Genomic DNA, 72,089 nt, shown 5'->3' with positions numbered 1-72,089 from the left:
TACATAGTTTAAATATTCTTTTATTTAATCCTTTACATATTCATTTAACAAATATTCATTGAGCACTACTACATGCCAATTATTCTTCTAGGCCCTGGGGCTTCAGCATTAAATAAAAGAGATAAAACCATTCACCGTTATGGGGTTTACATTCTAGTGTGGAGGGGGGAACAAAAAATAGACAAAACAAATAGGTAACATCTCTAACATGTTAGATGTCATTAAAGCTATGGGAAAAATGTGACAGGAAGAGGGAATAGGGAATTCATGGAGTAAGGGTATTTGATTTTACATAGGGCAGTCAGTGAAGGCCTCACCAAGGTGACATGTGATCAAAGACCTAAACGAAGTGAGATAGGGAGCCATGTGGATGCTTGGAACGGTCACTTTAGTAACAAGGAAGTGCAGGAGCTCACTGGTTATGTTCAAAATACCCAGGAGCCCAGTGTGGCTGGATTGGTTTATTGCAATCAGCACTATAGGATAGTTTACCATTATTAATAATATACTTTATGTAATTTTTCCTTGTCTTCCTGATAATCTACTGGTCCTAGGTATGGATCCTAACTTTTTCTCTGGTGTAATTTGATGTATGTAAGCTATTTTGCTGGAGACTTTTGGTTGGTATCATCTTCAGAATGTGACGTGTAGTGTTTCTCTCCGGCTGTTTAATTACTACTCATATTATCTCAGACAACAGGTACTGTCATCATGAAGATTTATCCCTCAGTTTTATGAGGCAAGTGAGAGAAGATCCAATACTTAGAAATATTAAAGGCTTTTGTATATGGATGTTACAGTTAGAAGAAGGTATTCATTCATTCATTCAACAAACACTTACTATTTGCAAGGCCCTGTTCTAGGCTCTTGAGATATACCTGTTAAGAAAACAGATGAAGATTCCTGCTCTTGTGAATCTTGATTATTAAGTAAGTGGAGGTAGAGAATCAATGATAAACATCACAATTAAGTAAATTATATGTTATATTAGAAGGTAATATGATGGAGAAACCTATGGCTTTTATTGTGACGATGATTTCAAGGGTGTATACTTATCTCCAAGCTCATCAAGTTGTACACATTAAATATATACAGCTTTTGTATGTCAATTGTATCTCAATAAAGTGTTTTAAAAAAAGGTGATAAATGCCATGGAAAAAAAGAAGAGTAAGGAGTTTTTTTTTTTTATAAACACATTTTTATTTGTTTTAAAAAATATTTATTTATTTATGGCTGCTTCAGGTCTTAGTTGCAGCATGCAGTCTTCTCTCTAGGTGTGGCGCACCAAGTGGGATCTTAGTACCCTGACCAGGGATCGAACCCACGTCCCCTGCATTGGAAGGTGGATTCTTAATCACTGGACCACCAGGGAAGTCCTGAGTAAACAGTTCTGCTTAAGTCTTTGTAACTTCTACACATAAGTACAACATTAAATAAAAATTCTTTACTTTTAAAAATTCTGTGGCAAATGCTCTTTTATTTCCAAATTTAGACTCACAGAATCTCCCGAGATAGTAACCTAGGAAGATTGATGCGGTCACTGATGATTATCAGGGTAACTCATTTTCTTATGTCTAGGTAATCTTAGTAACTGTTATTTGAAGGTTTTCTTCTTTGACAGAGGAGAGATTAGTACTGTAAATATTTTGTCTCTGTATCTTGCCTTATGTGGTAACATTAGCTTGTATAACAAATTCCCCAATTCAGCAGCTTACTCCTCACACACATCCTCATCTGCATTGTGAGGGGTGGGGTTTGTTCCTCTACTCAGTCACTCAGGGACTCAAGTGGATGGAGGCTCTGCCGTCTTCAACAAGTGGCTGCCAAGGTGACCCCAGGTATCACCATCCTCTGGAAGGATATTCGATGAAAGAGAGTGGGATATAACACAGGAGGATTTTACAGGTCACCAAGAAGTGGTATAACTCACTTCCACCTGTATTCTCTTGGCCAGGACTCAGTCACATTAGCCCCTTAACTGCAAAGAAGTCCTTGAGATGTAGTCTAGAGGTGTACCCAAGAGGGAAAGAAATTAGTTTTGATGACTAGCCTGATATTGTCACTTTTCTTATGGAAAAAGTTAATTGTCATTTTTAGTAGGAAAAGGGGGCTGTGTATTCTTTCTGCTCTAGGAGCTGTAACCTCACTTTCAGCTGCCCTGTGATCAAGTCAGTAACTGGAGAAACAGATACGGAGGTGATGACGTTTCATGTGGTCAGAGGCTGCAGGTGGCTGTAGTTATCCCATGTAACTACACTGTCATTTTTTCCTTGAAAAAAAAGAATGAGTACCCAAACTTCTGGTTACAAATAAAAAATGTCCAAATATTAAAGCTTTTCAATTACTTTTTTTCTTTTTTCTGATTTTTCGCAGTCTTCCTCTCACTTATAACTTCTATTACTATTTTAAACCTTAGGTACTATCCTATTAGCGTCTTAATCTTATCTAAATTGTCATATCAAAGAATGTGTTTAAATTATAGCATTATTTAAAACTTGAAAACAATCTTAATTAAAAACACAATTAAAGCTAAATTAAGCATATTATTAAGATAATACCTACAATGCACTATTTCTTTCTGGGTTTTAAAGAAGTCAGGGTGATTATATTTAGACTATATATACTGATAAAGCTTACCCAGAGACATGGGGTTACAGTATATCCTTTTCTTTTAACTTTTTATAATTTGATCACTTTAGAATTAAATTCCAATTTAAAAATGTCTTTAGATATACACAGGTACTTATCACTGTATTTTATTAAAGTCTCAAAGGCATTTTTAAAAAAGCAGAAGATACAACATGCCAATGCAAATAATATTAATTGGAAATCTGTTTTTCTTTGCCATTGCTACATAACAAATGACCACAGACTTAGCAACTTAAAACACCCTATATATTTATTAGTTTACATTTCTGTGTGTCAGAAGTCCAGGTGGGCTTGGCCGAGTTCTGTGCTTGGGGTATCACAAGTCTGAAATCAAAGTGTCGGCTGGGCAGGCCTCTTATCTGGGAGCTCTCATAAAGAGTCAGCTTCCGAGCTCATTCATGTTGTTGAAGCCCCTGTTTCCTTGTTTCCTTTCTGGTTGCTACCTGGGGACGGCTTTCAGCTCCTAGAGGCCACCCACGTTCTTTGTCTTGGCCCCCCTCCATCTTCAAGCCGGCAAGGCTGTGTCAGATCCTTGTCATGCTTCACAGCTCTCTGACTCCTGCTACCAGCCAGAGAAAACTCTACTTCTAAAGCCTGGCCTGACTGAAGAGGTCCATGTGAATAATCTGTATATTAAGGCCAACTTACTTGGGACTTTAATTATATCTGTACAGTCCCTTCGTAATGGTACTAATGTCAGTGTTTGATTGAATAACCAGGGGACAGGAATCTTGAAGGGGGACAACGTTAGAATTTTGTCACAAAATCCATGTTTGCATTACGTTTACATATCCTTGAGTGTCATTTTAGGTAATGGAAAATCTCAAGCTTTATAGAAAGGCAAAGGAAATTAAAATGTTTGTAGACAGCTTTGCTTTAGTGTTAAAAGCTAATTAAAAAAAGAAAGAATTAAACATGCCATGTCTGTACTTTCAAAACTTTTTACATTGTGTAATCAATGCACCTTCATAATTGAAGCATGTCTATATTCATTTTTCTCAAAACAGTTACAACTATTTACCAATAGGTATTTTTCTTTTTGCCAGTTGGTAAAATTAAGTATTGAAATACCCAAACTGAGTGTTATGGACTTTTGTATCTCCCATCCTCCATCCAAATTCATATGTGTCTGTTTGCAAACTTGGGAATTTCCAGGGTGAAATCTGACCCTGGCCCCAGTACACAGGGGGCAGGGAGAGACCAGAGAACAAGGCAGCCCCTCCAGATGGGTAGGTGGCAGGTTAAATAAGCAAGGGAACTTACATTTGAGGCTTGTCTTGAGTGGCTGCAAGACACCTACTGCCAGAATCTTAAAAGCTTGTGCAGAGGCCTTTATGGGGTTCAGTCTTGTACACAGTCCAGATGGCCTCAACAACACATTGCTCTCAAGGTTGCAACCATGAAATGGCTCCAGCTAGGGGAATGGGGGACTGAAGGTACATTCCAAGGATGGGGAGAGTGTGGGGAGCCTCCGACTGCCTGGCTCCAGCTCAGGGTCAACTGACGGTCATGTCCTCTCCATGATCTCCTCCAACAATGTGTTGAAACTGTAAATCCCACCTCCCCCCCACCATTTGGCTATATCTGGAGATAGAACCTCTAAGGGAATAATTAAGGTTAAATGAGGTCATAAGGGTGGGGCTCTGATCCTTCAGAATTAGTGTCATTATAAGAAGAAACACAGGAGAGCAATCTCTCTCTTTCTACCTCGTGTGGACAGAGCAAGAAGATGGCCATCTACAAGCCAGGAAGAGAGCACTCTCCAGAAACTCACCCTGACACCCCTTGATCTGGGACTTACAGTCTCTAGAGCTGTGAGAAATATATTTCTTTTGTTAAGCTACGATATCTTGTTGTTGTTTTGTTTTTTTTTTTTGCGGTACGCGGGCCTCTCACTGTTGTGGTCTCTCCCGTTGCAGAGCACAGGCTCCGGAAGTGCAGGCTCAGCAGCCATGGCTCATGGGCCTAGCTGCTCCACAGCATGTGGGATCTTCTCCGACCAGAGCACGAACCCACATCCCCTGCATCAGCAGGCAGACTCTCAACCACCGCACCACCAGGGAAGCCCAAGCTATGATATCTTGTTATGGCTGCCTGAGCAGATGAATGTACTAAGAAATATTAAAATTTACAGTATATTTCATACATTTTATTATTTGCCTTTAAATTTGGAAATAAGATAATTATTAAAATTAAGAAGTTAATCTATACATAGGCTATATTAAAGAGTGGTAGCTTATTGTTTTCAACTTAAATACCAAGGCCATTACATGTACTTTTTAGAAAAGGAAAATAATCATTTTCAAAAACCTCAGCATTTCAGCCTTAGAAAAGAATGTCTTGAGACACAGATGTAGAGAACAAACATATGGACACCAAGGGGGGAAAGCGGGGAGGAGGGGTTTGTGGTGGTGGTGGTGGGATGAATTGGGAGATTGGGATTGACATATATACACTAATATGTATAAAATAGATAACTAATAAGAACCTGCTGTATAAAAAATAAATAAATAAAATTCCCCCCAAAAAAGAGAGAAAAGAATGTCTTAACAGCAGCTACTGTGCCATTTTTCTGGGCATAATGCCATGGCAAATGCCATGTTTTTATCAATTTCCTGACTTGTTGCCAATTTGCAGTTTGATAACTCACAGGATCAATTTTCTCTACAAATATAAACAGCATTTTGATTTATTGATTAAAATTCATCTTGAAGTAGATAGTACAACCTCTTAACATATTTTCCCTCCTCCTCCCTCTTCCTCCCTCTCTCCTTTTCTTCTTGGCCAATCATCATATAATTAGTTTTGAAATTAAAAAATTTAGAATTTGATTTCTTCTTTTTCTTTGAAAGGCAGAAAACTAACCAAGAAATAGGAGCAAGCCAAGTACATACCTATTCAGTTATGAAACTGAGCATAGTTAAAGCTCTATTTCCACATTTTTAAGCATTCATGCTTGTCACAGTTACTATTTTAGTAAGTCTTAAGACTGTTCTTTGTAGCAAAATGAGAAAGGGAGAGGAAAAGAGTCATCAAGTCTTTTCATAGGAGAATTGTTTGCTTAAGTTATAGGTAGAAGTTTAAGTTATAGCTCTTGAGAATTTATATTTTAGTATTTTATAAATATTTTATTTTATGAGGGACAAGTTTGTATAAATTAAAATGCTTTATTATCTTGGTATACCAAAGAAATTTATCCCCCCAAAATGGCATTTTTGTGATGGTGTTTTTAACTATTTAATTTCTAAAATTAACATTCAGTTAATCACTATATTTTGGGTGGACAGTGGTATGAGTTTTAACTACCACCAAAATCAGGATACAGAACACCTCTATCACCTCCTCCAATTCCCTTGCTATCCTTGACTATCACAGAAACGAATTCTTTCATCTCCTGCCCAGGAAATCTAAGCCTGGCAGGCAGCCCAGTTGAAGCAGAGAAGGGGAAGGAACCAGCCCTCTTACCATTAGTTAATAGATGTTACTTCAGTCCTTCTATTTTAGTATGTTTTTCAGCTCAGCTCCAGCATTTCCTTGTTCATACTGTCTATGAAGTAGACATTTGTTTTTCTCTTTATAATTAATTTCATCTTATTTTGCTCTGAGTAAAGACTTCAATGTGTTTAATTCCTGTTTTTAATTTTATTTTAAAAAATTTGATTGCAGACTTCCCTGGTGGTGCAGTGGTTAAGAATCCGCCTGCCAGTGCAGGGGACACGGGTTTGAGCCCTGGTCCAGGAAGACCCCATATGCCACGGAGCAGCTAAGCCCGTACGCCACAACTACTGAGGCTGCGCCCTAGAGCCCTCGTGCTACAACTACTTAAGACCACAACGAGGGAAGCAGCCACCGCAATGAGAAGCCCGTGCACCACAACGAAGAGTAGCCCCTGCCCACCGCAACTCGAGAAACCCCGAGCGCAGCAACGAAGACCCAACGCAGCCAAAATTAAATAAATAAATAAATATTAAAAAAAAATTTTGATTGCAACCTCAAATGTTGATAATCCTTATGAATCTTCCACGGGCTTTTGAAAGAAATGTTTATTCTTTTTTCCCTAGACATGCAGAATGTTCTTTCTGTATTAATTACTTCAAGTTTGTTAATTGTTTAGTAAAATTTCTCTATGTCCTCATTTTTTCATTTTTGTTCTTGATTTATTGATTTCTAATAGAATTAGTGGTGATTTACCTGGAAGAAATTTTAGGGCAGACAGTCTGGCTGGGAAAAACGTTATAAGTAGAAATATTACAACACCTTCTCTCGTATTCTCTCAATTCTGTCTCCCTCCCCACTCTGGGTGAAGGGGGTAGAAAAGAGCTGCAGTATCCTATCTTGGGGGTTTTGTCTTAACCTTTGATTGTTCACCATTGATAGTACCACAAATAATTTTGGGATTGTGCCTTGAAGAAGCAATTTACCTAAACTGTATGTATCGATGGAACTGTTCCTTTCTGTAGTTGTATTCTTTAATCAATTATTTGGAATAACATAAGGACAATGAATATATATTTTTATATATATATAGTTTTTTGGGGGGGCATTTGTAGCCGTTCTGCTCCGTGGAGCCTTATGAATCCTTGACAGAGGGTAGGGGAATGAGTAGAAAGCTGGAGGATACTTGGCCAATTTGAGTTGTGATATGCTTTATAATTATAGCTGTGCTTCTGAAAGAATATTAGAATATTAAATTATACATATAAATACTTAATAAAAAACATTATTCATAATCCCATATCTTTGTATCAAGTTAGGGCCTCTTGCTATCAGAAATGTATTTATATAATAAAAAAATTATTTATAATCCATGTTATTTTCTAAAAAGATTAGATACTAAGAAATTTATTGTATTCTGACCTGGTCATGGATGTAAGGATGTGACTACGAGAAGCAGAGAGAGGGCAAAATGGCAAAAAGAGGGGGAGACTCAGAGGCGGGGAAGGAGGACTAAGGGGAGGAGTAGGTGACTTTGAGACCCGGGGCCCATGGGCTGAGGTGTCAGTGGCTGAAAAAGAACTTGGAAAAAAAAGGGAATTGTTATGAAGATTTGCTGGATAGTGGTGATGCAAAATTTCTCCTACATCTCCCCAGAATAGCTAAATGCCCACCAGAATTTACCCATTTAACCCTAAATAGGAGTGTCTGATGATGAAACTTGTTTCCATTTATACTTTGTCAAACTTGGGTTTGCAAATCTTTTGAATATCTGACTAACTGATAGATAAAAAACGAGATCTCGTTGTACTTTTAATTTGCATCAATTTGATTACAAGTAAGATGGATTTTTCCCCCCATACTTTTTGGCTATTTTAGCAGTTAAGTTGCTAGTTCATGTCACTTATCTATTTTCTGTTGGGGTTTCATGTTTTCCTTGTTACTTTATGATAACCTGTTATATTTTAAAGGAATCAATACTCATCTATGTCTCAGTTTGTCTTTTATCTTTTAACTATTTATGATACTTTAATTTTTCTGTTTCACTTTGAGATTTATTTTAACAGCTTAAAAAAAAACTTATTTATTTATTTAGTCACCACACAGCATGTGGGATTTTATTTCCCCAACCAGGGATCAAACCTGTGCCCCCTGCAGTGGAAGGGCAGAGTCTTAACCACTGGACCACCAGGGATTTCCCTTTAAAGTTGTTTGTTTGTTTGTTTTTTTGAGGTATCATTGACATACAATACACTGCACACATATAAAGTGTACTATTTGGTAAGCTTTAAACTCATGTATACCTCTGCTAGGCCATCACCACAATCAAGATAATGAAATACCTATCACCCCTCCAAGTGTCCTCATGCCCCTTTGTAATCCCTCCCTCCAGTCCTCTCCACCCACCCCTTATATCCCCAGGCAACCTCTGAGCTGCTTTCTGCCCACATAGCTTACTTGGAATTTTCTAGAATTTTGTATAAATGGAATCATCCACAATACACTTTTTTTTGGTAATTAATTATTAAAGAAATGCAAATTAAAACCACCATGAGATACCACTACACACCTATTAGAGTGGCTAATTTTTTTTTTTTTGGCTGTGTGGCATGCGGGATCTTAGTTCCCCAACCAGGGGTGGAACCCGTGCCCCCTGCAGTGGAAGCACGGAGTCTTAAACACTGGACCTCCGGGGATGTCCCAGGAGTGGTTAAATTTAAAAAGACTGACTATACTAGATGTTGGTGAGGATGAGGAAGAGCTGGAACTTTCATAGACCGCTGGTGGGAATGTAAAATGACACATCCATCTTGGAAATCAGTTGGTATTTTCTTAAAAAGTTAAACATTCACCTACCATGTGACCCGGCTATTCCACTCCTAGGTATTTACCTGAGAGAAAAGAAAGCATAGGTTCTTGCAAAGACTTGTATATGAATGTTCACAGAAGATTTATTTGTAATTGCCCCAAAATGGAAACAACCTAAATGTCCATCGACTAATCAGTGGATGAATAATTGTGGTATATTTATACAATGGAATAGTATTCATAAATAAAAAGAAGTGAACTATTGATACATGCAACAATATGGATATATTGCAAAATGATATCTTTTTTCATACAGAAAGCTAATATTTTATGCTATGTAAGTAGATTATTTGTATCAGTTTTGCCTTTACAGTCATACTTAGAACTTTCTCACTCTCAAATTAAATATTTAATGCTATGATCTTTTATTACTTTTATTTTTCACACTGTCATTTTAAAACCACCTGGAGTTAATTTTGGTCTAAGATATGAGGTAGGGAATTGGTATTTAAATTTTTTTGGTATGGGGGGTTGGGGGATGGGACTGGAGGGACACCAGCAGCACTGGTCTCAGCTGACTAAAGAGATCCAGGGCCTGTGCTATCACACACATCCGACGACCCTTAAGGCAGAATCGAGGGGGCCAGTTAGAGGAGGTCCTTGCTGCCTCAAATTGTTACCAGTATTATATATTCTCTTCTGGTGATTACAGTGTGTTGAGTCAAGTTCTATGTTCTGTACATTACATCCTTGTTGATTACCTATTTTGTCTATGGAAGGGTCCTCTTAGATGTCCTACCCCAAGACATTTTTTGAGGATAGGTGTCATTTACAACTCTGCAGGCTTTGTGAATTGCAGTGCTCCTGAGCACCGGTTTTCAACTTGTTGTTTAAGAACTGGCCACAGAGAGGGACCTTCAAGATGGCAGAGGAGTAAGACATGGAGATCACCTTCCTCCTGACAAATACATCACAAATGCATCTACATCTGGAGCAACTCCTACAGAACACCTACTGAACGCTGGCAGAAGAACTCAACTTCCAAAAAGATGACCTCAGGCAACCTGCATGCAGAGGCGGGGCCAAATGCAAAGCTGAACCCCAGGAGCTGTGCGAGCAAAGAAGAGAAAAGGAAATTTCTCCCAGCAGCCTCAGGAGCAGCAGATTAAATCTCCACAGTCAACTTGATGTACCCTGCATCTCTGGAATACCTGAATAGACAACGAATGATCCAAAAATTGAGGCAGTGGACTTTGGGAGTAACTGTAGCCTTGGGGTTTGCTTTCTGCACCTAATTTGTTTCTGGTTTTATGTTTATCTTAGTTTAGTATTTAGAGCTAATTATCATTGGTAGATTTGATTATTGATTTGGTTGATCTCTTCCTTTATTTTATTTTATTTTTAATACAGTTTTTAGTGCTTGTTATCATTGGTAGGTTTGTTAGTTGGTATGGTTGCTCTCTTCTTCCTTTCTTTTTTAATTACTTTTTTATTTTTAATAATATATTTTTTATTTTAATAACTTTATTTTATTTTCTTTATTTTCTTATTTTTTCTCCCTTTTCTTCTGAGCAATGTGGCTGACAGGGTCTTGGTGCTCTGGCTGGTGTCAGGCCTGAGCCTCGGAGGTGGGAGAGCCGAGTTCAGGACATTGGTCCACCAGAGACCTCCCAGACCCACAGAATATCAAACAGTGAGAACTCTCCCAGAGATCTCCATCTCAATGCTAAGACTCAGCTCCATGACCATCAAGTTACAGTGCTGGACACCCTATGCCAAACAACTAGAGAGACAGGAACACAACCCCACCCATTAGCAGAGAGGCTGCTTAAAATCATAATAAGTTCACAGACACCTCAAAACACACCACCAGATGTGGTCCCACTCACCAGGAAGACAAGATCCAGCCTCATCCACCAGAATACAGGCACCAGTCCCCTTCACCAGGAAGCCTACACAACCCACTGAACCAACCTTACCCACCAGGGACAGACACCAAAAACAATGGGAACTACGAACCTTCAGTCTTCAGAAAGGAGAGCCCAAACACAGTAAGTTAAGCAAAATGAGAAGACAGAGAGATACATAGCAGATGAAGGAGCAAGGTAAAAACCCACCAGACCTAACAAATGAAGAGGAAATAGGCAGTCTACCTGAAAAAGAATTCAGAGCAATGATAGTAAAGATGACCCAAAATCTTGGAAATAGAATGGACAAAATACAATAAATATTTAATAAGGACCTAGAAGAACTAAAGAGCAAACAAACAATGATGAAAAGCACAATAAATGAAATTAAAAATTCTCTAGAAGGGATCAATATCAGAATAACTGAGGTGGAAGAATGGATAAGTGACCTGGAAGACAAAATAGTGGAAATAACTACCACAGAGCAGAATAAAGAAAATAGAATGAAAAGAATTGAGGACAGTCTCAGAGGCCTCTGGGACACCATTAAATGGACCAACATTCGAATTATACGGGTCCCAGAAGAAGAAGAAGAAAAAAAAAAGGGTGAGAAAATATTTGAAGAGATTATAGTTGAAAACTTCCCTAATATGGGAAGGAAATAGTCAATCAAGTCCGGGAAGTGCAGAGAGTCCCATACAGGATAAATCCAAGGAGAAACACATCAAGACACATATTAATCAAACTATCAAAAATTAAATACAAAGAAAAATATTAAAAGCAGCAAGGGAAAAACAACAAATAACATACAAGGGAATCCCCATAAGATTAACAGTTGATCTTTCAGCAGAAACTCTGCAAGCCAGAAGGGAGTGGCAGGACATATTTAAAGTGATGAAAGGGAAAAACCTACAACCAAGATTACCCAGCAAGGACCTCATTCAGATTCAACAAAGAAATTAAAACCTTTACAGCAAGCAATAGCTAAGATAATTCAGCACCACCAAACCAGCTTTACAACAAATGCTAAAGGAACTTCTCTAGGCAGGAAACACAAGAGAAGGAAAAGACCTACAATAACAAACCCAAAACAATTAAGAAAATGGTAATAGGAACACACATATCAATAATTACCTTAAATGTAAATGGATTAATTGCTCCAACCAAAAGGCATAGACAGGTTGAATGGATACAAAAACAAGACCCATATATATGCTGTCTACAAGAGACCAACTTCAGACCTAGGGACACATACAGACTGAAAGTGAGGTGTTGGAAAAAGATATTCCATGCAAATGGAAATCAAAAGAAAGCTGGAGTATCAATTCTCATATCAGACAAAATAGACTTTAAAATAAAGACTATTACCAGAGACAAAGATGGACACTACATAATGATCAAGGGATCAATCCAAGAAGACATAACAATTGTAAATATTTATGCACCCAACACAGGAGCACCTCAATACATGAGGCAAATACTAACAGCCATAAAAGGGGAAACCAACAGTAACACAATCATAGTAGGAGACTTTAACACCCCACTTTTACCAAAGGACAGATCATCCAAAATGAAAATAACTAAGGAAACACAAGCTTTAAATGACACATGAAACAAGATGGACTTAATTGATATTTATAGGACATTCCATCCCAAAACAACAGAATACACTTTCTTGTTAAGTGCTCATGGAACAGTCTCCAGGATAGATAATATCTTGGGTCACAAATCAAGCCTTGGTAAATTTAAGAAAATTGAAATTGTATCAAGTATATTTTTGGACCACAACACTATGAGACTAGATAGAAATTACAGGAAAAAATCGGTCAAATATACAAACACATGGAAGCTAAAAAATACACTACTAAATAACCAAGAGATCGCAGAGGAAATTAAAAATACCTAGGAACAAATGAAAATGAAAACACGATGAGCCAAAACCTATGGGATGCAGCAAAAGCAGTTCTAAGAGGGAAGTTTATAGCAATATAATCTTACCTCAAGAAACAAGAAACATCTCAAATAAACAATCTAACCTTACAACTAAAGGGAGTAGAGAAAGAAGAACAAAAAAACCCCAAAGTTAGCAGAAGGAAAGAAATCATAAAGATCAAATCAGAAATAAATGAAAAAGAAATGAAGGAAATGATAGCAAAGATCAGTAAGACTAAAAGCTGTTTTGAGAAGATAAACGAAATTGATAAATCACTAGCCAGACTCACCAAGAAAAAAAGGGAGAAGACTCAAATCAAGAGAATTAGAAATGAAAAAGGAGAAGTTACAACTGACACTGCAGAAAAACAAAGGATCATGAGAGATTACTACAAGCCACTAGATGCCAATAAAATGGACAACATGGAAGAAATGAACAAATTCTTAGAAAAGCACAACCTTCTGAGACTGAACCAGGAAGAAATAGAAAATATAAACAGACCAATTACAAGCACTGAAATTGAGACTGTGATTAAAAATTTTCCAACAAACAAAAGCCCAGGACCAGATGGCTTCACAGGTGAATTCTGTCAAACATTTAGAGAAGGGTAACACCCATACTTCTCAAACTCTTCCAAAATATAGCAGAGGGAGGAACACTCCCAAACTCATTCTATGAGGCCACCATCACCCTGATACCAAAACCAGACAAAGATGTGACAAAAAAAAAAAGACTATAGGTCAATATCACCGACGAACATAGATGCAAAAATCCTCAACAAAATACTAGCAAACAGGGGCTTCCCTGGTGGTGCAGTGGTTGAGAGTCCGCCCTCTGATGCAGGGGACACGGGTTCGTGCCCTGGTCCGGGAAGATCCCACATGCCACGGAGTGGCTGGGCCTGTGAGCCATGGCCGCTGAGTCTGTGCGCCCGGAGCCTGTGCTCCGCAACGGGAGAGGCCACAACAGTGAGAAGCCCATGTACCACAAAAAAAAAAAAAAAAAAAAAAAAAATACTAGCAAACAGAATCCAACAGCACATTAAAAGGACCATAAATCATGTTTAAGTGGGGTTTATCTCAGGAATGCAAGGATTCTTCAATACACACAAATCAATCAATGTGATACACCATATTAACGAATTGAAGGAGAAAAACCATATGATCATCTTAATAGATGCAGAAAAAGCTTTCAACAAAATTCAACACCCATTTATGATAAAAACCCTCCAGAAAGTAGGCATAGAGGGAACTTACCTCAACATAATAAAGGCGATATATGACAAACCCACAGCCAGCATCATTCTCAATGGTGAAAAACTGAAACCATTTCCTCTAAGATCAGAAACAAGACAAGGTTGTCCCCTCTCACCACTATTATTCAATGTAGTTTTGGAAGTTTTAGCCATAGCAATCAGAGAAGAAAAAGAAATAAAAGGAATCCAAATTGGAAAAGAAATAGAAAAGTTATCACTGTTTGCAGAAGACATGATACTATACATAGAGAATCCTAAAGATGCTACCAGAAAACTACTAGAGCTAATCAATGAATTTGGTAAAGTAGCAGGATACAAAATTAATACACAGAAATGTCTTGCATTCCTATACACTAATGATGAAAAATCTGAAAGAGAAATTAAGGAAACACTCCCATTTACCATTGCAACAACAACAACAAAATACCTAGGAATAAACCTACCTAAGGAGACAAAAGACCTGTATGCAGAAAACTATAAGACACTGCTGAAAGAAATTAAAGATGATACAAACAGGTGGAGAGATATACCATGTTTTTGGATTGGAAGAATCAACATTGTGAAAATGACTTTACTACCCAAAGCAATCTACAGATTCAATGCAATCCCTATCAAACTACCAAAGGCATTTTTCACAGAACTAGAACAAAAAATTCCACAATTTGGATGGAAACACTAAAGACCCTGGATAGCAAAGCAATCTTAAGAAATAAAAATGGAGTTGGAGGAATCAGGCACCCTGACTTCAGACTATACTACAAAGCTACAGTAATCAAGACAGTATGGTACTGGCACAAAGACAGAAATATAGACCAATGGAACAGGATAGAAAACCCAGAGATAAACCCACGCACATATGGTCACCTTATCTTTGGTAAAGGAGGCAAGAATACACAATGGAGAAAAGACAGCCTCTTCAGTAAGTGGTGCTGGGAAAACTGGACAGCTACATGTAAAACAATGAAATTAGAACACTCCCTAACACCGTACACAAAAATAAACTCAAAATGGATTAAAGGCCTAAATGTAAGACCAGACACTATAAAACTCTTAGAGGAAAACCTGGGCAGAACACTCTATGACATACATCACAGCAAGATCCTTTTTGACCCACCTCCTAGAGAAATGGAAATTAAAACAAAAATAAACACATGGGACCTAATGAAACTTAAAAGCTTTTGCACAGCAAAGGAAACCATAAGACTAAAAGACAACCCTCAGAGTGGGAGAATATATTTGCAAATGAAGCAACTGACCACGGATTAATCTCCAGAATATACAAGCAGCTCATGCAGCTCAGTATCAAAAAAACTAACAACCCAATACAAAAATGGGCAGAAGACCTAAATAGACATATCTCCAAAGAAGATGTACAGACTGCCAACGAACACATGAAAGGATGCTCAACATCACTAATCATTAGAGAAGTGCAAATCAAAACCACAATGAGGTATCTCCTCACACCAGTCAGAATGGCCATCATCAAAAAATCTACAAACAATAAATGCTGGAGAGGGTGTGGAAAAAAGGGAACCCTGTTGCACTGTTGGTGGGAATGTAAGTTGATATAGCCACTATGGAGAACAGTATGGAGGTTCCTTAAAAAACTACAAATAGAACTACCATACGACCCAGCAATCCCACTAGTGGACATATACCCTGAGAAAACCATAATTCAAAAAGAATCATGTACCACAATATTCATTTCAGCTCTATTTACAATAGCCAGGATATGGAAGAAACCTAAGTGTCCATCAACAGATGAATGGATAAAGAAGATGTGGCACATATATACAATGGAATATTACTCAGCCATAAGAAGAAACGAAATTGAGTTATTTGTAGTGAGGTGGATGGACCTATAGTTTGTCATACAGAGTGAAGTAAGTCAGAAAGAAAAAAACAAATTCTGTATGCTAACACATATATATGGAATGTAAAAAAAAAAGTGTCTGAAGAACTTAGGGGCAGGACAGGAATAAAGACGCAGATGTAGAGAATGGACTTGAGGAAACGGGGAGAGGGAATGGTAAGTTGGGGCGAAGTGAGAGAGTGGCATGGACATATATACACTACAAATGTAAAATAGATAGCTAGTGGGAAACAGCCGCAGAGCACAGGGAGATAGCTCGGTGCTTTGTGACCACCTAGAGGGGTGGGATAGGGAGGGTGGGAGGGAGACTCAAGAGGGAGGAGATATGGGGATATATGTATACCTATAGCTGATTCACTTTGTTGTACAGCAGCAACTAACACAGTTAGTTGTAAAGCAGTTATACTCCAATAAAGATGTTAAAAAAAAAACCAAAACAACTAACTAACACAACTAACTAACTAACACAGTTAGTTGTAAAGCAGTTATACTCCAATAAAGATGTTAAAAAAAAAACCAAAACAGCCACAAAGCTTCAGGATTGCCTCAGGCCCTTTTCTGGTTATTGGGGCAACATGATCCTTTAGGAAATTCCTCTTCCTGATTGGAAATTAGAGTGGCATATGCCAGTCCAAACAGAAAAAAAAACATTTTTTTTTCCGTATGGTTGCTGATTTCCAGGATTACCTTGGATTGTTTAGGTCTGAGTGTTGTGGTTTGTCCTTCTCAGGTGGAATTTGGTAGCTGTTACATAAATGTTATACAAAATTAATAATTAATCAATTAATTAATACAAAATTAATAAGTGTAAGAGGAAATTTATGCAGGATACTGCTTTCCAACCAAATAAAACAGTCATAATTTTCAGTGTGTCACTTGCAGAGACAATTTTGACATAATGGCGACCATAGTATAAAAGCTATTTTGAATAATGCTATACATTTCCTTTTGCCCATACTTATACATATTCTTAGTATATAATATTTCATCACTTAAAAATTTCCCATTTTCTTGCCATTTAAAAAACTTTGTATTGAGCTTTTTTGCTTCTTTTGAATAACTTACATTGGATAGATTCCCAGAAGTAGCATTAACTGGATTGCATGAATAGAAGTCCTGTTTCATTGTACATGTTTCCACTCAGCCTTCCGACAGGTTTATGCCAGTTTTATATTATGGCTGGGCACATCTGAGTCACCAAAGTCATTGCCTTGCTTTCAGAGGGTATTACCAATGTTGGATCTATGTATGTTGTCCATTTTATTACACAAATGAGTAAGTGAGAACCTCATCCGTCAACCTACGTGGCAGGCTACATACACACGTTCAGTTCCTTTCTCTCTCTCTTATGCTCTGTGGCAGCCATGGGGTATACCACTCAGATTTCCCTTCAGGAGAACTGCTTTGAGGATGTAGTTGGTGGAGAGCCTTCAGCTGCCGTAATTCCAGATCTACAATAGCCTTCTCCCAAGGTCATGTTCTCCAGGGGCTAGCCAGTGACTGAACCCAGTGCCTGGTCAGCCCTGCCCTGGGTGGGGCTCCTCTGAGGAGCAATTCTTGTTTGGGACTCTCCACTGGCCCGGCTGAGACTTTCCTAGGTCTGCAGCCTCAGGCTCCTCCTATCCAACGCACTTTCTGTCTGTCTCTCCTTTTACAGGTATCAGACCAGCATTGCAGACTGGAGCCTCTCCCTGCCTACTGCTGCCTACTCCTGCTTCCTCTCATCGCCCTCCATTACAGGCGTTTCCCCTTAATAAATCTTTTCGGGTCTAATTCTGTCTTGGCATTGGCTCTTGGAAGACCCAAGCTGACAAACACCCCATGGATGAGTCCAAATGGCAATCATTCTTGTAGGATAGATACAGATTGTTTATTGAGTGAATGACAGAGAGATATAAAAAACAGGAGCTTTGAGGCTGGTCATAAATGGAAGCCCCAGAAGGAGGAAGCCCAACAATTTATGGGGGAGTGATAGTACTCTGAATCCTTGGAGATTCTAGGGGTTATATTGTTGTAGAAATGTTTTGCTTCTTGTTTCGGCAGGCTGTGTGTTTTTTGTACGGCGTCTTAGGTTTATGGACAGGTGGAGGCACCATGGGTTCTGCCACGAAGAGGCCTCTGACACAGCAGTGTTTGTACCTGTCACACATGAACATTGTTCTTTCCAGGGAGCCGCACTGCAGCCTACAGTGTCCTGGGATCTGGTGCCCACAACTTGTCCCATGCCCAGTGGCTGCAAGGGAGAGGAAAAGATGGAGAATTCACGGTTAGAAACAACAGAGGGACTGTCAGGGGGTTTGGGCTTTTTTTTTGGCCACACTGTGAGGCGTGCGGGATCTTAGTTCTTAATCAGGGATCAAACCCGCTCCCCCTGCCGTGGAAGGACGGATTCTTTTTTTTTTTTTTTTTGTGGTACGCGGGCCTCTCACTGTTGTGGCCTCTCCCGTTGCGGAGCACAGGCTCCAGACGCGCAGGCTCAGCGGCCATGGCTCACGGGCCCAGCTGCTCCGCGGCATGTGGGATCTTCCCGGACCGGGGCACGAACCCGTATCCCCTGCATCGGCAGGCGGACTCTCAACCACTGCGCCACCAGGGAAGCCCCCCACCCCCATTTCTTGTTTACGAAAAAAAAAAAAAGCTTTATTTTCCTAGGCCTTTCCTGAGTTCCAAAGAGCAGGCACAGGCAGCTGCTAATTAGGGAAGGGAGGGAATGCAGAAACAAAGGAAAAACAGAAAAACTAAAAAAAAGTATTGACAATAGTTCAGCAATAAAACAGAGTCCTCGTTCCTCCTCAAGGGTTATACATATCAACCTAGCACATATCTTGGAGTAGTTCTTCTGCAACTAAGACGGACCACACACACTCCCCCAGGTGCCACCCAACACCCCATCCCTGACTCTTTTGTTAATCTTTATTTTGATTAATCTGCCTAACCTCTGTCCCAAGAGATTGTGGGTCAGGTTTCCCATTGTAATATCTGCCTTCCAGCTTTTAAAATTTCTCTAAACTGGGGTAAATAGAGCAGACTTGTTTGGGGTCCTTAATGTTGGGAGACCAGCAGGGGTCCCTTTGTCTCACCCAGCCTTTGGCGATGCTGCATTAAAGCCTTGGTTTTAACTCATCAACGTCCATTTTATTCATTCCATTTATTAATAACCATCTAAAGACTTCCACGTGCTGGGAGGAGTCCCGAGACTCTCCCCTTTCTGTTTCCTCTTTGTTTTGTGGCTGTCAGTATTTGCTTGTTCACCTTATTTCTTAAGAACGCTTTAAAAAATTTAACCTTGTTGGGAAGAGTCCCCAGACTCTCCCCTCAGCCTCTCCCCATTCTCTTGTTCATTAATCGAACATTTTAATTATTATCTGTAATACCTATGAGGGGAAACGGAGACAGCAAATTTGAACTGGTTTCTGGTTTTGCAACTAGCTTATATGGGGTGTCCATGTGAAAAGGGCGCCCTTAACCACAACATTTACCATGACCTGGGCAATCTGCAGGTGAATATCCCAGTCAACTTAAAGCCAGTCCCACATGGCTTTCATACAAAACATATCAGCTGCTTCAGCTGGTATTCCACTTGGCATTCACAGGGGGAGGGGGACAGTTCCCCCTTCTCAAGGTAAACAGACCTTACTGTGTCTTTTGTCCAGTCCACCCCGCTGGCTCTTCCTTCAGGAATAAACTGCTTTGTGTCTGGATCACATATAACCATCTGTGATTACTCTGTTGGGGATGAAAAATAATTTTCCCTCTACCTTTTTTGGTTTTTGGCTGAGACCCTCCCCTGTAATAAAAAACACATTAACAGGAGAAAAAACACACTGAAGTTTAATAACACATATACCTCCTATATACATGGGAGGTGTCCAGGAAAACAGAGTAACTCTTGGAAATGGCCCAAGACACCCCTTAAATACCATCTCCAGCTAAGGACCAAAGAAGATGTTGGGAGTGGGGGAAGCCAGTTATAGGAGATTATCAAATAAAGCACAGTAAACAAGGATAAGGTTGTTGTGCAGATTTAAGTCATTGTCTTCTCCATTGATAAGAATTTCTAGGTTTAGAGTCATCCATCTCTTACTGGTACAGAGAGGGAAAGACCCTTACAAATGGTGATTTCCCTTATAAATGTAAATGTCTCTTACAAAAGCGTAACTTCTCAGTTTTCAGAGCTTTTCCTGTGTCTGCTGGTTTCTTAAAAATAATCAGCCTAAAGTAATCCTGCCAAAGAGACATTTTGGGGTGGCAAGCTCTGCTCCCCTTCAGTTCCATAGTGAGCTGTGGGTCCTTGATCAACCCAAACATACTCTTCCACTCTGCACCATTCAAAACCAAAGACACAGCTCCTAAGTTAGTATTCTCATAATCCATTTTAGTAAAGGTTCCTCAGGAAGCTGGTAATACTGATTCACAATGAAACAACTTCTTACACTGTACCCCCTGTTTTCAATAGTTGCTTGGTTCTGTCCTCCTCCCACCAAGGCATTGAATTTTTTTTTTTTTTTTTTGGCATTGAATATTTTGCCTTTCTCTTATTTGTTTATATTTCCTTATGCAATCAGTGAATGAACTCCCTGGGAATTGGATTTATCTCTAAATTCCACTGAAAACTTTTACCTTTAGTAACAGATTGTGGCACAGCTGCTTCTCTGTACCATGGGTGACCACATGGCCACCCAGGAGTCAAAAGTTCCTCGTCCCCTGTCCTTCCATCCTTTCTCTTCCCAAGCCACATGTTTTCATGATCTAGGGCTGTTCTAGTAAATCCCAATTCTGACACCAATTGTGTGTTTTCTAATACCATCAAGTGAATAACTCATTTCTGACGCTCTCTACCTGGAGATAACATCAGGTCTCATAGGTTAAGGGCTCAGTCCCATAAAACCTCCCCCTCCATCCCAGCACATACAACTCACAAGTCCTGGTTGTCACCTGTGCTTCTGACTGACCAGCTATACATCAGAGGTTCCCATGACCCCCTCCTTGTGTTTGAATAATTTGCTAGAGTGGCTCACAGAACTCAGGGAAACATTTTACTTACTAGATTATCAGTTTTTTTCTTTTTTATTAACTAAATCATAAACTTTATTCGGATTTCACCAGCTTTTCTACTAATGTCCTTTACTGTTCCAGGATCCAATCAGGATGGCATTCATTTAGTTGTCATGTCTTCTTCATTTCAATCTGTGACAGTTATTCAGTCTTTCTTTGTCTTTCATGACCTTGAGACTTTGAAGCATCCTGGCCAGTTATTCAGAATGTTCCTTGGTTTGGTTTGTCTGATATTTTCTGGTATTGTTTGATATTATACCTAGATTGAGGTTATGCATTATTCGGGAGAATACCATAGAAGTAACGTCTCTTCTTAATGTATCATATTGGGGTACATGATATAGATACGTCTTACTAGATGTTTACCTTGATCACAAGGTTAAGGTGATATCTGCCAGGTTTCTCCACTGTATAGTTACCATTTAGTTACTGTTTTTGCCTTTGCAATTAATATTTTTTTTGTTGGGATTGGGAAAGCGATAATTTGAGACTATGCAAATATCTTGTTTCTTCTTAAACTTGCACCCATTAATTTTAGTATTGATTTGTGGATCATGCCTACAGTGTTTATTACTCTGATGTTCTAATGATGATTTATTTCCCTAATTTCTCCTAAAAGGAGAAATATATAAAAGGATATAACTCAGGAATAGCCAGATGGAAGAGATGCATAGGGCAAGGTATGTGGGAAGGGGTGCAGGGTTACATGCTCTCTGAGTATATTACCCTCTTTGAATCTCCATGTGTTCACCAACTTGGAAGCTCTCTTTCTCTTTTTTTAAACACAGAAATTTATTTTCTCACAGTTCTGGAGGCTGCAAGTCTGAGATCAAGGTGCCAGTATGGTTGGTTTGTGGTGGGAGCTCTCTTCCCACCTTGCAGTGAGCTGCCTTCTCACCATGCCCTTGTGTGGCCTTTCCTTGGTACTCATGCATGGAGAGAGAGCAAGCAAGCCCTCTGGTGTCTCTTCTTTTTTAAAAAAAAAATATATTTTTATTTATTTATGTATTTATTTTTGCCTGCGTTGGGTCTTCGTTTCTGTGCGAGGGCTTTCTCCAGTTGCGGTGAGCGGGGGCCCCTCTTCATCGCGGTGTGCGGGCCTCTCACTATCGTGGCCTCTCTTGTTGCGGAGCACAGGCTCCAGACGTGCAGGCTCAGTAGTTGTGGCTCACGGGCCCAGTTGCTCCGTGGCATGTGGGATCTTCCCACACCAGGGCTGGAACCCGTGTCCCCTGCATTGGCAGGCAGATTCTGAACCACTGCACCACCAGGGAAGCCCCTGGTGTCTCTTCTTATAGTTCACTAATCTATCAGATTCCCTATGACTTCATTTAACCTTAGTTACTTTCTTAGAGGCCCCATCTCCAAATACAGTCACATTGGGGGGTTAGGACGTCAACATATGAATTTTGGGGGGACACAAGTATTCAGTCGATAACACCCAGTAAGACGTATTTCAGTTTATCTTATCTCTTTAGCCTCCTTTAATTTGGAATATTTCTACAGTCTTTCTTTGTCTTTTATAACATTGTAATTTTTGAATAATACAGTCCTTCCTATTTTTGCTTTAAGAGAATGTTCCACATATGTTTTTGTCTGATGTTTCCTTGTGATTGGATTGAGGTTATGCATTCTTAGTCAGCGTTTTGTATAGGTGATATCCAATGCAACAACAACAACAAAAAAAAAAGCAGCAAACAAAACAAAACAAACCTAGGACTTTACTCACTCTTTTTCTGATCACTGCTTATCAATGAAAAAATCTAAGCTTTTTCTTTCCTTTTTTTTTTTCTTGCGGTACGCGGGCCTCTCACTGTTGTGGCGTCTCCCGTTGCGGAGCACAGGCTCCGGACGCACAGGCTCAGCGGCCATGGCTCATGGGCCTAGACGCTCCGCGGCATGTGGGATCTTCCCAGACCAAGGCACGAACCCGTGTCCCCTGCATTGGCAGGCGAACTCTCAACCACTGCGCCACCAGGGAAGCCCTGTTTTCTTTTTTTGAGAGTGCTTCATTTATGGTGCGTGTGCTCCCAAGTATTCCCTAGGGAATAAGCATTTTTCACATGGGCTTCTGCTAGACTCTCCCTTTTCTTCCTGTGGATGATTTTTAGCTCTAAGTCCAAGGGTGTTTCAATTACTTTTTTCATTTTGTTGGGTTTTGACCACTGCTATAGCTAATTGAGATTTCTGATTCTATCTTCTTGCATATTCACTATTCTTTCCAACTCCAGGTAATCATCAAATTTTATAATTGTGCTTATTCTTGCTTTTTAAAAAACACTAATAAAAATGTGAAATAAAAGATATCCATATAAAGCCCTTTACCATACCTAAAAATTTTTGAGAACCCCATACAGTATTTTTTATAAATTAAAAAATTATTAACTCATTAAAAATTACAATTAATTAAAACAACTGAGAGATCACTGTGTACACTACTCATTACTTAGAACATGCATGAGGCATGGTGACTGTTTACAAATTCAGGACAATACAAATTTGACCCTACATGCAGCCATTAAATAGCAGTGAAATGCTAATATTGGAATTTGAATTTAATTAAGCAAGGAATGGAATTTCTTGTTTAAGGAAAAAACTTCTAGAGACTTCAATGGTGGTCCAGTGGTTAACACTCCACACTTCCAATGCAGGGGGCATGGGTTCGATTCCTGGTTGGGGAACTAAGATCCCATGTGCCGCACAGCAAAAAAAAAAAAAAAAAAAAAAAGAAGAAACTTCTAAGGGAAGATTAAAATTGTTCAGAATTAAAAAAACTATAATAGACCCATTACACGGTAAGATAAATAACATAATTTTAATGAACAACTGGTTTTCCAAAACAAATTTACTGAGAATAATGGCATTATTTTACCTTTTCTCAGATCTGTTTAAAATCTGGCTAAATAGAAGACAGCTGGATTCTCATATCTACTTGTGCTTTATAATCTATTGCGACTTCGCATGCAATGCAGTCCCTGGAGAACCCCACTGGGAGAAAATGAGAGTGAAAATGGCAAACAGTGTGTTAGTATTCTTATGAAAATAGTTTTGATCTCAAGGACCTTTTGAAAGTATCTTTGGAACATCTGGGAGTTCCCAGCTATATTTCGAGAACTGCTGGTTTAGTGCATAGATTAATAATAATAATAATAATAATAATAATAATAATAATAATAATAATAAGAGACCAGATGTCATAGAGATGAGAACTGGCTCATCCTTGGGATATGTGGCACCCACAACTAAAAAAGGATGTCTTTAAAGGTGTTCAGAGGCTCCAGGGAGACAGGTTGCCTGCGGACTCTGCTACCATTGGCATCAAAAAATGTGCCTGTCTCTAGATGAGGTTTGACTATCAAAAGTGATCTCTCTCTGAGAGAGCAGAGCGGAAAAGCACAGCAAATCGTGTTTCCTCGTTTCCTTCTCTGTCCCACACAGAGAGGAAGTCCTAGGATCAAGAGAGCCTTTGGCATAAAGGAAAGCAGAAAAGTCCTGTTCCGTGAGTACAGTCTGGTGTTGGGTGACTAGGAGGGGTGGGAATGGTTGTGTGCTTGGCCCTGCAGGGAGCTGAACTCCACATCTCAGAGGAAAGAACGGCAGTGACGGAGGAAGGAGAGGCTGTAAAGAACTATGTGCTGTCCACAGCAACATGGTTATTTTTCCATTTTGCAGTCCTTAAGGTGCCAGTTCAGGGGCCTGAGATACTACAGAGTGTCCTCCATAATGCATTCGGACCTGACTGGAAGCATATAGCAGAACTTCACTCACTAGGTGGACAGCTCACTAAAGACACCCCAACAGTCTTGCTGTTCCTATTAAGAATGTGTTAGATTGCAAGAAACAGAAAACGCAACGGATAGTGGCTTAAGCCATAGGAATATTTATTATTTATCCAACAAGAAGCAAGGGAGGGATTTTGTGGCTGGATGAAGTCATTCTTGCATCCTTCTCTCTGCTACCCTCAGTATGTAGATCTGCTTCCTCAGCTCCAGATCTATCCTTTGCCCTGCTTTGCGATACTAGATCTGGACCTTGGAAACATGGCTTCTTTCGCCATGTTAGGCTTCATCAATAGAGGGTGTTGGAGGAACACTGGCAGGATGATGGCAGAAAGCTACTTCTCATCTCAATTCCACTTCTCCATCTGAAATTCAGCTCAGGAGCCCTGCGTTTCTCACAGGCCAGCTCCAGCCCCACTCTCGGGCCGTGCCCTTCCCGCCTGGTGGCCACTCCAGTAGCAGCCCTGGCTGCACCCTCAGGCAGCTGCTCTCCCTCCTGGGGCCACCTCTACTGATCAGCTCTGGCCAGCTCCCCCTGGTGAGTTTCTCCATCACTGCCCTGTGCAGCCCGCCCTCTTTGAAGAGAGTATGTGAGGTCCGTAGTCAATCGTCCACTCTCCCTCAGCCTGGAGGTTGCTTTTTTCCCCATCTGCTGTTTCTGGACCTCTTAGTATCCTTTTTTACCCCTTTCAGTAGTTAAGTGTTAGAGGACAGCTCTTCATATTAAAAGTTCCATGTTCACATAACTGCTGTGGTTTCTCTCCTGACTGACTGAGTCAGCCATATCTATTCTCAAGGTTACAAGTTGGCTTCTAGCACTTGAAGCATCTTGTCTGCACAGGAGAACATCCAAATAAGAGGATGGGAGGGGTGGCTAAGGGAGACTTCCTTTTCCACTCCTGGCCCTTTATCAGGCTTTCCTAGAAGCCACTGGACAGATTTCCTCATACATTTAAAAGTGATCAAAACGAAGTCCCCTGTCCACTGCCACACCAATCAGTGTAAAAGGGCGGGACGCCTTGATCGCCACCCCAAATTGCCTTTCTCTTAGTAAAGAACAAGGATCTCTGACAGGTTTTTCCCTGCGGTTCCTAACATTATCTCCTTAATTGAATATTTACAACCATGATTCACAATTACTGAGCATAGACCTCGTAGCAGACACTGTGCCAAGTGCTTTAGTGGACCATCACGTTTAGTCTTCTCAGCCACCCTGTCAGGTAGATCTGGTGCTGTCCACATGTTACAGTGTGCAGGTGGAGGCAGAGAGACATAAGCCACTTGCCTGAGGGATCCTGGCTCGAGGGCCCAAATTCTTCTTTTTCTTTTGAAATCGAAGTATAGTTACTTTCTAACGTTGTGTTAGTCTTGGGTGCACAGAATAGTGATTCAGTATTTTTGCAGAGTATATTCCATTATAGGTTATTACAAGACAATGAGTATAATTCCTTGTACTATGAGGTAAATCCTTCTTTCTTATCTATTTTATACACAGTAGTTTGTATCTGTTAAACCCATGATGATAGCCATTCTCACAGGTGGGAGGTGGTTTTAGTAGTTTTGATTCGCATTTCTCTTATAATTAGTGGTGTTGAGCATCTTTTCATGTGTCCGGGGTCCAATTTCTTAATCAATAGGTTCCAGTGTCTTTTATCTACTTGGTGTCTAGTAGCCTCATCTTCACTCCGTGCAGAGCTTATGGATGCAATGGGAAAGGCCCCAGATTAGTCAAAGAAGTCCTGGCTTTGCCACTGAGACATTGTGTCAACTTGGGCAAGCCACCACTCCTCTCTCTCTGAGTTTATTTATAAAATAAAGATATGGCCATGCCTACTTTATCCTGCTGTTGTGAAGGTCAAATAAGAACAATATTGTTGATCATTATGGCATGTCAAGAGAGTTATGATGGTAGCAGCTACTACTGCTGTGCCTGTTACTTCTACTACTGCTACTATCTTCTTGCATATTCACTATTCTTTCCAACTCCAGGTAATCATCAAATTTTATAATTGTGCAGTTACTACTGCAGTTACTACTACCACCACAACTGCCGCCACCACCGCTGTTACCACTCTTTGTAAAATGTAAAATACCATTTAAACATGAGTTGCTGCTGTGTTGATTTAGGAAATGGGGAATGTTTCAGGACGCTGTTGCATTTGTCTAGGTAAAAGGTGATTTGATTTGGTTTCTGCAAGTAGAAACAGAAAGGATGGGATACATTTATTATATCTGAAGGCAGAGTTTGAATACTTGGCACTGGATTTGGTGAGAAAGAGAAGGGGTTTAGCTAATAAGAATCCAGGCTTAGCATCTGGATAGTATTTTCTTGGTTCACAATTATTCTGCCTCCTAGAAATTTCATTCCATCTCCTTTGGAGGACTGTCCCTTCTCTGTTCCACATGGTTCTTCAGTAGCCTACCCTGTTGGACATAGGTGTGGCTATTTGACCCAGTCTGGCTCTCACAGTGTTCTGTCTTTCTGATCACAATGATGGACATGTGATATATGCTGAGTTTGCCCTTCTCCCCACCACAAGAGGGAGAGAATGGAATTAATACAGAGGGAGGGGATAAAGGGAGGATATATATATATGGAGAGAGAGAGAGAGAGAGAGAGAGAGAGAGAATATTATTTGAATTGTGAGTCCCTAACACTTGTTCCACTCTTTGAATTTGAAAGAAGGATAGAACTGATCTGAACACGTTCACTAATTTTCTTCAAATTTACCATCCTTATTCCCTGATGATGTAGTGAGTAAAAGGGTGGAGAGAGGCATGGCATGTGCTTAGGGAAAGCTTCTCTTCATGGAAACTAGAAATAGGGATATGTGTTTTTCCTCTAACATTGGTGTTGCTGCTACTTCAGGTCCACAATCACTTATCTTTTATTTTCTTGACTAGGTCATATAGCATTTTATTTTACTGTCACTTTTTGGGAATAATGCAACAAGCCCTGAAGTAGTTTGACCCAGATGCAGACCTTGTCCATTTCCACACCATGTTCATGCCCACCAGTAGGAATAACAGGCATTAACTGACTGACTCTAATGACTAAATATGACATTTTCCAGACTGGTCACTATATCCATCTTGGGATGTTCTTCCAATTTATAAAAATGACTTTTTCTTGTTGGCCTTGTGGATACATAACCACACACTAGAGGAGTCAGTACTCATTACAAAATTTTCAGGACTCACCTCCATGCTCCCACACCTACCCTCTGGAACAGGTGTAAATGAATGACTGTCCTGGGGAGAGTAAGAGACATAACCCTCTACACCTTCATCTGTGGTCCGATTCATGGGGAGTGGGAAATTAAGCTGAAAACAAAAGTATGCAATCTGTCAGTCATGCTAGACAAAATCACCAGTGAAGTCATCCAAACCTTAGGTCAACAATAGACCAGCCTGGGCTCCTTGGCCTGGGTATCACAGTCAATGGAATTCTCTTCACTCTGTTGGCCAGCCAAGGGGGCACCTGCACATCGACCAATACATCACGTTGTGTATTAGTCAACATCAGCTGACTAAATGAGTTAGCGTAATAAATTCCCTGCATACAGGAATAGGTAGAATAGTTGACATTGGCATGCCATTTAGCACTCTAGGAGCCACTTGATTTGATCTGGGCACCTGGTTTAGGAACGAACTTCAAGTGCTACTATTGTTCCAATTATCTGTTGTTATGTAACAAACTAGCTTAGAAGTTTAAAACAAAACAATTGTTCATTTAGCTCATAAATCTGCAATTTTGGCAGGATTCAGCTGGAAAGGCTCATCTCTGCTTCACATGGTGTCAGCTGGGGCATGTCAGCTAGGGGCTAGAGCATCCGTTTCCAGGATGGCTGCCAAGTTGCTGCTGACTGTCATTTGGAAACTCACTGGGCGTGAGGGTCAGTGTTCTTGATTCCTCTTCATTTAGGCCTCTCCACATGGGCTTCCTTACAGAATGGTGTCTGGGTTTCAAAGGTAAGCATCCCAAGAGACAGAAGTGAGAACTTCAGGAAAAGCACAGCAAACAAAGGTAAGGTTGTTACGTAGATTTAAGCCAGTGCTTTCTCCATTGATAAGAGTTTTTAGAGATTTGTTCATCCTCCTCTTCCAGATGCAGAGAGGGAGACACCCTTACAAATGGAGATTTTCCTTGTAAATGTAAATGTTTCTTACAAAAGAGTAACTCTTACTTGGTTTTCCTATGTCTGCCGTTTCTCAGAAAATAACCAGCTTAAAGTAGTTAATATGCTAAAGAGACATATTTTATGGTGATACTGCTTTCCTATAACAACAATCAAGGCTGAAAAATCAAGTAATAAAACTATAAGCATATTTGGCCATATAGAAATAACATTAAGAAAGATAATGTTACAAGCAGCTCATGGGCAGCCAAAAATGGGCAGAAGACCTAAACAGACATTTCTCCAAAGAAGATATACAGACTGCCAACAAACACGTGAAAGAATGCTCAACATCACTAATCATTAGAGAAATGCAAATCAAAACTACAATGGGATATCATCTCACACCAGTCAGAATGGCCATCATCAAAAAATCTAGAAACAATAAATGCTGGAGAGGGTGTGGAGAAAAGGGAATCCTCTTGCACTGCTGGTGGGAATGTGAATTGGTACAGCCACTATGGAGAACAGTATGGAGGTTCCTTAAAAAACTACAAATAGAACTACCGTATGACCCAGCAATCCCACTACTGGGCATATACCCTGAGAAAACCATAATTCAAAAAGAGTCATGTACCACAATGTTCATTGCAGCTCTATTTACAATAGCCAGGAGATGTCCATCATCAGATGAATGGATAAAGGAGATGTGGCACATATATACAATGGAATATTACTCAGCCATAAAAAGAAACAAAATTGAGTTATTTGTAGTGAGGTGGATGGACCTAGAGTCTGTTATACAGAATGAAGTAAGTCAGAAAGAGAAAGACAAATACCGTATGCTAACACATACATATGGAATCTAAGGAAAAAAAAATGTCATGAAGAACTTAGGGGTAAGACAGGAATAAAGACACAGACCTACTAGAGAATGGACTTGAGGACACGGGGAGGGGGAAGGGTAAGCTGTGACAAAGTGAGAGAGTGGCATGGACATATATACACTACCAAATGTAAAATAGATAGCTAGAGGGAGGCAGCCACATAGCACAGGGAGATCAGCTCGGTGTTTTGTGACCACCTAGAGGGGTGAGGTAGGGAGGGTGGGAGGGAGGGAGACGCAAAAGGGAAGAGATATGGGAACATATGTATATGTACAACTGATTCACTTTGTTATAAAGCAGAAACTAACACACCATTGTAAAGCAGTTATACTCCAATAAAGATGTAAAAAAAAAAAAAAAGAAAGATAATGTATTGACATAGATGGTGGTGGAAAGAGGGTAGAAAGAAAAAATATGCTAATTATATCATTGCTCCAGCGGGGAACTAGTAGATACTGGTTAAAAAAGAGAGGGATGTCTACGGGTACTGTAACCAAGCAGGACCCTATGGGGCCTTCCCAGGGCAGGCCCTTCCCCCATATCCTCTGCTTTAGCTCCTCCCTGAAGTACCTAGACAACAGTATCTGACGCACATTTCCTGAGTTGTTTTACAGATGTGAAATCACCACCACCCCACCCCCACCCCCAATGGAAGATGTTAACTACTTAATGACCATGAGCACATAGCCCCAGGCCTCCTGGAGCCTAAGGACTGATGATGTTAACCCCTGTGACACCACCCTGTTCCCTCACCATCAGCCAATCAGAGAACTGTGCACAAGCTGATCACACAACCTGTGACCCCCTTTCCTCAGCCTTTAAAAATACTTTGCTGAAACCCTCTGGGGAGTTCAGAATTTTTTTTTTTTCTTTTTTGGGCGTGGGCCACAGGTCTCCTTGCATGGCCCTGCAACAAACCTTTCTCTGTTCCAAACTCTGACGTTTTGGTATTGTTTGGTCTCACTGTGCCTCAGGCACACGAACTTGCATTTACCAGCAGTACTATATAGTTATAAAGACGATCACGCAAAAGGCCAAATCTAACTGAATATCTTTTACCTAAATACCAGAAAACCATACACACACACACACACACACACACACTGTTACTAATTGGTCGGCCGGATCCGCGTCAGGGTCCTAGCCTGGGCCAAGACCTTTTGTCTCAGCCAGGGAGGTTCTCTTTCTGATTGGATTCACTCAGCCAATAATGAAACCCATGCTGAGACTGGAAGAGCACAAGCTTTACTCAATGGCCAAACAATGGCAACACAGGAACCTAGTTTGCAAATCAACTTCTCAACCCAGATCAGGCAGAGATACCAAATATATAGGAGGATCGAGGTAAAAGGGAGGGAATTGGAAAGAGTGGGAGGAATGTTCATGAGTTATGTGAAAATAGGGGTGAGGTTTGGACCCAGAACTGATGCAGCTCTCCTTTTCAGTCCTTGTATGGGTTTTTCCAGTTGTTTTGGTAATCGTCAACTGTCATGGCGCTGGTGGGTGTGTCATTTAGCTAATGTATTACAGTGAGCGTATAGTGAGGCTCAAGGTCTACTGGGAGTCAAATCTTCCGCCATCTTGGGCCTAGTTGGTTCTAACCGGTTCTTATTTTTTCTCTTTGCAGCTTCCTCCTGACACTTAGATAGGAGTAATTTGTTTCTATTCTAGGGAGGGGCAGGGGTATGTTTCTGGGGCAACAGTCTCAGTAAGAAGACCACATAGTGAACAATTTTTTAAAAACATAAAAAATACTTAAAAATATTGCAGAATTCAGACTATTTATCTGCCCTATCAATAAATGTAAATGTTTAAATCATTTATTAAAAAGTTTCCAATTAGATCATAAAGCAAACCCAACTCTATGCTATATATGATACAACACCTAAAATTTTTGATATCACCAGTCATCAAGTCTCTTTGATAAAAGAGACTTGAGAGTTACAAGTTAAAGGATTCCTCTAGGGCTCCAAAACTACAGGTAGGAAGTAGGATAAGATAAATATATCTTATCCTAGACATATATATACATATGTCTCACAAGGTGAAGACATTATATGCATATACATATGTCTCACAAGGTAAAGCCAAGTGCCCAGAGGGTAGAGCTAACAGTAGAAGTGAAAAACAGATTAGGGAATCATTCCTAGGGCACAGAACTGCTTACTAATCAAGAACATTCCCTGTTCCCAGAATGTAGGGAACTGTCAGTCTGTGCCTGATTGGATTTAAAAATTGCTTTGGGCCAGTGACTGCTGTGTATATCTCATCCTGCCACCCTCTCCCTTTTGAACAGGAATGTCAATTGTGACTATCCCATCCTTGTGTCTCCACTGTACTTCAGGTGAAGAGTAGGTGTGAAGTGGTCAGACAAATCACCTTTTTAGTTCATAGGTCTCTGGATCAAGAGGATCAAGGTGAAGGAGCTTCATCCATACTTGGACCTCTAAAATCTAGATGATGAGATCTTAGTCTTCATTCCTAAGCTTGATGTCATAATGTGATGAGAGTTTGGGAGTCTTGGGAGGGAGTGATTATATTTTTTGCATGTGAGAAGGGTATGAATTATTAGTGCCTAGAAGAAAGAGTGTGTTAGACTGTTACTTGAATGGTCCCCGTGGAATCATGTCTCCCAGTGTTCCCATCCTTGTGTTGTCACTCCAACATCAAATATGTTATGCTACTTGACTTGCTCCAGCCAATGGGTAATTGATTCAAAAGGAGGTTTGATAAGTATTTGTGCATTGGGTTTTGTCCTTTTGGAACCCAGTTTCTATGCAAATAAAGTGGTCTTCCTGCTGGTGGATGAGAGGCCTTAAGGAGGAAAACCAATGCTCCAGACCTGTGGATGAAGCCTAGCCCAGTCATCAGCTGAATGCAGCTGCATGAGTGAGTCTAGGTGAAATTCACAAAAGAATACACAGAATGTGAGAAATAATAGGTCATTGTTATTTTAAGCCACTAAGTTTTGAGGTGGTTTGTTATGCAGCCATAGATAATGGATACATTCAAATTTCCTATTGCTATGCTCCATGGCTCTTATTGTGTGTTTTTAAAAAAAGTGTGTATTTCTGTTGGTGGGAATATAAACTGGTACAGCTACTATGGAAAATAGTATGGAGGTTCCTCAAAAAATTAAAAATAGAGCTACCTTATGTTCCAGCAATCCCATTTCTGGGTATACATTCAAAGGAAATGAAATCGGTATCTTGGGACTTCCCTGGTGGTCCAGTGGTTAAAAATCTGCATTTTAATGCAGGGGATGCGGGTTCGATCCCTGGTCAGGGAACTAAGATTCCACATGCTGCAGGGCAACTGAGCCCATGCTGCAACTACTGAGCACGTGTGCCACAACTAGAGAGCCCATGTGCCACAACTACTGAACCCATGTGCCACGACTAGAGAGAAGCCAGTGTGCTGCAACAGAAAGATCCCACATGCCGCAACTAAGACCCGATGCAGCCAAAAAACAAAAAAGTGAAATCAGAATCTCAAAGAGATATCTGCACTCCTATGTACATTGCAGGGTTATTTACAATAGTCAAGACATGAAAACAACCTAAGTGTCCATCAACAGATTGTTAAAAAAAATAGAATTCGGCTGAATAAATTTTAAAGATCTTATTGGCTTTATTCAATGGTTCATGAATTGGGCAGAATCCCATCTAGCAGGTAGAAAGGAGCTCCAAGGAGCTGTACTGAATAAAAGACTTTTATAGGCAGAAGGGAGTTGGAACAAGGAAGTTATACTAGCAAAAAGTAAATTAGTTGTGGCAAGGTCACTTTCCTTTATGGGAAGGAAGGGATGTATCAGGCAGATCACCTCAGTAGGTGACCAGGTGATTCCTGATTGCCTGGTTTAAGGTTTCATTTCTGAAGAGGTTGGAACTGTAATTAAGTCAAGTCTTGCTTTGGTGACATGGGGCTTAGCATAAGTGACTCCATTTTGGGCTTGTTGTCTTATTTTTAACATAATGGATAAAGAAAATGTGAGATATATATATATATATATATATATATATATATATATATATATACTTTAATAATATAATAGCCAGTAATTTCACCAGCAAAAGTGAGTTTATTCAGGAATAGCCAGAAGAATTGCAATTCAGGATATGCCATCTATGGTAAACCACAGGCAAACACAGAAAACCAGGAAGGGGGACTTGCTTTTATAGGGAAAAAGGAGGAGTTGGGAGAGCCTGTAATAACCAAAGAGTCTATTGGAAGAATCTGGGAATCCAAAGGATGGAGGTTTCTCATTGGTTGGACTGCTACAGTCTCTGATTAACTGGGCTGTCCATTGGGTGGAGAGAAGTTTTCTTCTTCCTGCTGGATAGTAAAGTAGGCAACACCTTCTTGTTGGAGCTTAGGCATGTGTCTCTGTTTGGAGTAATTGATGATGCATGGCAGAGTATGAGAGCTTCCCCTACAAGCCTGTCCTGACCCCAATTTTAGCTGAGGATTTTTAAATTAATTATACAATATATATTCCAATTATATATCAAGTTTGTTCCAGGTTCATCAGGCACCAGTAGCTTTCAAGTGCATGTGCTGATTGGTTTTGAGTGAGTGCAGCCTAGCACATGTGCACAGACTTCCAGGCTTCCTCACATGAATGTGATTCTAGTAGGGTCCTTGCAAGGTGTCTCTTTCTCTGCTTCTCATTGTTAAACTACTGGTTGGTTTGCTCTTTCTTTGTTGCTACTAGTTTTCTGGAGCTATTACCCTTCTTTTTTTTTTTTTATCATTTGTCGCTAGGATCTTTATTGTTTCCAATGGCATGAATTCCCACACTCTGTTCCAAATAAAGACAGCCCTCTAAGCAGAGATGCAGGGCTGCCAGTACTTCTGTCTCGTCCCTTCCCTTGGGTGGAACCTGGAACAAATCGGCTTCTCCTGGAGGGACACCACTGCCTACAGGAGCTTGTGTTGGGGAAATGGCAGCCTTTGTTTTTTTGGCTTGCCCCTCTTGGAAACTCTGCCTGTGAATGGGAGCTGGGGAAGGAGGGTGATCACAGTTCAGACGTTCAGCCTGATGCTCCTGGGGTTGAAACTCCATCCTAGAGATGGGAGTTAGGTGGGGGAAGGAAGGCCCAGTCTTCTTGACTGTGCTTGCCTTGAATAGAGCTGGGGTGAAGGCTGGGATGAGAGACCCCCCTTCTGGGGTGAAACTATGACCCTATGACTGTGGCTAGGGGGGAAAAAGTGTCACTGTCTTATAAGCTGCCCCTGCCAGGAGTAGTTGGACCTGCTCTGTGTGTGTGTGTGTGTGTGTGTGTGTGTCTGTAGGGAGTAAGTGCTGGCCCCAATGCCACAGAATCTCAGTCTCACTGAGATTTAAGAGATTTTCTTGAATCCATGCTTCTCGATTTCCTGTATACCCTTAGGTAGATTTCCAGGGACTTTGTTTAAAAATTTTTCCCCCAGAGACTTTAAATGATTGTTTAAAAATTTTCACCAGTGAAATGGTAACGATGGAGAGGGTCCACCAGGTTTCTCACATAGCCATTCTGAAGTACTGTCTCTATAAGGAGTTTTTAATCTGATATTTCAGAGACTCTTGAGCGATCAGTTCAGTGCAGTAGTCCACCCACTTCCACATGCACTCACCTGTAAGGACCCTCCCGATTTTACCGGCGGTTCTCAGATCGATTTGCCCAGTCCAGTGATTCTCAAACTCTGGCATGCATTGGAGTTACCCAGAAGATTCATTAAAATACAGATTGCTGAGCCCCCAACCCAGAGTCCTCGATTCAGTGGCTCTTGCGCAGGCCTGAGAATTTGCATTTCTAAAACATTCCCAGGTGATTTTGATGTTGATGGTTCAGAGATGTAAAAAGTTAATAAACAGAAACCTCAATTGAGCAGAGTTGGGAGAGCAGAAGGGGGAGCTCTCATGTCCTGTGATGATAGCAGAGCCCAACAGGAAGAAGAAAGACTTCTCCTCTTTCCTGGCAAGGACTTAACCAATGAAAAACCATGGACTCTTTTTTTTTTTTACTATATCCCTCCCAACTTCATTTCCCCATCTATAAAAGCATTCTCCTTACCTTGCTGTGGGTGGACTTGTACAGGGCTCACCATGGTTGCAGACCCTGAATTGCAATTTTCTGCTGATCCTGAATAAACCCATCTTTGCAGGAGAAATTTCTGGCAGCCTATTTGTTTCAAGTCAACAGAGACTGCATTTAAAACATTTAAAAACTGAGGTTTAATTGAATACAACATTATATCAGTTTCAGGTGTACAATGATTTTTTCGTATGTATTTTGAAATAATCACAATATTCTAGTTAACAACTATTGTCATACATAGTTATATAATTTCTTTTTCTTATGATGAGGACTCAAGATTTACTCTCTTATTAGCAACTTTCAAATATTCAGTACAGTGTTATTAACTATACTTGCCATGCTGTACATTACATCCCCATGGCTTATGTATTTTGTAACTGCAAGTATGTACCTTTTGACTCCCTGCACCCATTTCACCCAAACATCCCCCCCTCGCCCCACCTCTGGCAACCACCAATCTGTTCTCTCTGTATCTATAACTTGTTTTTTGTTTTTTTGTTTTCTAGATTCCATATATAAGCGAGATCATACGGTATTTGTCTTTGTCTGACTTATTTCACGTAGCATAATGCCCTCAAGGTCCATTCATGTTGTTGCAAATGGCAAGATTTCAGTTTTTTAATGACTGAATAATATTCCATTGTATATATGCACCCCATTTTCTTTATCTATTCATTTGTTAGTGGACACTTATGTTGTTTCCATATCTTGGCTCTTGTAAACAATGCTGCAATGAATACGTGGGTGCAGTTATCTTTTTTTTTTAACATCTTTATTGGAGTATAATTGCTTTACATTGTTGTGTTAGTTTCGGCTGTATAGCAAAGTTTGAGTTAGTATTTTTGTTTCCTTCAAGTAAATACCCAGAAGTGGAATTGCTGGATCTATTTTTAATTTTTTGACGATTTATCTTTTTGCGGCTCAATTTTTAATTTTTTGAGGAACCTCCATACTGTTTTCCTTAGTGACTGCACACATTTACTTTCTGACCAACAGTGCCCAGTCTTCATTTTTGGAGACCACACTTTGAGAACAACTGGTTTAATCTTACATTCAAGGCAGGCAGGATATTCTCCTTGCTGGGGCATTTGTTAGTGTTTTTATTGTTGTGCTTGTAGTTTTCTTTTATTTCTTTCTATTCTTTTTTTTTTTTTTCTAGTGATCATAGGAATTCCTTTGCACCTAGTTTTTTTGATGATGTCCTGTGTGTATGTTTGTGTGTTATGTATGTGTTTGCTATTGCTTTTATATGATTAAAAGTAAAATCTCCTCTCATCCCAGATAACTTCTTCACTAAGGTAGAAGAGAAACAAAACAGTTTTGTCACTGAGTAAGCGTTAAACCAGAATGTGATGCACGTGGCAGACAATCTGCTAAGAGATTGCAAAGACAGAAATCTTACGTATTTATGCAGATAAGCAGATACAATCCATTATATACATGTTCTCAAGATAAACAGTAACTAGCCCTGAAGTTAGAGGACCTGACAAAACCATTTGTTATACACAGTTTATCTTAAATTCACCTGATAATTAGAGTGGCCATCTGTGTTTGCTAATTTGCTTCATCCAAAGGAAAAACAAAATTCTCGTATCCTTGTGGCAGGAGGTAATTTTGCACTTTGGAGTGAGGAGCCTGAGGAATCTGCTGAAGGTCCCTACCTTCCCACAGAAAAGGGGGTTTAGGGGCACCATCTCCCTTGATGATTACATTTCAACAGGATGACTCCCAGGTCTTTGAGAAAGACATTCCTGGGTTGTAAAACTGTCAAGAGTCTTATTTAAATTTTAAAAAGATTTATTCATTTTAAAGAGAGAGAAAGAATTTACAATTTTCTAAAGAAAATCCTCTAAGAAATGGGTGGGGAGGGTAAGTCTCTTATTTTCAATAGGGAGAATTTAAGATATTATTTTAAATTTGTACTTGATTTGTAGTTACGCTATCCTGTTTGCTGTTTTTAGGGAAGAATTTGGTCGTGTTACAAACTATTCTCATTTTGTGTGTGCCTTCTAAATTAAAAAAAAGTTAATTTTGATTTTTTTATGGCTTCTTTAATTGCTTGTTCATCTTTATTTTCTTTTTTTTTGCATTTGCTTTGTTTTAATTACACAAATAATATGTAATATACTTTCAAAATTCTGTGAGTTTTTAAAACAATTGTATCACTGCACACTGATAAGAATTACTCAAATAAAAATTCTTGACAACACCAATTGCTGGCAAAGATGTGGTGCAAATGGAAATCTCATTCATTACTGGTGTTGACCTAAAACAATAAAACAGCCAGTTATTTTACAAGCAAAATGGGTCTATTCAGGAACAGCAAAGAATTGCGATTTGAGACATGTAAATCTATGGCAAGCCACAGGAAGTCCAGAGAGCAAAAGTAGAGAAAAAGTTCTTTTACAGAGGCGAAGGGAGAGTTGAGAGAGGCTGTTATAACCAGTTTGTGGGAGGAAACTGGGAGCTTGAAGTGGCTTTTCATTGGCTGAATAGTGACAGTCTTTCATTGGCTGGGCTATAGCCAGGCAAGGAGAAATTCCTTTTTCCTCCTGCTGGGTAGTAAAGTATTAACCTTCTTCCTGTTGGTAATGCGATTGAGGTTGAGTGGTAGAGTGTGAGAGCTCCCCCTTCTGAATTCCCGACTCCATTTTATCAATACATGAGGTTTCCATTGATTAATTTTCAGGGGTGGAAATGCAAAATGGCACAGTCACTTTGCAAAATGGTTTTCAGTTTCCTTTAAAGTTAAACATACATTTACCATAGAATCTAGCAGTCTTACACCTGGGTATTTACCTTAGTGAAATGAAAACTTATGATCGCACAAAAATCTGTAAACAAATGTTTATAGAAACTTTATTTGTGTTAGCCAAAAAACCGGAAAGAAGCCAATGTCCTTCAGTGAGGGAAAGGATAAAAAACCAGTACTGTATCCCTAGAATACAATACTATTCAGCAGTAAAAAGGAATGTGTTATTGACGTATTTGGAAACTTGAATGAATCTTAAAGACATGTTAAATGAGAGAAGCCAGCCTCAAACATTCCATTTATGTGATATTCTCAGAAAAGGCAAAAGTATAGTGATTGTGGTGTGCTCCAAGGACAAAGAACAAGATAAAGGGCCAATATTGCTGGAACAAAGAGTTACAGGACTCCTATCACTCTGTCACAGTGTGACCACTGTAATGTCCCAGAGCTCTCCCAAGCCGCATGCCCTGTCCCGTTCCCATCCCATATAAGGAAAGAGATTTGCCCCGTTTTTCTCCCGCTCAGTACACTGAAAGTATACATATTCTGCCCAGTCAGCAGATGACTTACAGTTTCCCTGGCTATAAAACCCGACAAGCAACCCATGCTCATTGTCGACTCTCCCTGGCTACCAGGAAGTCAGCCTGCTGTTCTTGCAGCAACCCTTCTCTTTAATAAATTCTATCTTTCTTACATTCTGCCTTGTGTTTGGAAATTCTTTTTTAGCCTGTGCTCGGGCCACGACAGTGATGAAAAATACATCATTGGTTACCAGGAATTATGGTGCAACGAGAATTTGAATACAAAGGGGTACTTTTAGGATGATGAAACAATGTTCTGTTTGTGGTGGTGGTTACATGAATCTAAAGATGTTAAAAGTCATAGAACTGTACACTGGAAGAAAAAAAGCCAAATTTACTCTATGATATTAACAAATTATAAAAAGTAAATAATAGTATCATCCTGTACTTATGTGTTCTTCAGCTTCCTTTTTAAAATTTAATATGTCCAAGAGCACAAATGTAGATCTCCATTATTATTATTTTTTAATTTTTATTATTTTTTTTGCAGTATGCGGGCCTCTCACTGTTTTGGCCTCTCCCATTGTGGAGCACAGGCTCCGGACGCGCAGGCTCAGCGGCCATGGCTCACGGGCCCAGCCACTCCGCGGCATATGGGATCTTCCCAGACCAGGGCACGAACCCGTGTCCCCTGCATTGGCAGGCGGACTCTCAACCACTGCGCCACCAGGGAAGCCTAGATCTTCATTATTTTTTGCTAATTTTACATAACTTCACATATATGAACATACAGTGGTTTAGTTAAACCCTATTGATGGACATTTATTTTATTTTTCCCATTTTTTTCCTTTTACAAACAAAATGGGAGTGATTATATCTTGTTACTTCAAATCGCTCTTCTATTTGTGGTTATGCCATCAATTCAATACACATTTTACCTACTTATATTAGGTAAAATACTTAAATAATTTCAAAGTCAAATCTTCAAAACAGGATATATTCAGAGAAGCCTAGCTTTTTAAAAAAAACTCTCCTTTCTCTCTTGTTTCTTCCTCCTCCCATATATGTGCATTTAAAAATTTTCCTTCCTTTTAAAAATAGATGTATCTAGTGCTTTTGTTTCTGTCTCCCCTCCCCTCCATCACTCTCTTCTCAATTTGAAGAATTTCAGGTTACTTAAAGTTACTGAAGCCAGAAACAAGAGAGAAGCAAAAGCCAGAGGCAAGAACTTCATGCCTGAAGGATGGAGACATGCCTGGGGAGAGTGCAGTGGGGTGGATGGGACAGCTACCTGTGTCACTTGCCTGGAGCTCCAACCTTTATTAGACTTCAAATGAGATCAGAAATTAGGCAGTGGGCAGATGATAAAGCAGAAAGCTCTGCCATCAGGGCAAACAGATTTGGTTAGACTGTCTAATTGGCTACTGCATAAATTTACCGAGTATTCACAGAACATCTAGAAGACTAGCCCCAGTCTTTGAATGTACGCTTTCTGGCTACCGTTGGCAAAACGGTAGAGGCAAAACAGGGACAGCTGTGTACTGTTCCTGTGATTTTAAGTTGATACCATACATTTTGGAGACCAGTTTTTTGATAAATATCCAACCTCCAAAACAAATTAAACAAAACAAAACTATGCTTGCTGTTTTCAGAATTCACACACACAGAATAAATAAATCATGAAATAAATAAATCATAAAGATGTAAGTACTATATTTTCTTCTTAGCATTACTCATAATGAGTATGTGAGTCTTAATGCCCATCAATAGAGACTGCTAATTTATGACACATGGCACATTAGAATCCCATGCAACTTTAAGCAATGGTGATAACTGAGGATTTGTGACTTAAAAAGCTCTCAGTGATATATTAGTGTAAAAGGAAAATTATGAGAAAATATATATAGTATGATATAGTCTTTGTTACACACAGACACAGACACACACACACATATACACATATATATCTGAAAAGATATATACCAAAAATTTTAAGGGTTTTTATCTTTGAGAAGGATTATTTGTGATTTTATTTTATTTTCCATAATTTTATGTTTCATCTAAATGTTATAAAATGGCTACATGTAACTTCACAATGAGAAAAAAAATTAAGCTATTTCCGTGTAGGAAAAACATCTGTTTTGAAAAGTTCTTTTTTTTTTTTAGCATTTATTTCTGGGCCATAAGTTTTTGTTTCTTCTTTTTTTAAAAATGTTAAATTTATTATTTATTTATTTATTTAGGCTGTGTCAGGTCTTAGTTGTGGCACGCGGGATCTCTTTAGTTGCTGCGTGTGGGCTTCTTAGTTGTGGCATGCATGCGGGATCTAGTTTCCCAACCAGGGATTGAACCTGGGTTCCCTGTATTGGGAGCGTGGAGTCTTACCCACTGGACCACCAGGGAGGTCCCCTGTTTTGAAATAAATATATTCACACAGAAATATTTGCTTTCTTTCTTCACTAACACAAGATTGATTGGATTCAAATCAGATTCACAGGAATCAGAGATCTTTCTCAAATTAAACTTTGGTAATAATTTCAAGGATACAAGTAATTATGAAGCACAGTTAAGACACGCACAAGTATGGGGTGTCCACACCACTTCTCAGGTCCTTTCCTTGCCTAATTAGAATGAGCTGTGGATTGGGTTTAATGTTAGAGATCTCTGTCTGAGTGATGCATGTGAGTACAAAATGGGGGCTATTTCAATGAGAAACTTCTCCATTTTATTCTCTGAAAATTACGTAGTATGAAAAATGCATGACATTTTTTCAAGGAGCCATGCCCTGTAATCCATAGATTCCAGGTTTTGTTTGCCAGAAACAATGCTAGATGGAGCAGACGCATTCTGCTAGATAAAGATTATGCTACTAGTTAACACGGTTTAGTGAGTTTCTGGAGTTAGCATGTTTATAAGGGAAATCTGATGCAGTCAATTTTGTTTTCTTCTTTCCTTCCAGAGGCATCCCTGGTAAATGGAGAGAACTGATTGTAAGACTGTTGTTTCTTTCCCATTTCTTAAAATGAAAGCATTGAGATAGCAAAGAGATGTCATCACTGAATTTATGACTTACAAAGATTGTGTGTTTTTCTTTTTGAATTTTATTTTATTTATTTATTTTTTATACAGCAGGTTCTTATTAGTTATCTATTTTATACATATTAGTGTATATATGTTAATCCCAATTTTTCAAGAGTGTGTGTTTCTTAATGGGAATTTTGAGCACTTTCATTTCATAACTCCTATTCTGTACCCTAATTCCATGTTTTCTAAATTCCTTTTACAGTGTGGTGCCCAGAAATAAATGCAATAATCCAAGGGTGAACTAACAAGGTCACTTAAGTTTGGTAATTGCAGGAGCTGTTGAAGTCCTTTAGGATTATGGAGTCTTTTAGGATAGGCATATTCATTCCTCCCCCTCCTTATACTGGGTCACTAATAGATGTAAGAATCAAGACTTATATAGCTTCTTCCACATCATTTCTCAAAGTATGAAATGAGGTTATCCACGTAGATGCCTTATTATAGAACTGGCAGTGGGCACATGCTCCAAAGCTGTTACCACTGGGAGCCAAGGTAGCATGGCAACTATGTGTAGGGGCTCTGATGTTAGAAAGACAAGAATTCAAGTCCTGGGTGTACAACTTATCTGTGACCTTCAGCAGTTTAACTTACACCTCAGTTGTTTTATTTGTGTATAGCGTTGTTTTAAGGACTAAACGAGATAATGCGTTCAAAGCCCTCAGTACTGTACCTGACACTTGAAAATGCTCTATCACTCTTAAATATTCTCATTATTAATATTGCTTCTCTATAGATCTTCCTCCAGGTTGCTATTCTTTCTTTAATCCCCTTTGGTATTGTCACAGAGCACTTAGTAATTCAATGGATTGCCTGTGAATTGAGCGTCTATTTATTGATCTTGTTCACCACGATCAATTTTCAGTTCTCTGAGAGTTAGACTGCATCATCAATAAGCCCTGGATACATGGAACTGAGAGTTATGAGGTGGTTTTGCCACAGATGCATAGACTCTCTAGAGCCAAAGTGATCTTACCATTAGCATCAAATGGTACTTTTGTCATAATTATGCGTTAGTTTCTTCAACTGTGCTCAAAAGTTCAAAAGCTAAGAAAAGGTTTCTTTTCCCAGAGTCAAGACAGGGAGAGCATCCAACAGTATCAATGGCTCCTGGTCATGCAGTTCTTAAGCAGTTTGTTTTCACCTAGTAGAGACTATTGTGCACTCTCATTATCTTGTCTTAAATTTTTTCCATAATTTGGATCCACAGGAAGCTTGACAATCTTATCATTTCACAGAATATCACACACGTCCACAGGGTGGGCACCAGACCTGATGGAGAGAAAGTAGGTGATACTCTAGTTACCTGCTGGATATAAGCCAAAAGATGCAGCAGAAACTCCATGAAAAGGATGGAGGCTTCCATTTTAGCAGAGTTGCTGTGGATCCAAAGAGGAAGACAACCTGCTCCTCCTGCACGCTTACGTGCTAGCTAGCTCAGCCTTTTTGAATTTTTGAGGCATGTTGAGAGTGTTCTCTGGCCTCTGTCTTCAAGATTTTACTGGGGCCAAGAGCAGGCAAAAGCTTTCCAGCTGGTCCAGGCTGCAGTGCAAGCTAATTTTTCCCTTGGTATCCATCCCTCTCACTCCCACCAATTAAAAAAAAAAATCCAGCTATTGAATTAGTCACTTTCCTCCATTCACGACACAGAATCATTGTATTGTATGTCTTTCTTCTTATTATTTTTTTATTCAGAGCTATAATAGCTCTGTGTCTATTGAATCCATTGCTCTTAACCTATGTATAGTATTCTAAAGTGTGTATCTATGTAACCTTACGGATCCACTACGCCAGAATGGCTACCCAGAGTGCCTTAGAATGCCTGCCAATAGCAATAATGCTGCAACTAACAACGTAGTACAATACATGTTCTCTTAGGACTTGCATAAGAATATCTTCAGGATATATTGAGGAGTAGAATCCTTGGATCATGAGATCAGTGTATAATAAATTTGAATAAGTAGTAGCAGTTTGTTCTTAAGAGGAACTGTCCATACTTCTAAAAGCAGTATTTGAAGATTCCCATATTCCAACATCTCCCCTAACGTGTGCCGTTACCCAGTTTTCTAATTTTACCAATCCCATTGTTGGTTTAATTTGCTTTTCTCTTATTACCAGTGAATTTAAACATCTCTTCATGTGCTTTGTCGACTGTAGAGTCAACACAATCCTTATCAAAATTTGAACAGGATTTTTTTAGAAATTGAAAAACTGATCTTACCATTTATATAACAAGGCAAAAAATAATCAACACAATTTTGAAAAAAGAACAAGGTGGGAGGACTTTAACTTTCTGATTTCAAAACTTACTATAAAATGACAGTCATCAAGATACTCTTAACACAACGGGAATAGAATGCAACTCCCTTAATCTGATAAAGACACTCAGTCAACAAGCTAAAACCACACAGTCTAAGTGTTCCCTCCTCCCCAACAAAATCATTCCTAAAGTAATTCTTCCCCTAAAATATGTCTTATCCCGTCCTGTCCTTTCAATGTATTGCTTCTATGATCACTAAAAATCACTCATGTGGATCTCTAGAAGTTATCTAGAAAGACAAAGACTGACAGGGAGTTATCACTCCAATTTGATAAATCTCAAAGTTGATGATGACCTGGACCACAGATCTGGATAGCAAATCCCAGGAGCGTAGAGGAAGTCCTTTAAGGACCACTCACCAACTTACTCTCCCTGCTCCCAAATTAAAACAAAATAAAGCTGAAAATGTCAAAGCTGTTCTCTTTCTCAGAACAGGAGTTTACTTAGAGGGCTCATCACTGCAAAGAAGGAAACTACTACTCACTGGGAAAGGCTGTTGTGTGTGAAAGTCAAGAGGAGTCTGGCTGGACCCGTGAGGGCAGTGCAGGGAGCTACATGTGGTTGCTAACTTTGGAGGGCTTGATGGCAACTTTGGGTGCTTCATCAGAGACAGTTTTGGGTTTAGGCCCATAGTGTTACCCTGAAAAGAGACATTTCTAATGTTGGGCAGCAACAAATTACTCTCGGGCCCTGTTCTTCTTTCCAGGGATTGTTGGATGCTGAGGGGCTCCATGGTTAGGCTCATCCTCTCTCTCCCATGCTTTGCTTTCTCTTACTTCCATGTTTTTCTGACCCCAACTAAGCTTCTTGGGGTCACATCCCGATGGGCAGCCAAGATCAGGAGAGAAAGCTTCATGATGGGGCGGCACTCAGAGGGGCTGGACTCATGTACCTTTAGACTCTCACTTCAGCATTCATATTTCTTCAGAGCTCAGGAGAGCCATGGCTGATGGAGGTACTGATTTACTTTGGAGTCTGGAGCAGTCAGCTGTGAACCCTGTGTGAGGTGGTCCTTTAGAGCACCCTGGAGAAGTCTCAAGAGACAAAGCCTCTTGCATCCTTGCACTGAGAGGTCCTGAAGGGTATAAATGATGTCTTTTCCACTTTAACTGTCAGCCCAGCTTGGCATTGGTAGGCACACTCAAGCCTGGGGGAAAGAGAAAACAGTGTGGGTCTAAGAACGGACCCCAGGCTACTTCTTCTCCATGCAAATTGGGATGGTCACGGTGGCCTTTGCTGGAGGGTCAGATGCACTCCACCGAGGGACCAATTAATAAACAAGGAACTGAAAGTGGATGGAAGAGAACAACTTCCCATGTGAAAGAAATTCATGCCCAAGAGAACAAGTTTCAGAGACCCAGGGATGGAAGGAAATGCTAAGTACTACCTTACATAGTGTCACATGCATTATCTTATAACAACAACTCATGTGAACTTGGGTCTGCAGTAAACTTAAAATATGGGACAAATTAAAGGACCTGCTTTGTTTTACATCATAATGTATTAATTTATTTTTCATTTTATGTCAATCCTCTGCCATTAGAATGTAATCCCCATGGGAACAAGACCTTATTTATCTTGTTCACTTCAGAGCCCCAAGGATTTGCCACTTATCTGACACATACTAGGTCCTCATTAAATAGTCAAATGAATAAATGACAGACCAGAAACATAAAGTGAACACAGAGCTGTCATGATTTATGACATGGAAGGAAAAGGAATAATTTCTATTGAGTATGACTGTGGGCCACAGAGTGTTCCAGGTGTCTTATTTAAGTTATATCATTTAACATTTTTTACCAGTTATTCAAGGCAAGGAATATTCTCTCCATTTTGCAAATAAGGAATTGGAGGCAATTTGAATTCAAGTTTCTGAGCAGAGGTCGTACAATAAGTGGCAGAAATAAAATTCACACCAGTGTCAATCTGATTCCAAGGGTTGTGTGTTTGAAAGTCTGGCACCTCAGCAGGAGGAGGAATGGTGTCAAGGCCATGATAGAGGCAATTACAATTATGTTTCAAAGTGAGGCTGCAGCCAGAGGGTACGTTCAGGAATTCTTTTATTTTTCACTTTTAGTGACTTTTATTGTTTTCTTTTTATCAATAACTTTGCAAGCAATACATGTTTATTGCAGACAATTAGAGATACATAAAAGCATAAAGTGAACTATAACAATCATGTATAATCTCCATCCCCCAGAGATAACCACAATCTGCATTTTGATGCATTTCCTCCCAGTGTCTACATTTTTTTTTAATTGAAATATCATTGACCTACACGTTACGTTAGTTCAAGGTGTACAACATAGTGATTCGACAATTCGATACATTACAAAATGATCACCATGATAAGTCTAGTTACCATCTGTCATTGTAAAAGAATATTACAATATAATGACTATATTCCCCATTCTGTACATTTCATCACTGTGACTTGTTTATTTTGTACCTCTTAATGCCTCTCATTTATTTCACTCAACCTCTCACCCCCTCACCTCTGGCAACCACTTGCTTGTTCTCTGTATCTACGAATCTATTTCCATTTTGTTATGTTTGTTCATTTGTTTTGTTTTTTAGGCCCCACATATAAGTGAAATCATATGATAACTGTCTTTCTCTGTCTGATTTATTTCACTTAGCATAATACCCTTTAGGGCCATCAATGTTATCACAAATGGCAAGATTTCATCTGTTTTTATGGCTTAGTAATATTCCATTATACATAAACATATTACATTTTCTTTTTCATTCATCTATTCATGGACATGTAGGTTATTTCCATATCTTGGCTATTGTAAATAATGCTGCAATGGACATAGGTGTGCATATATCTTTTTGAATTAGTGTTTTTGTTTTCTTTGAAAAAATATCCAGAAGTGGAATTGCTGGATCATATGGTAATTCTATTTTTAAGTTTTTGAGGAACCTCCCTACTGTTTCTATAGTGGCCACACCCATTTACATTCTTACCAACAGTGCACGAGTATTCCCTTTTCTCATAATCCTTGCCAATGCTTGTTATTTGTAGTCTTTTTTGATAATAGCCATTCTGACAGGTTTGAAGTGACATCTCATTGTGGTTTTGATTTACATTTCTCTGATAATTAATGATGTTGAGCATCTTTTCATGTGCCTGTTTGCCATTAAAATGTCTTCTTTGAAAAATGTCTATTCAGGTCCTCTGCCCATTTTTAAATCAGGTTGTGGTTTTTTTTTGTTGTTGTTGTTGTGTGTGAGTTCTTTGTATACGTAGGATATTAATCCCTTGTCAGATGTATTATTTGCAAGTATCGTCTCCCATTTAGTGGGTGGCCTTTTCATTTTGTCGATAGTTTCCTTCACTGTGCAAAAGCTTTTTAGTTTTGATGAAGTCCTATTTGTTTATTTTTGTTTCCCTTGCCTGAGGAGAAATATCCCCCCAAATATTGCAAAGGCCAATGTCAAAGAGCACACTACCTATGTTTTCTTCTAGGAGTTTTATGGTTTCAAGTCTTACATTTAAGTCTTTAATCCATTTTGTGTTTATTTTTGTAAATGGTGTGAGAAGGTAGTCATTTTGATTCTTTAGCATGTAGCTCTCTAGTTTTCCCAGCACCACTTATTGAAGAGGTTGTCTTTTCCCCCATTGCATAGTCTTGCCCCCTTTATCATTCATTAATTGACCATAATAGCGTGGGTTTATTTCTGGTTTATTGATGACTGTAGCTTTTTAGTATAATTTGAAATCAGAGAGCATGACACCTCCAGATTTGTTCTTCTTTCTCGAGACTGTTTTGGTTATTTGAGATATTTTGTGTTTCCATACAATTTTAGAATTATTTGCTGTAGCTCTGTGAAAAATGCCATTGGAATTTTGATAAGGATTGCAATGAACTTGTAGACTGCCTTGATTAACAATATTATTTATTCCAGTCCATGAGCAAGATATATCTTTCCATTTGTTCATGTCATCTTCAATTTATTTCATCAATGTCGTCTTCTTTTTTTTTTTTTGTTCCGTACGCAGGCCTCTCACTGTTGTGGCCTCTCCCGTTGCGGAGCACAGGTTCTGGATGCGCAGGCTCAGCGGACATGGCTCACGGGCCCAGCCGCTCTGCGGCATGTGGGATCTTCCCGGACCGGGGCACGAACCTGTGTCCCCTGCATCGGCAGGCGGACTCTCAACCACTGCGCCACCAGGGAAGCCCCCTCTTCTTCTTCTTCTTATTTTGAGTACAGGTTTTTTTTACCTACTTGGTTAGATTTATTCCTAGGTATTTTATTCTTTCTGATGCAATTGTAATTGGGATTTTCCTCCTTAATTTCTCTTTCTGATAGTTTTATTTGTATATAGAAATGCAACAGATTTCTGTATTATATTAATTTTGTATCTTGAAACTTTACTGAATTCAGTGATTAGCTCTAGTAGTTTTCTGGTTGTCTCTTTAGGATTTTCTATGTATAGTATCATGTCATTTGCAAACAGTGACAGCTTTACTTCTTCCTTTCCAATTTGGATTCCATTTATTTATTTTTCCTGTCTGATTGCTGTGCCTAGGACTTCCAATACTATGTTGAATAAAGTGGCAAGAGTGGGCATCCTTGTCTTATTCCTGATCATAGGGAAAATGCTTTCAACTTTTCACTGTTGAGTATGATGTTAGCTGTAGGATTATCATATATGGACTTTATTATGTTGAGGTATGTTCCCTCTATACCTCACTTTCTGAAGAGTTTTTTAAAAATCATAAGTGGATGTTGAATTTTGTCAAAATCTTTTTCTGTGTCTATTGAGATGACCATGTGGTTTTTGTTCTTCAATTTGTTAATATCACAGTGATTAATTTGCAGATATTGAACCCTCCTTGCATCCTGGGGATACATTCCACTTGATCATGGTGTATGATCCTTTTAAAGTATTGTTGAATTTAGTTTGTTAATTTTTTTTTTGTGGTGTTTTTGTCTGGTTTTGGTATTAGGGTGATGTTGGCCTCATAGAATAATTTGGGAGTGTTCTTTCCTCTTCAAGTTTTTAGAATCGTTTGAAAAGGGTAGATATTAACTCTTCTCTAAATGTTTGATACAATTGACCTATGAAGCTGTCTGGTCCTGAACTTTTGTTGTTGGGAGTTTTTAAGTTACTTATTTAATTCCATTACTGGTAATTTGCCTGTCCATATATATATATATATATTTTTTCCTGCGGTACGCGGGCCTCTCACTGTTGTGGCCTCTCCCGTTGCAGAGCACAGGCTCCAGACACGCAGGCTCAGCGGACATGGCTCATGGGCCCAGCCGCTCCGTGACATGTGGGATCTTCCCGGACCGGGGCACAAACCCGTGTCCCCTGCATTGGCAGGTGGACTCTCAACCACTGCGCCACCAGGGAAGCCCATCTCTTTATTTTGTAAACAAGTATGCACCACAATGTTTCAAGTAAGGTGAATGGCATGAATATGAAACTTGCAGTCTGCAGTATCTAGGATCCAAGGGAAGTGAATTAGATAGAAGTGATAGTTATTCTAATTAAACTGTCAGGTAACATCATGACAAGTTGGTCTGCAGCATTTCAGTTTCTTTTTCTTAAAGATTAGAGGTCCCATGTGGTCTCTAGTCTCTTATTTATTTATTTTTATTTATTTATTTTTGACTGTTCCACGTGGCTTGTGTGATCTTAGTTTCCCAACCAAGGATTGAACCTGGGCCCTAGGCAGTGAAAGCGCTGAGTCCTAACCACTGGACTTCTGGGGAATTCCCTCTAGTCTCTTTGTTGTGTTTTATGTGAGACACATCACAGAATGGGAAATTTTCAGATCTCCAATAATGGCAATACACACCTTTATTTTCTAAATTCTCAAGCTAAAACATGTACTGTCTTGAAGTTGTCTTTCTGGATATGAAGGCTTACCATAGATTTGCTGCAGTGATCTTAACATAAAATCTTTTGTAAGACAGATGACCAATTGCAACTGTCCCAGCAACAATGGTAACTGCTGTGATCCATTCAACTCATACGCTGGAATTAGAAGTCAGACTTATGGTGCTGTCACTTGCAAAGTATGACACTAAGCACAAATGGACTCCTCTATTTTCCCTCTAAAATAGCAACTTTTGGTATTTATTAGTAAATTCAAACCCAGTTTGTATGCAAAAATTCAAATTATTTGACAATGGTTAAATAATCATTCCATGCTTGTTGTCTTTTAGTATGCATTCCGTGGCTTTTATTCTCAGAGTTTACAATAAACAGTCATGTCTGACTATAACTTTATATAAACTGATATCTTGGGTTTGAGTATACAAATGCTACTAAGGTTGCTCAGTTTTCCTTACTGACAAACTCAGAATGAAGGCAGAGAGGTCTTGGAGTGTTTTAAGAGGAATGTGTTGTTCCTGCCTCTTTATACCCAGAGCTCAGAAAGAAGGAGAAAAAGGATATCATCTCCTTTATGACTCACTCATTAGTCTGCTCTGGCTGCTAAAGAAAAATACCATAGCTTGGGTGGCTTTAACAACAGAAATGTATTTTCTCACAGTTCTGGAGGCTGGAAGTTTAAGATCAAAGTGTTGCCAGGTTTGGTTTCCCCTGGGGTCTCCTCCTTGGCTTGTAGATAGTCTTACATGGTCTTTCCTCTGTGCATGCACACACTTCATGGCCCTTCCTCTTCTTATAAGGGCACCAGTAATATTGGATTAGGGCCCAACCATATTACCTCATTTAAATTTAATTACTTCTTCAAAGGTCTTTTCTCTTAGTATAGTCACATTGGGGGTTAGGGCTTCAACATATGAATTTTTGAAGGACACGGTACAGTCCATAACATGGTCCTTCGAACATTTAGTGTGTTGTCAAAGGAGGTAGATAACGTCTGTCTTCCATGGGAACTGGCCAGGCCAGAAAAGTCTCTGGCTCTCTGAGTAGATGAGTAGAGAGCAGGGAAGTCAGCCATGATGCTGTTTCCTGCTCAAAGTTTTCTCCACTCAGTTGGGTACAGGCTGGAGCCTAGATAAGCAGGGTCAGCTGCTGTGTGCCTCCCTTGTCCTCCAGGACCATCCGTTCCCCTTCCTACTTTCTGAGCCTCAGTTATTGACAGAGGCCTTTTACTTTAATTAATATTTTTCTGGACATTATCTCCAGCTCCCAAATTGTAATCTGTAGTTTTGTGTTCTCCCATTATCTTAGGTTTTTTATAGGTCAGCTGGATCTGTATATACTTATCATAGTCTCAAGCTTTATAATTTTTACAAGTGACAGTTTGTGTTCATAGACAGTATTTTCAAAGTAGTTTTGGACTGGAAATTGGGCTATTGTAAGTGATGTGGGTAGTAAAAGGAAGCTCTTCTAATAAGTTAAGGTTCTCTCTCAAACCCTCTTTTCCTATTAGTCCTACCCTGTATTCTCGCCTGCCATAAAAGCAGCAACTTCATCCTTACATATGGGATTAACCTGCTACCTGGCAAAGTAGGAAGGATTCAACTTCATACATAGTTTGGGGTAGGGAAGCAGTTTACTGATTGATTGACTGATTGATTGATTGATGGCTCACTGTAAAGTGCTCTATAGAAGCAGTGCTAGCTAGTGGAATGTTCATGGGCTTCTAATCTGGTCAGTCTGGGTTTGAAGATTATCTCTGAGAAGTTAAAAAATTCAGAGTCACATAGCCCCTGAATGGTAGGGGTTTGGGGCATCACTGGATGTGTCAGGGTGAATCTTAACATTTTTGAGTGGTGGAGTCTGGGGATTGTACTAGGATGTGCTATGGTGAATCCCAGGGGAGAACTTGCGGTCACGATGGGGCTCCCAGGGCTTAGAAAAAGGCTCCTCTCTGCCTTTAAAATAGAAAATAAGATGTTTTCACCAAGAATATTAATGAATAATTGCAAGGGTCGTCATTTCTGGCTTCTCTGTATTTTTTTTTTTTTTTTTTTTTTTTGCGGTACACGGGCCTCTCACTGTTGTGGCCTCTCCCATTGCGGAGCACAGGCTCCAGACGCACAGGCTCAGTGGCCATAGCTCACGGCCCCAGCCACTCTGTGGCATGTGGGGTCTTCCTGGACTGGGGAACAAACCAGTGTCCCCTGCATTGGCAAGCGGACTCTCAACCACTGCGCCACCAGGAAACCGTGGCTTCTCTGTATTGAAGACTGGTCAATTCTGTCTGGGAAATGTAACATTTACTCTGACTGGCCTTGGCTCAAGCTAACATTAGGAGGGTTCTACTACTGTAATGAAAGGGGAGGACAGTTATTGGAGACTTACCATAGTTGTGGTTGTGGGATTTCTCTAAGGAAAAGGATATTCTCCAGTATCATTCATCCTGAGAAGAGAAGGGTGAGTTCTATGATAGGAAATGAGGACTCAAAAGAAGCCCTTAAACTTAGGTGAGAAGGAAACTTTCTATTCTTCTGTGAGTGGAAAATGAAGAGGGTACTCCAATTATGAGAAGATAAGCTGGACTTTGAAGAGTTTGGCAAATAGCTGTAGCAGGGAGAAAATCTAACACTCATAAGATATACCTGGGGTTGTTCTGGGAACACGTATTTAGCAGGAGTTCAAATTATTCTTTGTGTGGAAACACTTTTATTGTTGTACAAACAGTTTGAGACACATATCTTAAAAAGTTGCGCTCTAGTATCACTGTGGGAAAATCTTTGTCTTCCTTAGGGTGAAATTGTAGTAAAGAACCAGTAGGTTAAGGAAAGGTGGTCTTTAAGTTGAAGGAGGTGATGTGTAGCAGAGAGGAGTATGTTAAAAAAAACTGGGCTAGTGGTCCATACCATTGTAATTTGAGCAATAAAATGAAGTGTGTCCTGGGATATAAAGAAGCAGATTCTGGAATATAATATATAATGTTTACATCTCCATTTTGTAAACAAATGCTCATATGTGGATAAGTGATTTGTTCAAGGCCACACAGCTAAAAAGTGCCAGACCCAGAATGTTAGCCCAGGAGCACTGGATCTGTATTTCTATACTCTTAGATTCTGTACCACAGCCCTCAGAGATATGGCTGTCTTCTCTAGATCAGCATCATCACATTTGTCTAACAGCCCTAGAGCTACTTGTGCCCTCAAACTCTCTAACCTAGTGCTGTCCAATATGGTAGCCACTAGCCGCATGGGACTACTGAGCACTTGAAATGGCTAGTATGATGCAATATGATGTAATAGTAATATACATATGAGATTTCAAAGACATAGTACAATAAAAGAATGCAAATCTCTTAGATAATTTTTACATTAATTGCACATTGAAATGATAATGTTTTGTATTTACTGCATTAAGTAAAATTTATTATTAATATTTATTTCATCTATTTATTTTTACATTTAAAAAACATCTTTATTGGAGTATAATTGCTTTACAATCTTTATTGGAGTTAGTTTCTGCTGTATGACAAAGTGAATCAGCTTGAGTTTATTTTTATGTATGGTGTTAGGAAGTGTTCTAATTTCATTCTTTTATATGTAGCTGTCCAGTTTTCCCAGCACCAGTTATTGACGAGGCTGTCTTTTCTCCATTGTATATTCTTGCCTCCTTTATCAAAGATAAGGTAACCACATGTGCGTGGGTTTATCTCTGGGATTTCTATCCTGTTCCATTGATCTATATTTCTGTTTTTGTACCAGTACCATACTGTCTTGATTACTGTACCTTTGTAGTATTGTCTGAAGTTAGGGAGCCTGATTCCTCCAGCTCCATTTTTCTTTTTCAAGATTGCTTTGGCTATTTGGGGTCTTTTGTGTTTCCATACAAATTGTAAAATTTTTTTGTTCTAGTTCTGTGAAAAATGCCCTTGGTAGTTTGATAAGGATTGTACTGAATTTGTAGATTGCTTTGGGTAGTTTAGTCATTTTCACAGTGTTGATTCTTCCAATCCAAGAACATGGTATATCTCTCCATCTGTTTGTGTGATCTTTAATTTCTTTCCTCAGTGTCTTATAGTTTTCTGCATACAGGTCTTTTGTCTCCTTAGGTAGGTTTATTCCTAGGTATTTTATTCTTTTTGTTGCAGTGGTAAATGGGAGGGTTTACTTAATTTCTCTTTCAGATTTTTCATCATTAGTATATAGGAATGCAAGAGATTTTTGTGCATTAATTTTGTACCCTGCTACTTTACCAAATTCATTGATTAACTCTAGTAGTTTTCTGGTGGCATCTTTAGGATTCTCTATGTACAGTACAATGTCATCTGCAAACAGTGACAGGTTTACTACTTCTTTTCCAATTTGGATTCCTTCTATTTCTTTTTCTTGTCTGATTGCTGTGGCTCAAACGTCCAAAACTATGTTGAATAATGGTGGTGCGAGTGGGCATCGTTGTCTTGTTCCTGATTTTAGAGGAAATGGTTTCAGTTTTTCACCATTGAGAACAATGTTGGCTGTGGGTTTGTCATATATGGCCTTTATTATGTTGAGGTAAGTTCTCTCTATGCCTACTTTCTGGAGAGTTTTTTTTTTTTATCATAAATGGGTGTTGAATTTTGTCAAAAGCTTTTTCTGCATCTACTGAGATTATCATATGGTTTTTATCCTTCAGTTTGTTAATATGGTGTATCACATTGATTGATTTGCATATATTGAAGAATCATTGCATTCCTGGGATAAATCTCACTTGATCATGGTGTATGATCCTTTTAATGAGTTGTTGGATTTTGTCTGCTAGTATTTTGTTGAGGAATTTTGCATCTAGGTTTATCAGTGATATTGGTCTGTAGTTTTCTTTTTTTGTGGCATCTTTTTCTGGTTTTGGTATCAGGGTGATGGTGGCCTCGTAGAATGAGTTTTGGAGTGTTCCTCCCTCTGATATATTTTGGAACAGTTTGAGAAAGATAAGCGTTAGCTCTTCTCTAAATGTTTGATAGAATTCACCCATGAAACTATCTGGTCCTGCGCTTTTGTTTGTTGGAAGATTTTTAACCACAGTTTCAATTCCAGTGCTTGTGATTTGTCTGTTTATATTTTCTATTTCTTCCTGGTTCAGTCTTGGAAGGTTGTGTTTTTCTAAGAATTTGTCCATTTCTTCCAGGTTGTCCATTTTATTGGCATATAGTTGCTTGTAGTAATCTCATGATTCTTTGTATTTCTGCAGTGTCAGTTGTTACTTCTCCTTTTTCATTTCAAATTCTGTTGATTTGAGTCTTCTCCTTTTTTTTTCTTGATGAGTCTGGCTAGTGGTTTATCAATTTTGTTTATCTTCTCAGAGAACCATCTTTTAGTTTTATTGATCTTTGCTATTGTTTTCTTCATTTCTTTTTCATTTTTTTCTGATTTGAACTTGATGATTTCTTTCCTTCTGCTAACTGTGGGGTTTTTTTGTTCTTCTTTCTCTAATTGTTTTAGGTGTAAAGTTAGGTTGTTTATTTGAGATGTTTATTGTTTCTTCAGGTAGGATTGTATTGCTATAAACTTCCCTCTTAGAACTGCTTTTGCTGCATCCCATAGGTTTTGGATCATCATGTTTTCATTGTCATTTGTCTCTAGGTATTTTTTGATTTCCTCTTTGATTTCTTCCGTGATTTCTTGGTTATTTAGTAGTGTATTGTTTAGCCTCCATGTGTTTGTATTTTTTACAGATTTTTTTTCCTGTAATTGATATCTAGTCTCATAGAATTGTGGTCAGAAAAGATACTTGATACAATTTCAATTTTCTTAAATTTACCAGTGCTTGATTTGTGACCCAGCATATGAGCTATCCTTGAGAATGTTCCATAAGCACTTGAGAAGAAAATGTATTCTGTTGTTTTCAGATGGAATGTCGTATAAATATCAATTAATTCTATCTTGTTTAATGTGTCATTTAAAGCTTGTTTAAAGCTTATTTATTTTCATTTTGGATGATCTGTCCATTGGTGAAAGTGGGGTGTTAAAGTCCCCTACTATGATTGTGTTACTGTCAATTTCCCCTTTTATGGCTGTTAGCATTTACTTTATATATTGAAGTGCTCCTATGTTGGGTGTGTAAATATTTACAATTGTTATATCTTCTTGGATTGATCCCTTGATCATTATGTAGTGTCCTTCTTTGTCTCTGGTAATAGTCTTTATTTTAAAGGCTATTTGGTCTGATATGAGAATTGCTACTTCAGCTTTCTTTTGATTTCCATTTGCATGGAATACCTTTTTCCATCCCCTCGCTTTCAGTCTGTATGTGTCCCTAGGTCTGAAGTGGGTCTCTTGTAGACAGCATATATACAGGTCTTGTTTTTGTATCCATTCAGCCAATGTGTGTCTTTTGGTTGGAGCAATTAATCCATTTACATTTAAGGTAATTATTGATATGTATGTTCTTATTATCATTTTCTTAATTGTTTTGGGTTTGACATTGTAGGTCTTTTTCTTCTCTTGTGTTTCCTGCCTAGAGAAGTTCCTTTAGCATTTGTTGTAAAGCTGGTTTGGTGGTGCTGAATTCTCTTAGCTTTTTCTTGTCTGTAATGGTTTTAATTTCTCCATCGAATTTGAATGAGATCCTTGCTGGGTAGAGTAATCTTGGTTGTAAGTTTTTCCTATAAAAGTGAAAGCATCACTTTAAATATGTTCTGCCACTCCCTTCTGGCTTGCAGAGTTTCTGCTGAAAGATCAGCTGTTAACCTTATGGGGATTCCTTTGTATGTTATTTGTTGTTTTTCCCTTGCTGCTTTTAATATTTTTCTTTGTATTTAATTTTTAATAGTTTGATTAATATGTGTCTTGGCGTGTTTCTCCTTGGATTTATCTTGTATGGGGCTCTCTGCATTTCCTGCACTTGATTGACTATTTCCTTTCCCATGTTAGGGAAGTTTTCAAGTATAATCTTTTCAAATATTTTCTCAAACCGTTTCTTTTTCTCTTCCTCTTGGACCCCTATAATTTGAATGTTGGTGTATTTAATGTTGTCTCAGAGGTCTCTGAGACTGTCCTCAATTCTTTTCATTCTTTTTTCTTTATTCTGCTCTGTGGTAGTTATTTCCACTCTTTTGTCTTCTAGGTCACTTAACTGTTCTTCTGCCTCAGTTATTCTGTTATTGATTCCTTCTAGAGAATTTTTAATTTCATTTATTGTGTTGTTCATCATCGTTTGTTTGCTCTTTTGTTCTTCTAGGTCCTTGTTAAACAACTCTTGTATTTTCTCCATTCTATTTGCAAGATTTTAGATCATCTTTACTGTCGTTACTCTGAATTTTTCAGGTAGAATGTCTATTTCCTCGTCATTTGTTTGGTCTGGTGGGTTTTTATCTTGGTACTTCATCTTTTGTATACTTCTCTGTCTCCTTATTTTGCTTAACATACTGTGTTTGGGGTCTCCTTTTCACAGGCAGTGGGTTTGTGGTTCCCATTGTTTTTGGTGCCTGCCCCCAGTGGGTAAGGTTGGCTTGTGTAGGCCTCCTGGTTGAGGAGACTTGTGCCTGTGTTCTGGTGGGTGCAGCTGGATATTGTGTTTCTGGTGGGCAGGGCTGTGTCTGGTGGGGCAATACTTTTTTAAAGTATTTTTAAATGCTTTTTAGCTTTTCAGACCCTATTTTTACATTTTTTAATGTGGCTACTAGAAAATTAAAAGTTACCTACATGATTTGCATCTGTGGTCTGTATCCTGTATCTATTGGAAGCACCACTCTACCTATTTCCTGTTGTCTCACTGGGAATCATGTTGAAAATGCCTTGGCTCAGAGATAGAAGTCATATATCTTCTCCTTTCCCCTCTTCCCTCCTCTCATTCCCCCATATTTTTATCTTAAGTGGGCTCATGAATTTAGGTTATGTTCTTCTGTGGAGAAGGTAGACTTGCTCTCCCCACATTCTATTTTGCATATGGTTCTTTCTGTGGGAAAAAGCTATGAAAAAAGAAAATATGTCTGCTGTTTTCATTCCTGTTGCCCCAAGAAAAGCACATAATATGAGAACCATAAATCTTCATTACAGAGGCTTATTTTGGGCCATCCATGGGCCAAATTCAATGTTGTAGTCAGCATTCCTGGTGCTTGCTTTCTCCTGGGTACGTAAACTAAAATTCTATCTCTTTCTAGCTCTATCTCCTCTGTGAGGCTCCTGAGAGAATGATAACATTATGTAAACTGTGGGTGCTTAAACAGTGTTTATTGAATGATGATAAAGGAAACAGTTCTATGTCTCAGTTTATAGACAGCAAAGATAAAGAGGAACTTGGTGTTTTAAAGGAAAGACCCACATCCCTGCTCATCTGCTTCTTCCAGCTCCAGTCATGTTGTCGGCAGTGTCTATGGTGGTGGCGCTGGTGGTGGGGAGTCAGTGGCTGAATCTCTTTTTTTTTTTGGTGTCACTCTTGGTAGAAGTAACAGTGTGTATTATCTTTCCTGCAATCATGGGGTTGGTGGTGACAGACTTCACGGTGGTGACATTTGGGATGACGCTGGTGTTGATGTTAGCAAAAGTGTTGACACTTTTGAATTTGGGCAGAAGAGCTAAAATATGGTTTTTTGTTTGCATCACAACACTAAAATTCTTGGTAATTTTTGGCACTTCCTGAGAGTCCTCTTCAAGTGTGTGGAGCATTTCATTTTGTATGAAGCTTTTTATCAATTGAACCACTTTTGGTCCAATACAACATTTTTTCTTTTTGCATTTATCTACCTCTTTTTCATCCATGGCACAGTGGTCTTTGCATCTCCCAAAACCCATTACACATCTTCCCAAGCCAAAGTATTCTGCACAAAGAAAAGAGAAAACCAAAGTGCTAAGGTTAATAACTAGATATGATGTTAAAATTGCTGGAACAAGAGGGATAGAGGCAGAGGGAGTTGTTAATGCTAAATTTTAAGTACAGTGTTTAGGGATGTTGTGGAGGCAACTGGCAGGCCAAGAGAGTCTTTGTACACCTCTGAAATCCAAAATAAATCTCTAGTCTCCCTTCATTGAATAACTTGAAACATCTAAAGAAGAAAAGGGAATGCAATTATTTGCTTCAGGGTAAGATTTTAGACCTCTAATCGTAGACACTTGTAGAATATCACTATATCTCCCCATGATCCTAGGAAATACCAACAAGAGTAAAATCTATCATAAAACTAATTCAAGAAAGAATTTCAAAAGAGAATCAATGGACTTTCAGAAGTTCTGGACTCTTGCCAAACTCACTGTTCCATGACCTCACTCTCCTTGACAATCGCTTGACCTGTGGTTCCTGGGGCATGGTGTTCTATCATTTTCAGCCTCTCTGGACACTATGTCCCTCAGAGGTCTTATTTATTATCATAGCCTTAACCTCATCTCTATGAAGATAACCCCCACATTGTTATCTATATCTCTGAATTCCCTGCTTAGAGTAGTACATGACTCATCTTCATCTGCTGGATGATTTTTCCATCCCATTGTTCCATTTATTTCTCTTTTTCAAATCAAGAAGCTTCTCCCTCACTCAACAATTCAACTGATTTTCTATAAAGCACAAGAGATTTATGTAGCACCTAATGTTCACATACATTTCAATATTGTTTCTCACCGAAGACAACACTGTAAAATTCTTGTATTTTAAGCAGCTACACTGATTAATCCTACTATCTTATGTGGAATTTGAGGCTCAAGTTTGACTTTACCCAAGATGACACAGCCATACTGGCTTATATTATAGCCCTTCTCTTAAGGTCCCAAGATAAAAAAAAAAAAAATAGAAACATCTTTGACTCTTTTTCTTTCCCTTCCTAAACCCATTGCCAATTTAATATCTGGATGATTCTTGTATATTGAAACAAGTCTCAATGTTTCTATCTTCTTTTCAAAAAACAGTGACCAATGCTCTGATTCAGCTTTTTGCCATGATGTGTTCCTAGATGCTCCTGTGGGTAATTTGGGAATTTCTAATAAAACAAAGCTGAGAGAAGGAATGAAATTCTATAAAAATCTGAAAAATTTGAGATGGAGAACATAGACCTGTTTACTGGATCCTGAGAGGAGATTTTCTGAGTGTAAGGTTAAGGACTTCCTCCTTATTATACCAAGGTACAAACTGATAGGAACCTTTACTTCAAGAGATGATTTAAATTAGAAAAAGAGCAAAAATGAGGTAGACTTGGCATGAGTCCCAGATGACAACTATTAGAGGGCAGGAAGGCAGTTTTATATGCTGGATAATTTCTGAGTACACAAAAAACACCCTACTTTCTCTGTAGCTTCCTGTGTTTACCCATCAGACACAGTCTGGGATTGGAGCCTATGGGGATATGTGGGGGATGGTATATGACTGATGCAATACATAAACTTTTCAGCCATATCTTGGGCATCTCATTTTTTAGCTTCTCTTTGGGTTCCCATTATTATGGACAGCCAAATCCCTCCTTCCTCAAACCGCTCCCTCTTAAACCTAGGATTTCACATTACCTGTGTTCACTTGGTACTGTAGCATGAGGCTGGCAAAGATAGGAAAAAGGAGCTTCATGGCTGGGTGCCAGAGAGGAAGCCTTGGATCTGGGTTCGTGTTCTTGAGCTCCAGCCTTTATTGGCATCTTCATGGCCTTAGGCTATGAGCAGTAAAGTGCAGCCAAATCTCACAGCAATTGTGTTTTCTATGATTCTGTTTGAGAATAGCCTTTCCTGAACACCTCATGCAACAAATTTCCTGTTCTTGATCCTGGGGGTGGGAATATAAGACACATAAGATATGAAAGAAAATCTAAACTCTTTACACCTCTCCTTCTTAAGGTTTATTCAGGGCAAGAGTAATACATCTGCTTCACTATCTGTGAGCCTAGTTTTGCCTAAGGCATTTAGTGTATGAGATTCAGAAGAGCAGAACTTGCTATAACCATAGACTACTGGAGGATAGAGACTCTGTCTTTTTTGTATTCTTGTTTCCAATGGCCAGTATGGGTACTGAATCAACATAAGAACTCAATATATGTTTGTTGAATAAGTTTGTGGGAGGCAGTTCTTGGCATGACTCTAACTTCTTAAAAAAACGAGATATAGGGCTTCCCTGGTGGCGCAGTGGTTGAGAGTCCGCCTGCCGATGCAAGGGACACGGATTCGAGCCCTGGTCTGGGAAGATCCCACATGCCGCGGAGCAGTTGGGCCCGTGAGCCATGGCCACTGAGCCTGCGCGTCCGGAGCCTGTGCTCCACAATGGGAGAGGCCACAACAGTGGGAGGCCCGCGTACCGCAAAAACAAAACAAAACAAAAAAAAGAGATATAATTAACATATAACATTATATTAATTTCAAGTGTATATCATAAGGATTCAATATTTGTATATATCCTCAGAAGTGGATTTGCTGGATTATATGGTAGTTCTATTTTTATTTTTTTGATGAATCTCCATATTATTTGTATAGTGACTGAACCAATTTACATTCCTACCAACACTGTACATAGGTTCCCTTTTCTCCTCACCTTTTACATCCTCGCCAACACCTAGCTCATCTTGATGATAGACATCCTAACATGTGTGAGGTGATATCTCATCATGGTTTTGATTTGCATTTTCCTGGTGATTAGTGATGTTGTACATCTTTTTATGCACCTGTTGGCTATCTGTATGTCTTCTTTGGAAAAATGTCTATTCAGATCCTCTGATCATTTTTTAATTGATTTTTTTTGCTATTGCATTGTATGAGTTCTTTATATGTTGATAATTCAGATATTAACCTCTTATCAGATATATGATTTGCAAACATTTTCTCCCATTTGGTAGGTTGCCTTTTCATTTTGTTGATGATATTCTTTGCTGTGCAGAAGTGTTGTAGTTTGTTGTACTCCCACCTGTTTATTTTTGCTTTTGTTAACTTTGCTTTTGGTGTCAAATCTAAAACAATCATCGCCAAGACTGATATGAAGGAGCTTACTGCCTATATTTTCTTCATGGAGTTTGATGGTTTTAGGTTTTACATTCAGGTCTTTAATCCATTTTGAGTTAATTTTTATATATGATGTAAGATAATGGTCCAGTTTCATTCTTTTGCATGTTGCTGTACAGTTTTCTCAACACCATCAATTAAAGAGGATGTCCTTTCCCCATTATATATTCTTGGCTCCACTGTTGTAAAATTAATTGACCATATATGTGTGGTTTTATTTCTGGGCTCACTATTCTTTCTGTTCAATTGATCTACATGTCTGTTTTTATGCCAATGCAGTACTGTTTTGATCACTATAGATTTGTAATGTATTTTGAAATCAGGGAGTGTAATATCTCCAGCTTTGTTCTTTGTCAATAGTGCTTTTCTATTTTGGGTCTTTTGTGGTTTCACAGAGGTTTTAGAATTGTTTGTTCTAGTTCTGTGAAAAAAGCCATTCGAATTTTGATAGGGATTGCATTAAATCTATAGATTGCTCTGGGTAGTATGGACATTTTAATAATACTGATTCTTCCAATCCATGAGCATGAACATATCTTTCCATTTATTTGTGTTTTCTTCAATTTCTTTCATCAATGTCTTATAGTTTCCAGTGTACAGGTTTTTCACTTCCTTTGTTAAACTTATTCCTAAGTATTTTATTTTTTGATGCAATTGTAAATGAGATTGTTTTCTTAGTCTCTCTTTCTGATAGTTCATTATTAGTGTATAGAATCAACAGATTTTTGTTTATTGTTTTTGTATTCTGCAATTTTACTGAATTTGTTTATTAGTTCTACCAGTTTTTTTTTTGGTGGAGCCTTTAGGGTTTTTAAAAATATGTAATATCATATCATATGCAAATCTTCACAATTTTACTTCTTCCTTTCCGATATGGATGGCTTTTATCTCTTTTTCTTGACTATTTGCTCTGGCTACAACGTCCAGTACTATGTTGAATAAAAGTGGCAAGAGTGGGCATTCTTGTCTTTTTCTTGATCTTACAGGAAAAACTTTCAGCTTTTCATCATTAAGTATGATGTTAGTTGTGGGCTTGTCGCATATGGTCTTCATTATGTTGAGGTACATTACCTCTATACACACTTTGTTGAGAGTTTATATCTTAGACGAATGTTGAATTTTGTCAAATGCTTTTTTCTACATCTATCGAGATGATCATATGATTTTTATCCTTCAGTTTGTTAATGTAGTGTAACATATTGATTGATTTGTGAATGTTGAACCATTCTTGGGTATCTAGAATAAATCCGACTCAATCACAGTTTATGATTCTTTAAATGTATTGTCGAATTTGGTTGGCTAATATTTTATTTGGAATTTTTACATCTATGTTCATCAGTGATATTGGCTTGTAATTTTCTTTTCTCATGGTGTCCCTGTCAGGTTTTGCTATCAGGGTAATGTTGGTCTCATAAACTGAGTTTGGAGGTGTTCCCTCTCATCTATATTTTGGAAAAGTTGAGAAGAATTGGTATTGATTTTTCTTTGAATTTTTGATAGAATTTACTGGTGAAGGCATCTGGTCTTGGACTTTTTTTTGTTGGGAGGTTTTTGATTACTGACTCAATCTCCTTACTAATTGGTCTGCCCAGCTTTTTTATTTCTACCTGATTCAGAATTGGTAGATTGTATGTTTCTAGGAATGTGTCAATTTTTTTTTTCTGGATTGTCCAGTTTGTTGTTGTATAACTTTTCATACTGGTCTCTTACGATCATTTGTATTTCTGTGGTATCAGTTGTAATGTCTCCTCTTTCTTCTTCTGATTTTATTTACAGTATTTAACTCTACTCTCTTTATTTCTTGGCGAGTCTAGCTAAAGTTTTATCTATTTTATTTATCTGAAAAAGCCCAGATCTTAGTTTCATTAATCTTTTTTATTGTCTTTTTAGTTTCTAATTTATTTCTGCTCTGATTTTTATTATTTACTGCCTTCTACTAACTTTGGGCTTAATTTGTTCTTCTATTTTTAGTTTCTTGAGGGTAAAGTTATGTTGTTTAGTTGAGATCTTTCTTGTTTCTTGATGTAGATGTTTATTTCTATGAATGTTTCTTTTAGAATTGCTTTTGCTGCATCTCATATGTGTTGGTGTGTTGTGTTTCCATTTTGATTTGTCTCAAGGTATTTTTTGATTTCACCTTAAAAAAATTTTTATTGGAGAATAGTTGATTTATAATGTTGTGTTAGTTTCTGATATACAGCAACGTTAATCAGTTATACATATACATATATCCAATCTTTTTTTGTTTTTTTAGATTCTTTTCCCATATAAGCCATTACAGAGTATTGAGTAGAGTTCCCTGTGCTATACAGCAGGTTCTTATTAGTTATCTATTTTTATATATAGTAGTGTGTATATGTCAGTCCCAATCTCCCAATTAATCTCTCACCCCTCCTTATCCCCTGGTAACCATAAGTTTGTTTTCTACATCCATGACTCTACTTCTGTTTTGTAAATAAGTTCATTTGTACCTCTTTTTTTTTTTTAAAGATTCCGCATAAAGTGATATCATATGATATTTGTCTTTCTGTGTCTGACTTACTTCACTCAGTATGACAATCTCTAGGTCCATCTATATTGCTGCAAATGACATTATTTCATTCATTTTTTTTTTCATGTATATACTGCAATTTTATTTCAATCGCACAAACGAAGTTAGCATGTAGGAAATTTAAATGAAACAGTACGGTAAAAATAGCGGAGAATCAAAAACTCTAATAAGGAAGTACACCTAAAGCATGAGACTTCAAAATTCATTAGTGTTTCATCTTATTTTGATTGACACTTGATGCTTGCAAATTTTGAAACAAACTTTGAGATCATGATGATTACTCTGGAGAGATTTCAGCACCAGCACTAAGATTTGTACATTCAGTTGGTATGCAATTGACTTGTTAGCCATTTACATAGTGTATAGTACGGATTCGTCACAGGTCAGACCACAGTGTTGAAGGAAAGAAGTACCTTTCTGTAATTAGAAAGGATCCCCTAAACTGCACTCAGCTTAAGACATCCAATGTACAAGAGCACGAAAACCATCATAATATTGTGGTTCCAAGGAACATAGGTTTTTTTTTGTTTTTTCTTTTTTTGTTTTTTTTTGCGGTACGCAGACCTCTCACTGTTGTGGCCTCTCCCGTTGCGGAGCACAGGCTCTGGACGTGCAGGCTCAGCAGCCATGGCTCACGGGCCTAGCTGTTCCGCGGCATGTGGGATCTTCCCAGACCGGGGCACGAACCCGTGTCCCCTTCATCGGCAGGCGGACTCTCAACCACTGTGCCACCCGGGAAGCCCGAACATAGTTTTGGTAAGAAAAATAACCTAAGCTTCTGTTTCCCATTTTAATTACTGAAGTCTCTAACAATGACAAAACTGTCACATAGGACAGCAAATATATACAGTAATTCAATCAAACTTCTTGGAAAGAAAACATTTAGCAATCTGGGATAATGCAGAACGACAGGAAATAAAACGTGATTCAACACTGGTTCCTTTTGTCATTTTACACAGACATCATGTTAATATTAGACCAAGGCACAAAACGTTTAGTGCATAAACCAGTTTCTTAAGATCTAGCATTTTTACCGTAGTCTTTTATCTTACTTTGGATCACTTGTACCCAGTACTCTATCCTACTATAGACCGTTTAACTTAATCAACAAAATCAAAAGTGATTTCTGACCAGATTTATGGGGGACATAAACATTTGTATCATCAGTGTTTGCATAACCAAAAGTACAATAGTAAGATGAAAATGCCTCCTATTTCTTTTAGAAAATAATACTTCATAAGCTTGCTGCGTCTTTAATGTCTTCACTATTGGATGACAATGAAGAGTTGATAGAAAAAAAGAACTGTATACTTGAATTATGATAGCTCATCCATCAAAGATCTAAAACTGAAGTTTCTACAGAAACAGGAACTAGTTTAACAAGGGGAAAAAATTCCCTCATTCAAACCTCTTTGAAGTGGTAATGGCTGAAAATTTGCAGCACTTAGAGAACTATGCTATCAACAAGTTCTGTCTTATGAACTTAGATTAAGAAATCTAGAAAACAGATGAAGGTGGATTATTTCTTCAAAATTTTAGTAAAACTACTGATAATCAAAGGTTTCAAAGCAAATATGGCACATAACAACTCAAGCATAAATCAAGATGGAGAGCCTGGAGAATTGTGATTTCCTAATATTTCAAAAAATTCTATCATTGCAACATACAGGATTTCTCCCCTATTTTAATCTTAGAAGTTTCAAAGAAAAGGGAGTGGATAACATACACACACGTGAGTGCCCACACAAACACGCACGCACGCACACACATGGTGGTAAGTAGAGTATCTAGTTCCTTCTTCCTACCACCTAAGTCTCACTTTATTTATTAAAAGAAAATTATGCAGGACCCGCCTCGTTGTTTTCCCTTTATCTAATGATTTCTGTGACCTTAATTGCTGCCATGATTGTTACTTTTCTAGTATTTCAACATAACAATGTTCAAAAGCAGCTTTGTAGTCAGGAACATGTACCTGAATACCTGTATAACTGCAGGGTGCCTAGGTAATAACAACTGCCAAATTCAGGGATGGAACTTTTGAGTTCCACAGTAAGATGTAATCCATGTGAAGCTCAGAATCATGTTTCAGACCACTGAACTTACTCAAGTTAAAATACAAATAGCTGAAGACATGATGTAAAAGATTAAGTACTCGATGCTGTTGACATATTTACCAATTAAAGTCACAAAATATTCCTCAGAAATTAACTTTAAAGAAAAAATTATTCCTTCCCTTCCTCCCGCTCCCCTAAACTCTACAAAATGTTTTCCCTGGGACTAGGCCTTGAAAAGGCCACTACATATTAGTTTGACATGCATGACTGTCTGCAATTTAAAAAGCTAATTTTGTGGTGGTTGTAATTACATTATAAAAATGTCCACGTGCATACATCTAAAAAAGGTTGAAAACCTACAGTGAATCTACAATATACTGTTTTACATTTGACCACTGGTTTGTATTATGTAGGAGTCACAGATTTGGTGAAGCACTGTAACAATTTAGGAAGGCACCTAAATCTTTAAATTCTGGACAAATTTTATGTTTGAATCTACAAAATTGCATGAAGCCTAAACTCGAGAGACTTCCTATCATCCTAAAATTCCTCACTCTGAACAAATCATTTTTAGGACACTTTTTTATAAATATCCCTTTGAAAGCACATACAATTCCATTTGTTCCACATTTTACATTCTTTTTTATGGCTGAGTAATATTCCATTGTATATATGTACCACCTCTTCTTTATCTGTTTATCTGTTGATGGGCATTTAGGTTGCTTCCATGTCTTGGCTATTGTAAATAGTGCTGCAATGAACATTGGGGTGCATGTATCTTCTTTTTTTAACTTTTTATTTTATATTGGAGTATAGCTGCTTAACAATGTTGTGATAGCTTCAGGTGCCCAGCGAAGGGACTCAGTCATACATATGCATGTATCCATTCTCTCCCAAACTCCCCTCCAATCCAGGCTGCCACAAAACATTGAGCAGAGTTCCCTGTGATATAAGGTAGGACCTTGTTGGTTATCCATTTTAAATATGGCAGTGTGTGCATGTTGATCCCAAACTCTCTACCTATCCCTTCACCCACAACCCTTCCCCACTGGTAACCATAAGTTCATTCTCTAAGTCTGTAAGTCTGTTTCTGTTTTGTAAATAAGTTCATTTGTATCATTTCTTTTTAGCTTCTGCATATAAGGGATATCATATGATATTTCTCTTTCTCTTTCTGACTTACTTCAGTCAGTATGACAATCTCTAGGTCCATCCATGTTGCTGCAAATGGCATTATTTCATTCTTTTTAATTGTTGAGTAATATTCCATTGTATATATGTACCACATCTTCTTTATCTATTCCTCTGCTGATAGATATTTAAGTTGCTTCCATGTCTTGGCTATCATAAACAGTGCTGCAATGAACATTGGGGTGCACATATCCTTTCGGACCATGTTTTTCTCTTGATATATGCTCAGGGGTGGGATTTCAGAGTCATATGGTAGCTCCATTCTTAGTTTTTTAAGGGAGCTCCATACTGTTCTCCATAGTGGCTGTACCAATTTATATTCCCACAAACAGTATAGGAGTGTTCCCTTCTCTCCACACTCTCTCCAGCATTTATTGTTTGTGGATTTTTTTTGATGATAACTATTTTGACTGGTGTGAAGTGATAACTCATTGTAGTTTTGATTTGTATTTCTCTAATAATTAACAATGTTGAACATCTTTTCATGTGCCTCTTGGCCACCTGTATGTCTTCTTTGGAGAAATATCTATTTAGGTCTTCTGCCCATTTTTTTGACTGGGTTGTTTGTTTTGATGATATTAAGCCTCATGAGCTGTTTGTAAAATTTGGAGACTAATCCCTTGCCAGTCACATCATTTGCAAATATTTTCTCCCAATCTGTGGGTTGTCTTTTCATTTTGTTTATGGTTTAATTTGCTGTGAAAAGCTTTTGAGTTTAATTAGGTCCCATTTGTTTATTTTTGCTTTTATTTCCATTATTCTGGGAAAATGATCTTGCTGTGATTTGTGTCAGAGAGGGTTCTGCCTATGTTTTCACTAGGATTTTTAAAGTGTCCAGCCTTACATTTAGGTCTTTAATCCGTTTTGAGCTTATTTTTGTGTATGGTGTTAAAGAATGATCTAGTTTCATTTTTTTACTGTCCAGTTTTCCCAGCACCATTTGTTGAAGAGACTGTCTTTCCTCCATTGTATAGTCTTGCATCCATTGTCATAGATTAATTGACCATAGGTGCATGGGTTTATCTCTGGGCTTTCTATCCTGTTCCATTGATCTATATTTCTGTTTCTGTGCCAGTACCATACTGTTTTGATTACCATAGATTTGTAGTATAGTCTGAATTCAGGGAGCCTGATTCCTCCAGCTCCATTTTTCTTTCTCAAGATTGCTTTGGCTATTCGGGGTCTTTTGCATCTCCATACAAATTTTAAGATTTTTTGTTCTAATTCTGTGAAAAATGCCATTGGTAATTTGATAGGGATTGTACTGAATCTGTAGATTGCCTTGTGTAATACAGTCATTTTGACAATATTGATTCTTCCAATCCATGAACATGGTATATCTTTCTATCAGTTTGTGTCGTCTTCGATTTCTTTCATCAGCGTCTTATAGTTTTTGGAGTACAGGTCTTTTATCTCCTTAGGTAGGTTTATTCCTAGGTATTTTATTCTTTTTGATGTGATAGTAAATGGTATTCTTTCTTGAATTTCTCTTTCTGATCTTTTGTTGTTAGTGTATAGAAATGCAACAGATTTCTGTGTATTAATTTTGTAACCTGCAACTTTACCAGATTCATTGATGAGCTCTAGTAGTTTTCTGGTAGCATCTTTAGGATTTTCTATGTATAGTACCATGTCATCTGCAAACAGTGACAGTTTAACTTCTTTTCCAAATTGGATTCCCTTTATTTCTTTTTCTTCTCTGATTGTCATAGCTAGGAATTCCAAAATTATGTTGAGTAAAAGTGGCGAGAGCGGACATCCTTGTCTTGTTCCTGATCTTAGAGGAAACGTTTCAGCTTTTCACCATTGAGTATGATGTTAGCTGTAGGTTTGTCATATATGGCCTATATTATGCTAAGGTAGGTTCCCTCTATGCCCACTTTTTGGAGAGCTTTTAATCATCAATTGGTGGTGAATTTTTTTTTTAACATCTTTATTGGAGTATAATTGCTTTACAATGGTGTGTTAGTTTCTGCTTTATAACAAAGTGAATCAGTTATACATATACATATGTCCCCTTATCTCTTCCCTCTTGTGTCTCCCTCCCTCCCACTCTCCCTATCCCACCCCTCTAGGTGGTCACAAAGCTCGGTGCTGAATTTTGTCAAAAGTTTTTTTACATATATTGCGATGATCATATGGTTTTTATTCTTCATTTTGTTGATGTAGTGTATCACAATGATTGACTTGCAGATACTGAAAAATCCTTGCATCTCTGGGATAAATCCTACTTGATCGTGGTGTATGATCCTTTTAAAGTATTGTTAGATTTGGATTGCTAGTATTTTGTTGAGGATTTTTGAATCTATGTTCATCAGGGATATGGGCCTGTAATTTCCTTTTTTTATGGTATTTTTGTCTGGTTTTAGTATCAGGGTAATGGTGGCCTCATAGAATGAGTTTGGGAGTTTTCCTTCTTCTGCAATTTTTGGAAACAGTTTCAGAAGTATAGGTGTTAGCTCTTCTCTAAATGTTTGATAGAATTCGGCTGTGAAGCCATCTGATCCCAGACTTTTGTTTGTTGGGAGTTTTAAAATCACTGCTTCAATGTCAGTGCTTGTGATTAGTCTGTTCATATTTTCTATTTCTTCCTTGTTCTGTCTTGGGAGGCTGTACCTTTCTAAGAATTTGTCCATTTCTTTCAGGTTGTCCATTTTATTGGCATACAGTTGCTTGTAGTAGTCTCTTATGATCCTTTGTATTTCTGTGGTGTCCATTGTAAATTCTCCTTTTTCATTTCTAATTTTATTGATTTGAGTCCTCTCCCTTTTTCTCTTGATGAGTCTGGCTAAAGGCTTATCAATTTTGTTTATCTTTTCAAAGAACCAGCTTTTAGTTTCATTGATCTTTCCTATTGTTTTCTTTGTCTCTATTTCATTTATTTCTGCTCTGATTTTTATGATTTCTTTCCTTCTACTAATTTTAGGTTTTGTTTGTTCTTCTTTCTCTAGTTGCTTTAGTTGTAAGATTAGGTTGTTTATTTGAGAATTTTTTTGTTTCCTGAGGTAAGATTTTATTGCTATAAACTTCCCAGTTAGAACTGCTTTTGTTGTATCCCATAGGTTTTGGATCATTGTGCTTTCATTTTCATTTGTCTCTAGGTATTTTTTGATTTCCTCTTTGATTTCTTCAGTGATCCATTTGTTGTTTAGTAGCATATTGTTTAGCCTCCACGTGTTTGTGTTTTTTTTAATAGTTTTTTTTCTTGTAGCATATTTCTAATCTCATAGCATTGTGACTGGAAAAGATGCTTGATATGATTTCAATTTTCTTAAATTTACCGAGGCTCAGCTTGTGGCCCAGCATGTGTTCAATCCTGGAGAATGTTCTGTGTGAACTTGATAAGAATGTGTATTCTGCTGTTTTTGGATGGAATGCTCTGTAAATATCAATTAAGTTCATTGGTCTAATGTGTCATTTAAGGCCTGTGTTTCCTTATTGATTTTCTATCTAGGTGATGTGTTCATTGATGAAAGTGGAGTGTTAAAGTCCCCCACTATTACTGTGTTACTGTTGATTTCTCCGTTTATGGCTGTTAGTATGTGCCTTACACATTGAGGTGCTCGTATATTGGGTGCATATATATTTACAATTGTTATATCTTCTTCTTGGATTGATCCCTTGATCATTATGTTGTGTCCTTCTTTGCCTCTTATAACAGTCTTTATTTCAAAGTCTATTTGTCTGATATGAGAATTGCTACTCCAGCTTTCTTTTGATTTCCATTTGCTTGGAATATCTTCTTCCATCCCCTCACTTTCAGTCTGTATGTGTCCCTAGGTATGAAGTGGTTCTCTTGTAGATAGCATATATATGGGTCTTGTTTTTGTATCCACTCAGCCAGTCTATGTCTTTTGGTTGGAGCATTTAATTCACTTACATTTAAGGTAATTATCAGTATGTGTATTCTTATTGCCATTTTCTTAATTGTTTTGGGTTTGTTTTTGTAGGTCTTTTTCTTCCCTTCCTCTTTTGTTCTCTTCTCTTTTGGTTTGATGACCATTGTTGTGTTTGGGTTGCTTTTTCTTTATTGTGTGTGTTTCTATTGCAGTTTTTGGG

The 72,089-nt window shown here is 38.5% G+C and overlaps 1 protein-coding gene across 1 annotated transcript; it reads right to left on the bottom strand.

Moving 5' to 3' along the window:
- Nucleotides 1-58,673: 58,673 nt before the first annotated feature.
- On the bottom strand, nucleotides 58,674-60,819 carry DEFB129 (defensin beta 129; the record flags this gene model as incomplete). The annotated part of the gene is made up of 2 exons (XM_079945155.1): nucleotides 58,674-59,092; nucleotides 60,762-60,819. 2 exons carry the CDS (start codon nucleotides 60,817-60,819, stop codon nucleotides 58,674-58,676), a joined length of 477 nt encoding a protein of 158 aa, XP_079801281.1.
- Nucleotides 60,820-72,089: the final 11,270 nt, after the last annotated feature.

Source organism: Stenella coeruleoalba (assembly GCF_951394435.1).
Source record: "Stenella coeruleoalba genome assembly, chromosome: 15".
Classification (NCBI taxonomy): domain Eukaryota; kingdom Metazoa; phylum Chordata; class Mammalia; order Artiodactyla; family Delphinidae; genus Stenella; species Stenella coeruleoalba.
The sequence above is the reverse complement of the archived record's forward strand: the minus strand, read 5'-3'. Positions and strand labels throughout refer to the sequence as shown.